This window comes from Apium graveolens, chromosome 3 (genome assembly GCF_009905375.1).
Source record: "Apium graveolens cultivar Ventura chromosome 3, ASM990537v1, whole genome shotgun sequence".
NCBI lineage: Eukaryota > Viridiplantae > Streptophyta > Magnoliopsida > Apiales > Apiaceae > Apium > Apium graveolens.
Window position 1 is genome coordinate 78,608,813 of NC_133649.1, and position 72,089 is coordinate 78,680,901.

Sequence of the window (72,089 nt, forward strand, 5' to 3'; positions counted from 1 at the left end):
TATTGCTAAGGATGCCAAGGTACGACACTTACTGCATAGTGCCATTGATAATGTAATGTCAAACAGGGTAATCAACTGCAAGACTGCTAAGGAGATATGGGATGCACTGGAGACAAGGTGTCAAGGAACTGAAACAGTTAAGAAGAACAGGAAGACAATACTCACTCAAGAGTATGAACATTTTGACTCAAAATCTAATGAGTCATTGAATGATTTATATGATAGATTTGTCAAACTTTTGAATGATTTGTCATTGGTTGATAAAGAGTATGATCTTGAAGATACCAACCTAAAATTCCTGTTAGCTCTTTCTGAATGCTGGGATTTGAAGGCAACAACAATAAGAGACAACTACAATCTTGATGAAACAACTCTTGATGAAATCTATGGAATGCTCAAGACTCATGAACTTGAGATGGAACAAAGAAGCAAGAGGAAAGGAGGAAAGTCAAGGACAGTTGCTCTCAAGGCTGAAGAGGAATCCCCCAAAGCACCTTCCTCAAAGAAAGACAAGGGTAAAGCTCTTTTCATAAAGTCTGATACTGAGTCATCAAGTTCTGAGAGTGATGATGACTCAGATTCTGAAAGCTTGCCTGAAACTGATGCTGATGAGGAGATGATGAAGCTGTGTGCTCTTATGGTGAAAGGAATCACAAAGATTGCATACAGGAAGTTCAGGAAGGGAAAGAAGTTTTCCAGGAAAGGCATAAGTTCTGATAAGAAGAATTTCAGAAGATCTAAAGGAAGAGGAGGAAAGTCTGACAGAGGAGATTACGCCAATGTTAAATGTTATAATTGTGGTGAGAAAGGCCACATATCTCCTGATTGCAAGAAGACCAAGAGTGACAAAGGCAAAGCTCTTGTCACAAAGCAGAAAAGCTGGACAGACACCTCAGACTCTGAAAGTGAGGAGAACTATGCATTGATGGCAAATGCTGATAAATCAAGTTCTGAGAGCAGTTCTGAAGCTGCTGAAACAAAGGTACCTCAGACTACTAATGCTTTTCATACTGATGATATTAATGAGTTGAAAAGATATCTTAAAACCATGTTTGTTAGTTATAGAGATCAAACTTTAACATGTGAAAGATTAACTTCTGAAAATCTTGCTTTTAGGAAAAGAAATGATTTCTTAGAAAAAGAGTTAGTCATGTTCCATCAAACTCAGAAGGATAGAGATGATGCTTTTTATGTTAGGGATGAAGTGCTAAAAATGAATGAATCTCTAAAAACTGAGTTAGAAAAGGAGAGAGAGATTATTAGGACTTGGACTAACTCTGGCAAAACAACTCAAAATTTGCTAAGCAGTGGAAACTGGAAAGAGGGCTTAGGTTATGGAGAAAATAAAAATGAAAAATGAACTGTAGAAATTAAGCCTGTTGATAAGCAAAAGCCGAAGTTAAAACCTGTTAAGTTTGTAACTGAAAAATCTGAAAATGAGAAATCAGAAGTTAAAAAGGAATTAGCTTCTGACAAACTAAAACAGGAAAAGACAGCTGAAGTTAACATAGGCTTAATGACAAAGAAGCAGCTTAAGCATAAGCTGAAAGATGTTAAGAATGCAAACAAGGTAAAATCACCTAGGAAAAACAGGAATGGAAAGGAAGGTGTGAATAAAAGCAATAACTATAAATCTGTTCCTGATGCTCCTAGGAAAGCATGTCATAACTGTGGAAGTTCTAACCATCTGGCTTCTTTTTGCAGGAAGAATAAGAATATTAACTCCTTATCTTCAAAATCAGGAGTTAAGAGTCAGTCTGTTAGATACAAACCACAAAATCCTTGTTTTCATTGTGGTAGTTTATGGCATTCCATTTATACTTGTAAGGAATATCATAGTTTGTACTATGATTATTATCAAATAAAACCTTCTTTAAAGAAAGTTTCTGTTGTTCCTTCTAGTGTAAGTTCTGATTCAAAGTCTGGTAGTATAAGTTCTGATAAGAAAACTGTTAACATAAAATCTGATGCTAAATCCGCTGCAAATGTTAACAAACCTAAAAAGGCCAAAGGATCCAAGCAAGTCTGGGTCCTTAAAACTAATAATTAGTGGTCTTTTTGATTGCAGGGCAACAGGAAAAATATTTTAGTTCTGGACAGTGGATGTTCAGGACATATGACTGGAAATAAGGCCCTGCTATCAGACTTTGTGGAGAAAGCTGGCCCAAGTGTTTCTTATGGAGATAGCAACATTGGAAAAACTTTGGGATATGGCAATATCAATCTTGGGAATGTAATCATTAAAGATGTAGCTCTGGTCTCAGGACTTAAACACAACTTACTGAGTATAAGTAAAATCTGTGACAGAGGTTATCATGTTGATTTCTTTGCAGAACATTGTGAAATAGTTAGTAAATCTAAAGGAAAAGTTGTTCTGAAGGGATTCAGGCGTGGTAACATTTATGAAGCTACGCTTTCAACAAGTTCTGATAGTTCTGCAATCTGTTTAGTGAGTAGAGCCTCAATTGAAGAAAGCTGGAATTGGCACAAGAAACTCTCTCATTTAAACTTCAACAAGATAAATGAACTGATCAAGAAAGATCTTGTGAGAGGACTGCCAAAATCAGTGTTTGCTCCTGATGGTCTTTGTGACTCATGTCAGAAGGCCAAACAAAGAAAATCTTCATTCAAGAGCAAGACTGAATCATCAATTCTTGAGCCTTATTATCTACTTCATGTTGATCTATTTGGTCCAGTGAATGTCATGTCTGTTGCAAAGAAGAAATATGCGTTGGTCATAGTAGATGAGTTCACCAGATACACATGGGTGTATTTCTTGCACACAAAAAATGAAACTGCATCTATCCTGATTGATCATGTCAAACATCTGGATAAATTGATCAAAGATTCTGTGAAAATTTTGAGGAGTGATAATGGCACTGAATTCAAGAATCTGATAATGGAAGAGTTCTGCAAAAATCATGGAATAAAGCAGGAATTTTCTGCTCCTGGAACTCCACAGCAAAATGGAGTTGTTGAAAGGAAGAATAGAACTCTCATTGAAGCTGCACGAACAATGCTTGAAGAAGCAAAGCTTCCAACCTATTTCTGGGCTGAAGCTGTGCAGACTGCTTGTTTTACTCAAAATGCAACACTCATTAACAAGCATGGAAAAACACCATATGAGATGGTGAAGAACAAGAAGCCAAATCTAAAATACTTTCATGTATTTGGATGTAAGTGTTTTGTTCTCAAGAGTCATCCTGAACAGCTATCCAAGTTTGATCTAAAAGCTGATGAGGGAATCTTTGTTGGATATCCACTTTCCACAAAAGCCTTCAGAGTCTATAATTTGAGAACAAAAGTGGTCATGGAATCTATCAATGTCTCTTTTGATGACAAGAAGATCACTGGACTTGAAGATTGCATTGATCATGATCAGCTGAGATTTGAAAATGAAGATTCATATTCTGATACCTTAAGTCCTGACAGTCTAAGTCCTGATACTGTAAACTCTGATGGATTAAACTCTGATGTTATTGAAACTGTGGTGACTACGTCAAAGGAAGATGCACCAATGCAGGGGGAGCATACTCAAGATATTATCACATCTCAAGAAGCATCTGAACATACATCTGGCTCTTCAAGTTCTGATTCGTCAAGTTCTGATAAGCCAAGTACTGACAGTGCTGAAAATCTAAATGCTGAAGGATCCAACTCAGAGAGCATAGTTGCAGGGGGAGCATCAGAAAATGAAAACGAAGACAGTATGAATCATGGGGGAGCATCCAGTTCTAGAGAAAACCTTCCATCTTCAAGGAAGTGGACAAAATCACATACACCTGATTTGATAATTGGAAATCCTGATGCAGGTGTCAGAACTAGAACAGGTACTTTGAATGAATGTCTTTACAATTCTTTTCTCTCTCAGTCTGAGCCAAAGAAAGTGGAAGAAGCTCTTCAAGATGCTGATTGGGTGCAAGCAATGCAGGAAGAGTTGAATGAATTTGAAAGAAACAAAGTCTGGACCTTAGTGCCAAGACCTAAGAATAGATCTGTTGTTGGTACAAAATGGGTATTCAGAAACAAAACTGACAGTGATGACATAATTGTAAGGAACAAGGCAAGGCTGGTTGCAAAAGGATATTCTCAACAGGAGGGAATTGACTATGATGAAACATTTGCGCCAGTTGCTAGGTTAGAAGCCATAAGGATATTCATGGCTTATGCTGCTCACGAAAAGTTTACTGTCTTTCAAATGGATGTGAAAAGTGCTTTTCTCAATGGAGAATTGGAGGAGGAAGTATATGTTGAACAACCTCCAGGCTTTGTAGATTCCAAACATCCAGATTATGTCTACAGGCTTGATAAAGCACTTTATGGACTTAAGCAAGCTCCTAGAGCATGGTATGAGACTTTAGCTCAGTTTCTTCTGGAAAGTGGATTCAACAGAGGAACTATTGACAAAACACTGTTCTATCTCAACCATGGCAAGGACTTACTTTTGGTCCAGATTTATGTTGATGATATCATCTTTGGGTCTCCAAATGACAAACTTTGCAAAAAGTTTGCCAAACTAATGCAGTCAAGATATCAGATGAGTATGATGGGAGAACTTAGTTATTTTCTGGGCTTTCAAGTCAAGCAGAGTGAAGAAGGCACTTTTATTTGTCAATCTAAGTACACCAGAAACTTGCTGAAGAAATTTGGAATGCAAGATTGTTCAAGTGCATCCACTCCCATGGCCACTGCAACAAAACTGGATAAGGATACTGGTAATTCAGTAGATATTACTGATTACAGAGGTATGATTGGCTCACTTCTCTATCTAACTGCTAGTAGACCAGATATCATGTTTGCTACCTGTCTTTGTGCAAGATTTCAAGCAGATCCAAGAGAACCTCACTTAACAGCTGTAAAAAGAATCTTTAAGTATCTTAAAGGAGCAGCTGATCTAGGATTATGGTATCCTAGAGAATCAGATTTTAAATTAATAGGTTACTCAGATGCAGATTTTGCAGGTTGCAAAATTGACAGGAAAAGCACAAGTGGAAGCTGCCAATTTCTTGGAGGCAGATTGGTTTCTTGGTATAGCAAGAAACAAAAGTCAATTTCCACATCAACTGCAGAAGCAGAGTATATTGCTGCAGGAAGCTGCTGTGCACAGATTCTTTGGATGAAGAATCAGTTACTGGATTATGGGTTAACATATTTCAAAATCCCTATTTACTGTGATAATCAAAGTGCTATTGCTATGACAGGTAATCCAGTTCAACACTCTATGACAAAGCACATCAGCATCAGGTACCATTTCATCAGGGAACATGTGGATGAAGGTACAGTGGAATTGCATTTTGTTCCCACAGATCAACAAGTAGCAGATATCTTCACAAAACCACTGTGTGAAGCTACCTTTACAAGATTGGTAAATGAACTTGGAATGATTTCAGGTTCTTTCTCTAAATCTGCTTAACCTTGTTCTATGTTATCAGACTTTATGATCAGTATTTACAGAATTAATCTCTTTGTGTATTCTGTGCTTAATTGATAAATGTTTTTAAGTACTGACTGTTGTCTGATATATATCTCTTAACTCTAATAAGTGATATATCTGTTTAAGTAATCATTCAATCCTATGAGGATAATTGTGCTAGATACTGACCTACTAGTCTTCAATAAACAAATGATCCCATGAAAGAAGTAATTATTTCTGTGGAAATCTTATGACACAAGCAAATTCTGATACTTGAGCTTAGTTTAGTTTACTTTATTCATCTTATTACTAAGTCCCAAATTAGAATAATGCTACTCATCTGTTTAAGTTCTGATTCTAGTAAAACTGCTGAATGTACTAAGTGCTGATAAACCTCACTTATCAAAAGAAGAAGAAAAAGAATCAAAGAATAATATCAGGTACTCCTTTGAGATCTAGAGTAAAAATGTGAATGGGACGACCCAAGTGCATAGCTGGTATTAAGTAAATATGCATTAGAAAAGCAAAATATTTTCTTGGTGACTTTTCACACTCTATGATTACTGGAGAAATACTCTGATAATAGCATAAATTCTGATAAGCAGTCGTAACTCACTTACACTGAGAAGCCACTGTAAAATAGAATTTAAAAAGATGCATAAAATTAGCACAAAAACAGTTGAGGTGGACTCATGCATGAACTCATTTATCAGTAGGTTTCAGGATAATGACAGCTCTTTAGCAAAATTTTAATTATGACTTATTTCTAAGATGTACTGAAGTAAATCAGACTTTACTCTTTATTAGTTATTTAGCTTAATGCACACACAAATCACTCCATATGAATGATGAAATTTTTGTGGTGGTCTATGTTCTTTTAGACAAACAGTCACTGTGTCACCTTGCACAAATTCTGAGGACACGTTCTAGTTATATGTTCTGATGATTAAGTTCTGAAGACTATAACTCAGAACTTGTATGAAAACTTACTAAGATAGATATTCCTTGTTCAAGTTAAGACATTATGTTCTGATGACTGTTAAGTTCTGGTATAGGTCTAAGTTCTGATTTTTCAGTCTAACCCTTTACTTGACTTATCTGTGAGTAAAATTTGGTAACAGTCTCAGATTAATTTAGAATATGTTGAAGTGGAAGATTAATAGTCTATGGTTAGGACTAATGGCACTCGTCCTTGAACAGTTCACTCTTGTTACATGTGCACATTCCTTTTCAAATGACTGTTATTCTTTTTCAAGTCTAGGGAGACGAGGTAGACTTAACTCTATCTGTCAGCATTAAATATCTTCGCGTCTCCTGGCATTCTCTTGCCTATATAAACAGCCACTTCACATTAGCCTTTCCATCAATTTTTCTCATAATCTTAACTTCATATTCTTTTTCAAAAACATCATGGTTCGATTCAACATGTTTTTGAATTACCAAAATTTTCATATGGAGCTAAGCTGCGCCGACTGGCAGCAGGAGTGGCATGTAACTGCCATTCCTGAAGAGATATGGGGCTCTGTCCCACAGGCGGTGCTGAACCGACTTCTGTTCTTCGAGATGGACTACCAGCTTCATCTTGATCGATTGGAGGAGGAAAGGCGGGAAGCTATCCGTCAGCAAGAGCGAATCATTCGACTCGCTATCTTGTTTGTCGAAGATAGGAAGAGGAAGATGACTTAATCTCGTCTTCTTCCTGTTCTTCTTCATCCTCAGCTTTGTCAGGCTTCTTAGCTAGGACTAAGGCTGTTGATGTTAGATTTAGAAGCTTAGGACAAGATTGTAAAAGTTCTGATGTAATTTCAATTTCATCAATGTATTATTTTGATATATTAATGGAATTTGTTTTTGTCTTATGATCTTGTCTCTGAGAAATTTTGATACGCATTGATAAATCCTGATAAATATTCTGATGATCGTATAAATTGTGTCTGACTTTAAGTTCTGATAATGTTTTATCAGTACTTACTTAACTGATTGATTTTACTCATTCTCACACACAGTTTTTTTTTCAGAATATTGATATTGCAGAGTAAAATATTTGAATTAGTGGGAACAGTTTCAATTTTAAATTAAAACTGATTCACCTTGATTAATGGAATCTAGGTAAGTGGAACGGTTTTTTCCTTGAAAAACTGCAAGTGGGTGGTAATTATTCCTTATTTACCGTGCCCATTACTTTTTGCCTTCTCTATGTATAACAGGTGTCAAGGTATTTACCACTACTTTTAAATGCATGTCTGCCATGTGTCCTCAACGGTTACTTTTTGTGTATAAGTAAAAGAGAGCAAAGATTGTCAAATCTTTTATTTACCTTTATATTTTATCTCTCTCTTTACTTTTCAACTCTCTCATCTACTGACGATTTTCTTTTAAGAGGCATTTTCTCAAACACATTACAGGTTACCGATTTCTTTCCAAACATAATGGCACCCAAGGACATTCTCTTTGATGGAGCAAAGTTTGTTCCTAATAACTTCTCTGCGATACTAAACACTACAGAGGCACCCTCTGAACTTCATTTCATTCAGGACTTTCTCACTAGTTCTGATATTGGGTTTGCTCTAACTGAGCCTACATCCATTTCTGGAGTTCAAGTACTGGAGTTTTGGAGGAGTGGAGTATATGACAATGGTGGTGCTCAAGGGTCCCCAAGTATAATATTTTCATCAGGGGAAGATGAGTATGTTGTGACTTTGTCTACAGTTAGACAGGCATTACAGCTACCTGAGGACTGTATTTATTCTACTGTTGATGACTCAGTTCTTCAAAACATGATGGTTAGTCTGGGATATGAAGGAACATTGACCAAGCTTGGACAGTTGAAGAGATCTTTCATAAGGAGGGAATGGAGTTTCTTCTTTGATTGCATTACCAAAGCTTTCGCCAACAAATGTTCAAATTTTGATGCAATTCCCATATTCAGCCAACAAATCGGGTATGCACTTCTAAATCACACTGATTTTGATTATGCACGAGCAGTCTTAGGTTTTATTGGGGATAGGATGACAGAAGATCGCAATACTGTATATTTTGCAAGATTTTGTCAGCTTATTTATAGTTTTTGTTGTAAACCGCCCCAAAATTTTGGTGATCTAATTCCGTCTTTCAGAATAGCTAAGAGAGCTTTTACTGATTTATTATCTTCTGATAATAAAAAGGCTGTGTTAAGACCCCTCTTAATACCTTTATCTGTCAAACAAGCCTTAATCACCTATGATCCTGTTAAGTACACTGCACTTTATCCTGATGTTCAAACATCAGAACCTGGTTCATCAGCACCTACCACCTCTACTCAGCCACCTCAAACCTCTCAACCATCTCTCAGAACATATCTCAAGTCCTATGTGAAGCCTACATCTTCTAAGTCAAAGAGAACAAAGACTGTTTCTCAAACACCTCAGAAGAAGAGGAGGATTACTTTGAGAGATGAATCAGATTCTGAGGAACAGATTCTTTCTTCAGAACCTGTGGTAACTGCAGCTGAGAAAAAGATTTCTCAGAAGGATTCTGAACTTGGAGGATCTAAGCTTCTCAAGAGGCTTAGAAAAATGACAATTCCTGAAACTTCCAAGGACTCTAAATTACCAAGGAAATACAAGAAACAGAGGGCAAAAAGGCCAGTTTCAGATGATGAGGAGGAAGCAGCTAAGGAAGGGGATCAGGAATCTCTGATCTCACAAGAAAAAGAATTTGATCCAGTTACTTCTTCTCCATCTACTCCATCTCAGGAAACTGTATCTGACAAGGCTAATTTCCCATCTGTGTCTCTTGGTAATCAAGGCACAAGTGCTGATAATGCTGATCAACACTTAGTTGTGCCTGGAGTAATTTTCTTAGAAGCTCCAACAGCAACAAATCTTTTGCCAACACCTGTTACTGATGCTATTCAAACTCCGGAATTATCTAAGTCACCTTCTCTGCATCTAGACACTGATGATCAGACTTTAGGTGAGCATCAGGATATGGCTGTTGATCAGAACTTAGCATCAGATCAGCAATTAGAGGATGCTGACGCCTCCATTGCTACTCACACTGCTATTATATCAGATGATACTGATTCTATAAGTTCTGATGCTGCACATGCTGGAGATACTGGTGATGCTGCTCCAACTGCAAATACTGATGCAGCAGGTCCTTCAGGACACATTCCTCTTTCTAAGTCTGAACTAGTAAAGAAGTTTGTTACAGAGGAACCACCAGTGCCTTGGAGTGAAACTCCTGCAGGACAGGAGTGGACTAAGGAATGGAACTCAGTTTCATGTATTCCATCTGCGTTACATCTTACTGAGCACTTGACTAAAGCTGATGAAATGTTAAATTCTGATGATTTCAAAACCCAGCTTCGTGTCACTGCATTGAGTACTAAACATCTACAAGGTCTTCATTCAACCACTCATGCAGAAATACACAAGATTCAGGAGAACTTTATCAAGCAGGAACAAGTTTGGAAACTTGATAAGAAAAAGTTCTTTCAACCTTCTATTGACATGATTGCTTATATTGAGAAGACTCAAGATCGTCAATAAGCACAGATTGATCAAATTCTGCAAAATCAAGCTTCTCAGCAATCACAATTGATTGAAATCCAATCTTCAGTGGAATTGCTTATCTCTCTTCTACTTCCTGCTGATGCCAAAAAGGGGGAGAAAGTAATTAAGTCCAAATGCAAGGATGACAAGACACTGCAAGGAAAGGATGATGAAAAAGATGACCAAAGAAACTATGGAATGGGTGGAGGTCATAGTCAAGGTAAAAGATTTTCATCAAGAAATGCTGAAATTGCAAGTCACAGGATAAGTTCTGATACTGGGAAGAGAATAAGTTCTGATACTGGTAAAAGAATAAATTCTGATGAACTTCTAGATCTTGATGAAGAAATGTCAAGACAGTTATTTCTTCAAGAAAATCCAGGAATGGACTTGGAAAGTTTAAAGGAAGAAGAAGCTAGACTTAAATCAAAGAAAGCCACATCTAAATCTGAAGCTTCTGGTAAAAAGTCACTTCCAAAACTTAAAGGCATTGTGATTAAAGAAAAGGCACAAACTGAAGCAACATTTGCTAAATCACAACCAAAGATAGATCCAAGATCCAAGGGTAAAGAAAAGGTTGGTGAACCTGTTAAAGTTTATGTACCTCCTGAAGATGAAGAAATTACTGATGACAAAGATAATCTTGCTCTGACTTCAAGAAAAGTTCTTAAAACAACCTCTGACATGGCTCAAGTTGTTCAGAGTCAAGAAATTGTAAGTTCTGATATTCAAAAGAAGCAAGTAACCTCTGACACGGCTCAAGTTAACTTGATATCAGAAGGAAGATCAAAAACACTCCTACCAGGATTCACTAAAGCAAAACAAACTCAACCTTTGAAGACTACTGCAAGTCGTTTTGAAGCTAGAGTAGTTACTGGAAAGGAAGCAAGAGATAAAACTGGATTGGGAAGTGCTGATAAAAGAAGAGTACACAACACTACCAATGATCCAACTTCCTTGAGTGAACCAGGTATTGGAGCAACTCCTGAAAGATTGAATCAACTGGAATCTGTACAAATGGTTTACCATACATACTTGAAGGAACACATCTTGTTGTATTTCATGACAGATGGTAGGGTTTATCATATAAGACAAAATGCCATTCCATTGAAGTATTTTGAAGAATTGGAGCATGTATTATTCTTACTTCAAGTGGATGACAGATTGACAGGGACTGCTGCAAACTATTTGAAAGAACAGATTCAGAGACAGAAAAGACTTTATTCTGTTAAGTCTGACAGCATATATGTTCCAAAGTACAGAAATCACAATGGTGATATTGTTGATATGAAGCCTAATACTGCACAGATCAGAACATATCTTGGTATTAAAGGGCTTGAATTTAATCTAGAGTCTGACAAAGCTTATGTCATAAGACTAGATCAGGAGTTGAGAAAAGCAAAGATTAATGATCTCAGAGCTGCAATATTTCAAACTGGTGAAGATACTGCAGAGCTTAAAGATGTCAAACGGAGAATGATTGATGAACTCAGATATGCTGAGAAATGTTTGTTGAAGAATTATCTTAGAACAACTCCTGACATCAGAGAGATCAGAAAATGATGAAGCCAAGTCGAAGATCTACAACTGCTTAAATTCTGATGTGTATACAGACTAAAGTTGTTATCAGAAGTTGAATTGGTAAAAGCTTTAAGGACTGTAAGTTGTAGTTATCTTGTCTAATTCTCATGCATTTGTACTTAATGTTTTTGACATCATCAAATATCTGTTAAACTTGTATATTTTGCTAATTTACAAGTTGGGGGAGATTGTTAGATATAATTGATAATGTCATGGCTAATATGTTTTATGTTTAGATTTCAGATCTTATTTGAACAGGACAAATCAGTACTTAACTGATCAGTACTTATACTGGACGTCAGGACTTAAGGGATATCAGTACTTATGTTATCAGGAGATAAGCATCAGGAGATAGATATCAGAACTTAAGTGATGAAGGACGATCAGATAAGGACAGTAGCTGATTAAAGTTAAGAAGATCAAGATAAACATAAGAAGAGATATGCATGAAGAAGGAATTCCGTAAAGAATGGAATACTTGGAAGAAAAGATATCTGATTGATATATATTAGGAAGCAGAATTATATTCCATATCAATTAGCGATTATCTTGTAACTGTGTAATATATAAACACAGACATAGGGTTTACACTATAAGTGTTATCATTATCGAGAATATTATTTACTGTAACCCTAGCAGCTCTCGTGATATTTTGTTCATCACTGAGAGATAACAGTTCCAGATTGTAACAGAGTTTATTGTTTCTATAAAGTTTGTTTTCTGTTACATAAGTTCTTGAAGTTTGATTTGATTGTAATAAACACTGTATTCACCCCCTCTACAGTGAAAGTGTGACCTAACATACCAAGAGCCTTCAAGGTCTTCACTCTCAAACTCAAATAAAGGCTGATACACTACAAGAATCATTTAACAAGCTAGATATGCAAATAAAGCTTGACAAGGCAAGGATTATCAGACCTACACTTGAGAAAGTAGAAGCAGTTGAGAAAGCTCAAGAGAAGCAATAGGCCCAAATCTCTGAGCACCTGGATAATCAAGCTTCTCAACAAGCTCAATTGGATGAAATCCAATCTTCAGTTGAACTTCTGCTCTCACTCCTACTATCAGATGATGCCAAAATGGGGGAAAAGATAGTTAAGTCCAAATGCTCAACTGATCAAATACTGAAGAAGAAAGATGATGAAGCCGATGACCAGGGAAACCCTAGCAAGGGTAGAGGTCAAGTTCAAAGTAAAGAGCACAGCAGCAAGGTTTCTTCAAGGAAACTAATTACTGATGCAAGCAAATCTTCTATTCAAAAGAAGACAAGTTCTGAAGCTACTCAAACTCAAAATCTGATAGCAAGTATTGAAACTCAAAATCTGATATCAAGTTCTGATGAGCAAAGTATGATGACAAAGCCTGATGTTCTGATACAAGGTGGAAGTCAAGATTCTCAAAAGTTTATGCAAACTCTGAAGCTCAAGGGGAAGCAGACAACAGTCTACTACAAAGATCCCAAGATTCAGACACTTGATGAGGAAATTTCTAGAAGATTATTTTTGAAGCATAATCCAGGAATGGATTTAGAAAATCTCAAGGAGGAAGAAGCTAGGTTTAAAGCTGAAAAGACAAATCTAAAGCCAAAAGCTTCTATTGCAAAGAAACCTCCAAGGCCTAAGGTAAAAGGCATTGTGATCAAGGAGAAGTCAAGTAATGAGGCATTAAAGTCCCAGACTAGATCATAGATTGAGATTGATCCCAAAGACAAAGGGAAGAGAAAAGTTGATGAACGAACCAAGCCACTGGAGATGAAAATTCCTCAAATTCTGATAAAACCAGTGTGCAAAATGGTTCAAGTTACTGATGACATTCTTACTGAAGATGAAGATATTCAAACTCAGAAAAGAAGGAAGATTTCTGAACAATCAAAGACAACCTCTGACAAGGCTTAAGTTGTTCAGAGTGAAATACTGCAAGCTTCAACAAAAATAGCAAGTTATGATAAAGTCATCAAGACATCAACCTCTGACAGTGCTCAAGTTGATTTAGACAAGATGGAAGTAGCTGATAAAAAGAAACTTTTGTGGAAAAATGTCAAACCATCTGATCCAAAAAAAAGTCAATTGATGTCTACTTTCATGACTATTGGGTTAAATGCTAGAGAACCAAGAGACAGGACTGGACTAGGTTCTGATGAAGCTAAGATTAAAACAGGAGTTAAAGTTGCTACTAGAGATCCATTTCTATTGACTGAAAGACCTCTTGAAGATGTTACACAGAAACACCTTGATAAGGTTATCTCTATTCAAGTGGTACTGGATGCTCATGACAAGCACAATGTCAAGGAAAATATGATTCTATTTCTTGAAGATGGAAGGACATATCAAATTTCAGAATTAGATGTGTTAAACAAATCACTGAAAGAACTTTAATTCTTTCATTACCTTTTAGAGGTAAAGTCTGATATTACCAGGAGATGGTCAAATTTCATATTAAAGACCATCAGAGATAAAGCAAGAATTTCCGGTTCAAGAGTTACAGAATTTATTCCTATTATTATTGAAGATGATGGAAGTGAGATTCCAATGAAGAAGAATTCTTCTAAGCTTGAAGTGATTCTGAAAGGGAAATGTCTATGCTACAATGAAGATTCTTCTCATCCTAGGGTAATAAGACTGAATGATGGTTTAGAAAAAACTATATCTCTGCTTTAAGGACCGCAATCTACGAGATTGGAAGTCAGAATGAAGAGATAAAGCAAGTCAAGACTACACTATCTCAAGTCCTGAGGATTAAAGAAGAAAAGCTGATATCAAGCTTTGTCAAGAATCATTATGGATTCAGATTGACTCAGTGAGATTGGTAAAAGCTTCAAGGACTGTAAGTTATAGTTAGTTATCTAGTTAAACTCTTATTTTTATTTGTACTTAAATGTTTTTGACATCAACAAATATATTAACTTGTATATTTTGCATAATTTACAAGTTGGGGGAGATTGTTAGATATATTTGAGATGTCATGTCTAATATGATTCATGTTTAGTTTTTAGATCTTAACAAATAAGACATATCAGGACTTACTGAAATCAGGACTTACTGGAAGTCAGAACTTAATATCAGAACTTAAGGTTATATCAGAACTTAAGTGCGGGAAGACTTACAGATAAGGAAGGAAGCTGATTTACAGTAGAAGATCGAGACTAAAATAAAAGAAGATATGCATGGAAAGAGTTAGAAGACTGGAAGACTTGTAGAAGATATCTGATTGATATATTTTAGGAGACAGAATTGTATTCCATATCAATTAGAAGTTATCTTGTAAATGTGTACTATATAAACACAGACTTAGGGTTTACACTAGATGTTTTATAATTATCGAGAAGATTATACATTGTAACCTAGCAGCTCTTAGTGATATTTGTTCATCACTGAGAGAGAACAACAGTTCATATTGTAACAGAGTTTATTCAATATACTTGATCTTTGTTACATACTTGTGTTAAATCGATTTGATTATATAAATACTGTATTCAACCCCCTTCTACAGTGTTGTGTGACCTAACAAATCAAGTCAGGTTTAGGTGATTTAGTCCATTTTCTTGTAGAAAAAAGTTGACTTCTTGAAGTATAAACTCCCCTTGATCCATGAAGTATCTAGTTTCACTTTGCCTTGTACCATCATTGTTTCCTGAAGCTCCCTCTGAATCAGTGCTTTCAGTATTATCAGTATTTGCTTCATCAGTATTTGAGGAATCAAAGCCTGATAGAGTATCTACTAATGTTTCTTGATTTATATCATTTGTACTTGACTCTTGATGTGAATCATGTTGCTCCTCCTCAACATGTGCTTCGGTATTTGTAGAATTGCCACTGACTTGTGGATCATCAGAGTTTAAAGTGATATCAGGATTTGTCAGATTATCAGGATTTAACTGTTCAGCATATGATACTTCATTTTTAAATCTCAAATATTTATGGTCATCTACATCTTCTAGACCTATAATCTTCTTATCATCAAAAGATACATGAATATATTCTATGACCACTCTTGTTCTCAGATTATAAACTCTGAAACGTTTTGTTAACAGTGGATATCCAAAAAAATGCCTTCACCAGCTTTTAGATCAAATTTAGTAAGCTATTTAGGATGAGTTTTGGGAACAAAACATTTGCAGCCTAATATGTGAAAGTACTTCAAATTTGGCTTTTTTCCCTTCACCGTCTCAAATGGTGTTTTGCCATGCTTGTTTATCAATGTCGCATTTTGTTTGAAGCATGCAATTTGCACAGCCTCAGCCCAGAAGTAGGTTGGCAATTTTGCTTCTTCAAGCATGGTCCTTGCAGCTTCTATGAGAGTTCTGTTTTTTCTTTCAACGACTCCATTTTGTTGTGGAGTTGCAGGGGCAGAAAATTCTTGTTTAATCCCCTTGTACTTGCAAAATTCTACCATAGTGTTGTTCTTGAATTCAGTTCTATTGTCACTTCTAATGATCTTTACTTTATATTTTGGTCCTTTTTCCAGTTCCCTTACATGATCATGAAGAATATATGGAGTCTCATCCTTGGTGTGCAGAATATACACTCATATGTATCTTGTATATTCATCAACAATTACAAGTCCATACCTCATCTTTGTAATAGGCATGACATTTACTGGACCAAAATGATCAATATGAAGTAAATGATATGGTTTAAGAATTTAGGATTCAGTTTTACTCTTGAAAGATGATTTCCTTAATTTGGCTTTCTGGCATGAGTCATATAAGCTATCAGGAGTAAATACTGCATTGGGCAATTCTCTCACAAGATCTTTTTCACAAGTTCATTGATGTTGTTGAAGTTGAGATGAAAAAGTCTTTTATGCCAGTTCCAGTTGTCTTCCACACTTGCTCTACTAAGTAGACATATTTCAGAACCATCGGTATGTGTGGAGACTCTATCTTCATTTAAGTTACCATATCTATAACCAGTCATTACAACCTTGCCATCTGATTTACTGACAATTTCACAATATTCTTCGTAAAAAGTCACATGATAGCCTCTGTCACATATTTGACTCACAATGATCAGATTATGCTTGAGTCCTGCAACTAGAGCTACATTTTCAATAATGACATTTCCAGGTTTGATTTTACCATATCCCAAAGTATTTCCTAAGTTGCCATCTCCATAAGAAACACTTAGGCCATCCTCCTCCTTAAACTCTGAGAGCAGGGATTTATTTCCAATCATGTGTCCTGAACATCCATTGTCCAAAACTAGAGAATTTTTCATGTTACCCTGCAATCAGATAAATAATTAATTAGTGTTTTTAAGGACCCAAAATTGCTTGGATCCTTTGGCCTTCTCTAAGTTTGTTAATATTTGCAGCATAAGACTTTACATCAGAGCTTATGCTAAAATTATTAATATCAGAATTTACATATGCAGAAACAGCTTTTGTTTTTTTTAAGGAGGGTTTCAGTTTATAATAATTATAATACAAATTGTGATACTTTTTGCATGTGTAAATTGAATGTCAAACACTACCACAATGAAAATATGGATTCCCTGGTTTATATCAAACTATTCTATTCCTAAATGATTTAGGAGGAACAGTGTTTATTCTTTTATTCTTCTTTCAAGAAATAATAAGATGATTAGTACTACCATAGTTTAAACATGCCTTTCTAGGTGCATTAGGAATGGGTTTGTATTTGTTCTCCTTAGTAACACCTACTTTTCCATTTATGTTCTTCCTAGGACGTTCTCCTTGTTTTTCCTTTTAACTTCCTTCAGCTTTTGCTTAAGCTGTTTCTGAGTCATTAAACCAATATTTACTGAATTGGTGTGAACTTGTTCAAACTTAACAGCTTTTCAGTTTGACTTAGGTACCGAGGTTGAACCTATTTCATTTGTTGACTTAACAGTATCAGCACTTAAATTAAACTTGATAGGTCTTAACTGAGACTTGTTCAGTTTTATTAGATTTTTTAGCATAACCTAATCCTGATCCCCAACAGCCATTTTTATTAAACCCTGAGTTATTTTCCTGAATTAGTCCAAAGCTTAATAACCTCTCTTTCTTTAGCTAATTCTTTTTCAAGGTAAGCATGCTTTTCTAATTTTTTTTATATTTGACGTTTACTTTTTTGCACACATCTCAGAGTGCTTTGAATCTATACTTAAATTTATTTATTTTTAATTTATTTTTTTCGAACAAAAATAGATAATATATACTAAAATGTAGATAAAGACTATTTTTGAAGTAATTATTTTAACTATGCGATACTTTAAATTACGTGCAAAAAAGTCAAATGACATATATAAGATATAGAGGAAGAACCTTTAATTATTCATACTAGTTTAAACCTCGTCCAATGCACGAGTTCCCGTTAATATCTATATATTTTATTTATATTATATACTCCCTCCGTCCCGATGAATTCTTAAAATTTGAAAAAGAGTGTTCGACACATATTTTTAGGTTCTCATCTAGTATAGTTACATAAATATTTTAAGAACTTGTTCTTCTGAATAAAAATTAAATGTTTAAATTTTTATTAAAAAAAAGAAAATTTTAAAAATAAGTTATGAAACTATAATAGATTAGAGCCTTAAAATGCGTATCGAACTCATTATTTAAAACGTTAAGAACCTACTGGGACGGAGGGAGTGTAATTTTAATGAATGTAAAAGGTAGAAATATGAAATATAATAATATGAATGAGGTATAGTTTAGTATGCCCTTTTTTGGTTTGGTTTTGTTATCCCCGATCATGACTGTCAAATCTTCTTAATCAAATAATCGGGACCATCTATTATTATATATATAATACAAAAATAGGGTGGTTTGATTAGCAATTTAATTAATATGATGATTATACCCCTACATTAATATCTTTATAATATTTATTTCACATCATCATTCATTTATTAAATATTATTAATTATTATATAATTAATATATGCTCACATACATCAGTACATACACACATGCATACATATATATATAATAAATATATATATATAAATTAATACATGTATATATACATACATACATAGATGCATGCATGCATACACCCATACATACACACATATACATACATAGATACATACTCATATATTCTCATTTGTCATCAATTTAACATCGTCCTCCAATACAATGAAATTGCCAAATATTATATTAAATTATATAAAATTAAAATTAAAATAAACTATTCATACACATATGTATGATCTTATATTATGTATATAATATTTATTTAACCTCATCATTCATTTATTAAAAAATTATTAATTGTTGTATACTTAATATGTGCGTACATGCATCAATACATACATGCATGCATGCATGCATACATACATACATACATACATATATATATACACTCACATACATACATACATACATACATACATACTTATATACTTACATACATACATACATACATATATACATACATACAAACTCATATATTTTTATTTGTCATCAATTTAACATCGTCCAATACAATGAAATGGCCAAATATTATATTAAATTATATGAAATAAAAAATAAAATAAACTATTTATACACATATGTATGATCTATACTTCACTATTAATAATTATGTGACATTTATCATATACTCCAACCGTCTCATAGATTGTTAACATCGTTAGGGGGATTTGTTGAACAAATTATTTTATATGACATTATACCCCTACAATAATATCTATATAATATTTAATTCACCTCGTCATTTACTTATTAAAATTATCAGTTTTTGTATAATTAATTTGTGTATACATACATACATACATACGATAAATATATACATCTGTATAAAAATTAATACAGGGACATACTCACACATACATACTCGTACTTTCTTATTTGTCATCAATCTAACATCGTCCTCCAATATAATAAAATGGTGAAATACTATATTAAATTCAATAAAATAAAAAATAAATTAAGTTATTTATACAGATATGTATGATTTATACTTCACTATTAATCATTATATGACATATATCATATACTCCCACCGTCCCATATATTGTTAACATCGTTGTCAGACACAGAGATTAAAAAAATAAATTATGTTGAAGAAAAATTAAGAAAATGGGGGTAAATTTTAGAGCCATAATAAAGATAATATGTTATTTTAGGAAATATTAACAATCTGTTGGAACATCCCACAATAGAAAGTTAATTAGTACGCAGGGTATCATATGTCATTCATTGAGTAAACTTACAGTACTGACGTCAACTGTCTGTATAGTATAACTCATCAATCACATTTCTAACACATAAACACATTAAATAATTAAAAAAAAACAAATTAATAGTTATTTCATAATTTAGAGTAATTAATATACATCAGGCACACATAATCACTTGTATTTATTTTACTTTATAATCATTAACATATTACAAATATCATTTGATTATGAAGTGGCAAAAAATGTATACTAACATAATTTATTACTTCCTGCGAGTGCATCATTGAAAACATACCTTAATCACTCGTCATAGTAAACAAATAAATTATTCATCCATTAGGTAACAATATAAATATATTGTCAACAATTATAGCAAAAATCGTTTCAATTAGCACAATATAAAGTATGCTCGTGCATTGCACGGGATATAGAGCTAATTAGATTCAAATAACTAAAAGAATATACACTACTCAAGTTTCTAGTTTTGAATCTCGCCAACGACAATTATTCACATTACAATTTATACACTACCCAAATTTCCAAGTTCGAATCCAGCTAACAACAAATATTTGTTTTATTATTTATAAATATACTACTAAGTTTACTGATTCAATCTCATCAATCATATACTATTTAATCTTAACTAGAAATTATACACATTTAAATTAAAATTCTCATAATAAGCTTATTAATTATATATTAATTAATTTTAATATTTTTATTACTTGTATCAAAATTTTATTAAGTTTATAAATAATATAAAATAAATAACTATAAAATTTAGTGAAGACATGTGCGATAGCAAATATAATAGAAAATAATGTCATAATTTAGAATATTGTTTTGGAATAGCAACTCCAACAACATGCCTGATAATTGTGCAATTTTTATTAAAATAATAATATATTTGAATTATAAATAGAGAAAAGAAAAATGATGAGAGGACAGAGGTAAAATTATGAGAACAGAGAGATCTGTAAAAATGAGAGCAATATTTTTTTATTAATAAAAATGAACTAGGTCATGTATTATGGTGCCTTAAAGATAATAAATATAATTAATGTTCTCGTATTTTAAGACCCACACCACTATGACATTTCTGGATTATACATTTATTTCAAATATCTCAAAATTTAGTTAAGGACATTATTCTAGAATATTGACGGACTAGCTCTTACATGAGTAGTGTCATATATTTTAATGGCGAGAATATTTAAATAAATTCTAGAATAATAAAATGAGTGGGGCACTCGAATACGTTCCTAAAGAAAATTCTAAATGATATTACGTAACATTTATTACGTTTTAATTTATGGAATATAAATGTGTATGTTATCAGAAAATTAACAAATACATATCTTACACATTAGCATTTGGGAACAGTTTTATAAACAGTTTCGAGGAATAACTAGAGCATTTTAAGTCATTCATATAATATAGTAATTGATCCAGTATACTATTAAGATAATACTAGCTTTATAACTCGTGTGATGCCTGGGTCTTCATTAATATTTCTATATTATTTAATGTTATAATAATTTTTTTTGGATCATTACCTTATTAGTATATTTATAAATAATAATATGAATATTTATTGTTGGCAAGATTCGAACCTGAATCTTGGGTAGCGCATAGATAATAATATAAATATTTGTTATTGGCGGGGTTCAAACCTTGGAGTTTTAGTAGTGTATAAATAATAATATAAATATTTGTTGTTGGCGTGGTTTGAACTTGAGAGTTTGAACAGTGTGCATTATTATAGTATTTGAATAACTCGTGCGATGCAAGGCTGATTATAACATAATATTATTGTTTACATAATATTTTTTGTAAAAATTATAAAATATAATATAATAATTATGTATTATTAAAATTAATGATACATATATTTTCAATATTATACTTTTAACGAATTCAAATTTGGATATTTAAAATATCATCGGTTTGGTTGTTAGTCGATTGTTCGGTAAAGTTGTTTAGTACGACAAATAACAATCGTCAGATCTAAATCCAGATGGATTGTTGTTTGGTGCGACAAATAACAATCGTCAAATCTAAAGTCAGATGGATGGAAATCGTTGGATGCAATAATAAAATAATAATATATTAATATTTAAACTGCTCTCATAGGTTAAGGGTATGAATCCCGTTAATAACGTATATGTTCTTTTTTTTAACAGTTTCTACAGGTTCAGGGTTCGAGTCCCGTGAACAATATATTATATTATATTATTTATTTTCAGTGAAGTCTCAAATTATTATAAAACATATATTATTATAACTTATTATGTTCTTCAATTTTATTTTCCAACTATTGAAATACATTTTAATTTTATATTTTAAGATTAAATATATATTATTAAAAATTGTTAAAGGCAATCCGTGCTATGCACGGATTATAGGTTAGTCATTTATAATGTTAGTACGGAACAAAATTATTACTTGGTAAAATTATATATTTATCAATTCTATATTATATTATAATCCCACTAATAAAAACTTATATATTATTTTTCTTACTTATGTATTGTTGTCCATATTTGTTGGTCAACGTGATTAGTTTTTAAATCACTTTCTTTCCGACATGTATTATCATCACAATTTTTAAAATTTGTTAATGATTATATATTATACGTAATTACTCGATTAATTGTTACGACTTTACATTATATACGCCGACGGTTATAAATGGGGATAACCAAATTAACAAAAAAAAATTATTAAATTATATCTCATTCAAGTTATTATAGTATGGTATAGAAAGTATAGATTAATATAGTATCTTAAATAGTTTAGTTGATCAATCTAATGGAAATCAATAGTTGATCGGATTTTCTCACTTTAATCCTTATAGTCAAACATATGTTACCAAACCTTATCAAACATACATGGTATTCATGGTATTCATGTATAATAGTGGGTTATGAGATAGTGAAATGTAGGCAGATTTTATCTCTACTCTCACTCTGGGGGGCAGAGGGTCTTTTTTGATAAAACCTCTTGGCTCTTGAGAAACATGGTAAATGGATTTGATTAATACTTTGGAACTGAGCAAATGAGATATCATCAATAAAATACTTTTTTTCAGAACAAAATCTTGCTTTAAAGTATCTAACCACTGAAAAAACTCTTTTTAGGCTATTTTATTTTATTGCAGTTTCATTTAGCCAAATGTTAGGTCACACACACACTGTAGAAGGGGGTTGAATACAGTGTATAGCACAATCAAATCGAATTCAAATAACACAAGTAACAGAAAACAGACTTTATTCAATACAATAAACTCTGTTACAATATTGAGCTGTCCTCTCTCAGTGATGAACAAATATCACGAGAGCTGCTAGGGTTATAATGAATAATATTCTCGATAATGATAACACTTGTAGTGTAAACCCTATGTCTGTGTTTATATACTATACAGTTACAAGATAATCGCTAATTGATATGGAATATAATTCTGCTTCCTAAAATATATCAATCAGATATCTTTTCTTCCAAGTATTCCATTCTTCATAGAATTCCTTCTTCATGCATATCTCTTTTTACGTCTGTCTCGATCTTCTTTCCTTTCAATCAGTCGCCTTCCTTATCTGAAAGTTTCCTCTAAGTCCTGATATTATCTCCTGATAAATATCTCCTGAACCTTAAGTACTGATCACTTAAGTTCTGACTTCAGTATAAGTGTTGATTTCAGTTAAGTACTGATTTGTCCAGTTTAAGTAAGATCTGAAAATTAAACATAAATCATATTAGTCATGACATTATCAAATATATCTAACAATCTCCCCCAACTTGTAAATTAGAATAATATACAAGTTTAACAGATATTTGATGATGTCAACAACATTAAGTACAAATGCATGAGAAATGAACTAGATAACTACAACTTACAGTCCTTAAAGCTTTACCAACTTTAACTTCTGATAACAACTCCAGTCTGTATATATATCAGAATTTGAGCAGTTGTAGATCTTGACTTGGCTTCACTTTCTGATCTCTTTGATGTCAGGAGTTGTTCTGAGATAGTTCTTCAACAAACATCTCTCAGCATATCTAAGTTCATCAATCATCCTCCTTTTAGCATCTTTGAGTTATGCAGAATCTTCACCAGTTTGAAAGATAGCAGCCCTGAGATCATTTATTCTAGCTTTCCTTATGTCCTGATCCAGTCTGATCAAATATGCCTTGTCAGACTCAAGATTGAATTCTACAATCTTATAACCCAGAAAGGTAGTTATAATCTTAGCAGATTTAGGCTTCATCTCAACAATATCACCCTTGTGATCTCTGTACTTTGGAAGATATGTGCTGTCGGACTTTACAGAATAAAGCCTTTTCTGTCTCTAAATTTGAGTCTTCAAATAGTTTGCAGCACTTTCTGGTTATTCTGTCATTCACTTGAAGTAAGAATAAAACATATTCTAGTTCTTCAAAATACTTCAGTGGTATAGCATTTTCCCTTATATGGTAAACCATACCATCTGTCATGAAATATAACAAGATGTGTTCTTTCAAGTAAGTATGGTAGACCATCTGTACAGATTCTGGTTGATTCAATCTTTCAGGAGTTGCTCCAAAACCTGGTTCACTTAAGGAAGTTGGATCATTGGTTGTGTTCTGCACTCTTCTTTCATCAGCACTACCCAATCCAGATTTATCTCTTGCTTCCTTTCCAGTAACCACTCTTGCTTCAAAACCACTTGCTGCAATCTTCAAAGGTTGAGTCTGTTTGGCTTTAGTGAATCCTGATACGAATAACCATGAGGATTTAACATGAGCAATATCAGAGGTTTCCTTTGATTTATATTCTGATATCAAGTCAACTTGAGCTATGTCAGAGGTTGCTTGCTTCATGGTTATATCAAAACTAACTATATCTTGACTCTGAACAACTTGAGTCATGTCAGAGGTTGTCTTAGAAATCTTCCTTGAAGTCAGAGTAAGATCAGCATTTTCAACAGATATTTCTTCATCCATAGGAGGCACATAAACCTTTATAGGTTCACCAACTTTTTCTTTGCCCTTGGATCTTGGATCTATCTGCAATTGTGATTTGACCTTAGTTGCCACAGGATTTGTCCTTTCTTTTATCACAATGCCTTTAGCCGTAGGAAGTTTCTTTTTACCAACAGAAGCTTCAGATTTGGAGTTGACTTTTTCTGACTTAAGTCTAGCTTCTTCTTCCATTAGACTTTCAAAGTCCATTCCTGGATTTTCTTTCAGAAATAACTGTCTTGAAATTTCTTCATCAAGATCCAAAAGTTCATCAGAACTTATCCTTTTACCAGTATCAGAAGTTATTCTTCTCCCAGTATCAGAACTTGTTCTATGACTTGTAGTTCCAGCTCTTCTTGATGAGAGACCTCTACCTTGACCATGACCTCCACCCATTCTAGAGTTTCCGTGGTCATCCTTTTCATCATCCTTCCCTTTCAGTGTCTTAACTGTTTTGCATTTGGACTTAATTACTTTCTCCCCTTTTTTGGCATCAGCAGGTAAAAGAAGAGAGACAAGCAATTCCACTGAGGATTGAATTTCATCGAGTTAAGATTGCTGAGAAGCTTGATTTTTCAAAATGTCATCAATCTGAGATTGTTGCTTCTCTTGGGTTTTCTCAATGTAAGCAACTCTGTCAAAGGTAGGTTGGAAAAAACTTTTCTTTTCAAGTTTCATAGTCATTTCTTGCTTGAGTAAAGCTTCTTGAATTTTATGCACCTCGGCATGAGTTGTTGAGTGTTGACCTTGAAGGTGTCTAGTACTCTGTGTCTTGAAATCATCATTAATTAGCATCTCATCAGCTTTTGCCAAGTGCTCAGCAAGAATTTTTTCAGATGGAACAAAGGTGACTGTGTTCCACTCCTTAGTCCACTCCTGTCCTCTAGGAGTTTCAATCCAAGGTACTGGTGCATCGCCTCTAACAAACTTTTTAACTAGTTCAGCTTTTGAAGGAGCTCGTAGAGGAGCATGTCCAGAAGGACCAGCTTCATCAGCATCTGCATTTGTAGCAGCATCACCAGTATCATCAGCATTTGCAGCATCTGAACTTACAGAGTCAACATCCTCTGATAAAAGAACAGTATGAGAGGCTATTGAGGCTTCAACATCATCCTCTAAGTGTTGATCTGCTTCCAAGTTCTGATCAACAGCCATATTCGGATGCTCACCTATAGTTTGATCTTCAACGTCTAGATGTTGAGAATGTTGGATTTTTAACGCAGCGGGGGCATGGTAAAACACTTTTACACATACAAAATCCAAATAAAAGCATATAAATCGTGAATAAAAATTCGAGGGATCGAATCTAACCTTTAAAAATAATTCGGAGACAACGATCAGAGATCCTTAGCAGTTGCTCCTCAAGTGTGAAGCACTCCACCGGTATCCACCAAGAAAATGACTTTTAGGAGGAGGAGGAGGTGGAGAGAATTTGGTTTTCTAAAACTTTTGGGTTTCTGGGGTTAGAATAAAATATGGTCTATAATAGTGTATTTATAGGCAAAATTTTCAGCTGAAATTTTCCCATAAATATTATTATTATTATCCCATTTATTATTCTCATTAATAATTAAAACACCTTTTAATTATTAATCCTTTTTCTAAACACTTTAGAAATAATTCTCTCTCTTGATTTAATTTCCAAAAATTAAATCCTTAATTAATAATATTAAGAACTTTTCTTAATTAATTTATAATCAATTAAATCTCATTTAATCAATTATTAAATTTGCCAATTAATTATTTATTTTACAAATAAATAATTATTAGCCATTATTAATTAATTCCTCCACCATAAAATCATTCTCTTTTTATGGTGTGACCCTGTAGGTTCAATATTAAGCCGGTAGTAGAAATAAATAATAATAAAACTATTTTATCATTATTTATATAAATTCTCTAATTTATTAAATATGATTAATTAATTAATCACATTTATTCTACATCGTGAGTGATGCTTCTCAACATATCGCGACTATCCGGATAATATGAATTCACTGCTTAGAATACCAAGAACCTGTCAGTGAATAGTTACCGTACAATAAACTCCTTCTACCCTACAATGTCCTGATTAAATACAAGGCATGGATCTCGTGTCAAGCCTATCTAATTTAATCACTTGCTTACCATTTACTATGTGTAGTTTATGCAAATTAGAAACTCCTTTCTAATTTCATTTACTCTGGCCAGAGATTCCTGAACTAGCATTAGTGGATCAGCCTTGAACATTCGCTTCCTTCACTGGAAGGGGTAGATCCTTTATTGATCATACACTATCTTCGTGTACAAATTCCTATACCCAGAAGAGCCCTAATAATTGTCCCTGGAGACTAAAAACTAAACCAAAGCATAGTTCAGTGTACACAAGATGACTATGATGACCTCAAGTCCAAGGATACTTGTACAACTATCACTAAGCGAACAACTGCTGACACGTGAGTGAACTCCATCAGTTGTTCAGCTAGGCGAGTCATGTTCAGTGAACTTATTCTATAATAAGCACCTACATACTAGCTATAGTGTCACCACACAAATGTCTATGAGAATAGACATCCTTCATAATAAAGCAAGCATAGTATGTACCGATCTTTGCGGATTATTAATTACCAGTTAGTAATCCTATGACCAGGAACTATTTAAGTTTAGAGTTATCATCTTTTTAGGTCTCACTATTATGATCTCATCATAATCCATAAAAAGCTTTACTCTAAACTATGGTATATCTTATTTAAACACTTAAATAGATAAAGCCCGTAATAAAAACAAAATAAGTCTTTTATTAATATCAATGAAATCAAAACAGATTACATAAAAGTTATTCCTAAATCCTTATACATGATTGGACTTAGGACATATTCCTTTCAATCTCCCACTTGTACTAAAGCCAATCACTCTGGTATCTAATACCCATCCTGTCATTATGATGATCAAAGTGACTTTCATAAAGTAGCTTTGTGAGTGGGTCTGCTATGTTGTTATGTGTGTCAACTCTAATTCAATACAATATAAGAAATGTTATCGCGCTCCCACTAACCCTTTTGTAGACGCATGGTTCATCTACGTTTTTGATAAAATCAAACTCTTTGATTGTCTCATCAAAACGAATGTTCCATCTTTCGAGAAGCCTGCTTTAAACCACATATGGTTCGCAGCAGCTTACCCACTAGGTTTTCATTTCCATTGAAAAGAAAACCATCTGGCCATATGCCAGATATCATAGTCGTAGTAAGCAGCAATCGCAAGCAAAATCCGAACTGATTTTAACAGGGCTACAGGTAAAAGGTTTCATCAAAGTCAATCCATTGCCTTTGTTTGAATCCTTTTCCCAAAAGTCTGGCCTTAAAGGTCTCCACCTGGCCATCTGCTATAATCTATCTTTTGTATACCGTATACATAGATTCCATTCTGGATTTCATGGCACTATGCCATTTCTCTGAGTCAACACTACTCATAGCCTCATTATAGGTCACAGGGTCGTCATCATCAATGATCGACAACTCATTGTCATTCTCAATGACAAGGCCATATTACCTCTCAGGTTGGCGAGACACTCTCCCTGATCTATGAATGGGCTATTCCACAAAAGGTTGTTCATTCAGAACAGGTGTTTCCACTTGATCCGTAGTAGTTTGTGCTTCTTGAACTTCATCAAGTTCAATTTTGCTCCCACTATTTCCTTCAAGGATAAACTCCTTTTCCAAGAAGGTAGCATGTCTGGATACAAACACCCGATGATCGGTGTAAAAGTAATACCCTAAAGTCTCTTTAGGATATCCCACAAAACTATATTTTACGGATCGATATTCCAGCTTATCTGGGTCAACTTACTTGACATAAGCTGGACATCCCCAAATCTTAACGTGTTTAAGACTCGGTTTCCTTTCTTTCCATATCTCATACGAAGTTTGAGGAACAGATTTTGGAAGGCACCTTATTCAGTAAATATGCTGAGGTTTCCAATGCATAACCCCATAGGAATACTGGAAGATTTGTATAGCTCATCATGGACCGAACTATGTCTAACAAAGTTCGATTTCTCCTTTCAGATACCAATCTGGAGGCGTCCACTGGGAGACTATACCATTTACTTTGAGATAATCTAGAAACACTCCATTAAAGTATTCACCACCTCGATCTGATCGAAGAGTTATAATACTATGTTTGGTTGTTTCTCTACTTCATACTTATATTCTTTGAAACTTTCAAAGGCCTCAGACTTGTGTTTCATCAAACACATATCTGAATCCAGATCTATCATCTATGAAAGTAATGAAGTATGAAAATCCACCCATGGCTTGCTTAGACATTGGTCCACATACATCTGTGTGTACCATTCCTAGCAAATTTGCAGTCCTCTCTCCATGTCTACTAAATGGAGACTGCAATGCTACTATGAAGTGAGATTTTCATCATCCCTTTTCTTTTATTAGTTTGTTCAATCTGAAGTAAATTATGTCACATGTATACAGACCATTATTTAAAGTACCACGTCCATAAAGAATATTATCTCTAAGAACAGAACATTCATTATTCTCAATAATAAATGAAAATCCATCCAAGTCTAACATGGGAATAATATTCCTCACAATCGAGGGAATAAAATAACAATTATTTAAAACAATAGTCTTGCCCGTAGGCATATGTAAATGAAATGATTCTACATCTACAGCAGCAACTCTTGCTCCATTTCCATCAGTAGAATCACCTCCTCTTCCTCAAGAGTCCTACTTCTCCTTGGTCCCTGCAACAAATTGCAGATATGAGAACCACAGGCGGTATCTAATACCCAAGTAGAAATGACATATTCACTTCTATCATGAACATACCTGAATCAGAAGCGGTAGTCTCACTACCCTTCTTCTTCTTCAATTCTGTAAGGTAAACCTTACAGTTCCTCTTCCAGTGCCCCACCTTGTTACAGTGAAAGCAAACAACTTTGCTCTTGGGGTCTTTAGCTTTTGGTGGAACCGGCGTTTTCTCACCTACTTTCTTCTTCTTGGAAGAGTTCCTCTTCCTTTTCTTAGGATTGGAACCTTCACCAATTAGAAGAACAGAACTCTTCTTAGGGGAAAATTTGATTCCGCAGTCTTCAACATGTTGTAGAGTTCAGGCAGGCTGACATCCAACTTATTCATGTGAAAGTTCACAACAAACTGCGAGAACGAACTCGGAAGCGATTGCAAGACCAAGTCTTGGCTCAGCTCCCCATCCATGGTAAAACCAAGTTGTCCAAGATGTTCAATCAAATTGATCATCTTAAGTACATGGTCATTCACAGATGATCCCTCAGACATCCTACAACCGAACAACTCCTTCGATATCTCATATCGAGCTGTCCTCCCCGCCACATCATACAACTCTTGTAGATGCATGAGGATAGTGTGAGCATCCATATGCTCATGTTGCTTCTGTAGCTCAATGTTCATGGAAGCTAGCACGATGCATTGAGCAACATTTGCATCATCTATCCACTTACGATACACAACATGTTCATCATTATGTGCATCACTAGCAGGTTCAGTAGGCTTAGGTGAGTCAATCACGTATTCCAGCTTCTCAATCCTGAGAACAATTCTCAAGTTTCGAAGCCAGTCAGCATAATTAGGACCAGTCAATTTGTGAGCATCCAGTATGCTCCTGAGTGATAGTGTAGAAGACATAACGTACAAAGTAAATCTGTAAATGATAAACACATAACAACACTTAGCAAATATTCGATTTCATTTCAAAACACTATATGAATCGAGTCTTTATTCATAAGTGGCTCCCACTAGTTTATCTAATTTATTCAACCCCCTACGTGAAAAATTAAGCATTCATAATGCTAGTGGGAATAGGGATCCTACATTCCATTACACGACCCCGGCTGTAGCACGAACCGCCATGTAATGTTCAATAGGCAGACAACTCTTGTCAATTACATCTCATGTTATTCCCTAATCAAACTTTAGCCTCTTGAATAATTGAGTCTCGGCTGTAGCACGACAAACTCAATATTCTAAGTCAAGTCTAACCCAACATTCCGTATAGTTGAATCAGTCCCCAAAGGCCCACGGCTGTAGCACGTACCGACCTTTAGATTCTTATTCAATGTACACATCTCTATGTAATAGACAAGTATTTCTTATTTTGAAATCAAAGCCCTCGGCTGTAGCACGAACCGACAATGATTCAAAAATAAGAACTACTTTTCTATCATGTTGGAAGGCTATGACCGACACAAGCCCGTTGTATCATTGGCCAATTACTACTTGATATTATTTAATTTTAGAGGGATTATATTACGTTACAATCATAATCATATTATAAAGAAATTCTTCCTTTTAAATTAAATATTTCAAATCAATAATCAATAATCAGATGATTCCCAGATCGGGTGGAGCATTGTCAAGAGGCGTCACTTAATAACTCTTTCTTACAGATAGAAATCTGTTGTTGACAGAATCATCCTTTCTCTCATATCAAAAATTCATATTCAATTACGTGTTTCACAAACACAAGAATCTCATGATTGTATTCATAATATTGTTATTAAGGTTATGAAACAATTTCATTATACTAGGTTGTCTAACAAACGCCTTATGTTCATTTAAGTTCACCTAAATCTATCATCGCATGATAAACTAAGCATATATCACATATATCAACATGAATAATCATCAAGGTAGGCATGTTATATCATCTAGCACATTAGTCTAAGCATTATACATCTCTATGTATCACATGAAGTATTTAAAAGCAATTAAAACAGTTAAAAATAGCTTTAAAACACTTCATGGAAATATAAACAGTTCAAAACTTTTATATAAACTAAAATTGATCACTCCATTAGATCCGTCTCGAAAAAACGAATCCAACGGTATATTGCACGCCTAAAACGGAGTTACGAAACTCCCAGAAAATCAATTTTAAAATTAACAGACGGGCTGTAACGCATTACAGGAACGCGTTACAGGACCTGTAACGCATTCCCGTGATGCGTTACACCACTTTTAAGCCAATATAGAGTGTAACGCATTCTACAAATGCGCAATAGGCCTACCCGCGTGCGCTGCACGCGCCGACAGTTTGCAGGCGGCTGTCAGCTTCCTTTTCTGCTGTGTCTTTCGTACCTATGTTGTCTTCTTTCTGTACTATTTTGTGCAATCAACAGCACACACAGATGCAGAAATACAAACATATATATATACAATATATACATATATTTACTTATTTAATTACGAATTTAATTACTTGAACTTCAAAAATTCATAATAAAAAATCTATACATCCTAAAATTATGAAAAAAATACCCAGATGATCTACAACACTTGTAGAACCCAGATCAACATTCAAAATTATTCTGAGAAACGATTTCTCATCAGACAAAATTAATCCATAATATAACTTGTAAAAATCATAATTAATTCATACAAGCACATAAAATTCTGAAATTTTTACCACAGATCTATATGCATACAACCTATGCTCTGATACCATTGTTGGATTTTTAACGTAGCGGGGGCATAGTAAAACACTTTTACACATACAAAATCCAAATAAAAGCATATAAATCGTGAATAAAAATTCGAGGGATCAAATCTAACCTTTAAAAATAATTCGGAGACAACAATCAGAGATCCTTAGCAGTTGCTCCTCAAGTGTGAAGCACTCCACCGGTATCCACCAAGAAAACGACTTTTAGGAGGAGGAGGAGGTGGAGTGAATTTGGTTTTCTAAAACTTTTGGGTTTCTGGGGTTAGAATAAAATATGGTCTATAATAGTGTATTTATAGGCAAAATTTTCAGCTGAAATTTTCCCATAAATATTATTATTATTATCCCATTTATTATTCTCATTAATAATTAAAACACCTTTTAATTATTAATCCTTTTTCTAAACACTTTAAAAATAATTCTCTCTCTTGATTTAATTTCCAAAAATTAAATCCTTAATTAATAATATTAAGAACTTTTCTTAATTAATTTATAATCAATTAAATCTCATTTAATCAATTATTAAATTTGCCAATTAATTATTTATTTCACAAATAAATAATTATTAACCATTATTAATTAATTCCTCCACCATAAAATCATTCTCTTTTTATGGTGTGACCCTGTAGGTTCAATATTAAGCCGGTAGTAGAAATAAATAATAATAAAACTATTTTATCATTATTTATATAAATTCTCTAATTTATTAAATATGATTAATTAATTAATCACATTTATTCTACATCGTGAGTGATGCTTCTCAACATATCGCGACTATCCGGATAATATGAATTCACTGCTTAGAATACCAAGAACCTGTCAGTGAATAGTTACCGTACAATAAACTCCTTCTACCCTACAATGTCCTGATTAAATACAAGGCATGGATCTCGTGTCAAGCCTATCTAATTTAATCACTTGCTTACCATTTACTATGCGTAGTTCTATGCAAATTAGAAACTCTTTTCTAATTTCATTTACTCTGGCCAGAGATTCCTGAACTAGCATTAGTGGATCAGCCTTGAACATTCGCTTCCTTCACTGGAAGGGGTAGATCCTTTATTGATCATACACTATCTTCGTGTACAAATTCCTATACCCAGAAGAGCCCTAATAATTGTCCCTGAAGACTAAGAACTAAACCAAAGCATAGTTCAGTGTACACAAGATGACTATGATGACCTCAAGTCCAAGGATACTTGTACAACTATCACTAAGCGAACAACTGCTGACACGTGAGTGAACTCCATCAGTTGTTCAGCTAGGCGAGTCATGTTCAGTGAACTTATTCTATAATAAGCACCTACATACTAGCTATAGTGTCACCACACAAATGTCTATGAGAACAGACATCCTTCATAATGAAGCAAGCATAGTATGTACCGATCTTTGCGGATTATTAATTACCAGTTAGTAATCCTATGACCAGGAACTATTTAAGTTTAGAGTTATCATCTTTTTAGGTCTCACTATTATGATCTCATCATAATCCATAAAAAGCTTTACTCTAAACTATGGTATATCTTATTTAAACACTTAAATAGATAAAGCCCGTAATAAAAACAAAACAAGTCTTCTATTAATATCAATGAAATCAAAACAGATTACATAAAAGTTATTCCTAAATCCTTATACATGATTGGACTTAGGACATATTCCTTTCAGAGAAGGTGTTGTAGACAATTCTAGAGTTTCATTAGCATCAGGAATTGGTGTTGTTGATGGATTGAGTGGAGCTGGTGGAGCTTCTAAGTAGAGAACCTCAGGTACAATTAGGTTGTGAATATCAATCTCAGCACTTGTGCCTGGGTCTGCAGTAGATACTGGTTCATTTACAGGAGACACAGGTGGTGTAGATACTTTATCTTGAGCAGTTTCCTGAGTTGGTGATAATGGAGGTGTAGATGCAGTAGCTTCAGCAAATTCTGGCTCTTTTGAGATCAGGGATTCCTGATCTCCTTCCTTAGCTACTGCTTCCTCATCCTCTGAAACTGACTCAGCCCTGTACCTTTGTGCTCTCTATTTCTTGTATCTCTTTGAAGGTGGAGATTCCTTGGGAGTTTCAGCATAATACATCCTTCTAAGCCTTTTGAGAAGCTTAGAGCCCCCAATTCCAGTATCATTCTGAGAAGAGACCTTCTCAACTTCTTTGACAACAGGTTCTGACACAGGAACCTGTTCCTCACTTTCTGACTCATCTCTCAGAACAATCCTCCTTCTCTTCTGTGGTGTCTGAGGTACAGTCTTTGTCCTCTTAGGCTTTGAAGATGAAGGCCTCACAGTATGTGCTGATGATGAAGGTTGAGATATCTGTGAAGGTTTGAGATATGTTCTAATAGAGGGTTGAGTAGGTTGAGGTGTATATGTGGTATGTTCTGATTGTTGTTGTGGTGTCTGGGATGTGTTGGTGGGTCGAACATCAGGGTAAACAGATCTGTAGGTTTGAGGATCAGCATTTACCAGGATCTGTTTTACAGACTGAGGTATTTGTAAGGGTCAAACCAACTTTTTCTTAAGTTCAGCATTTACCAAGTCATTAAAAGCCCGTTTTGTAAGCTTAAAGGGTGGAATTAAGTCAGTGGTAGGTTGGGGTTCATCAGCACAATAGAAGTTATATATAAGCTGACAGAATCTAGCAAAGTATACTACATTCCTATCTTCTGTCATCCTATCCCCTATAAAACCTAGCACAGCTCTTGCAAAATCAAAATGAGTTTGGTGAATAATAGCATACCCGATGTGTTGACTCATAATTGGAATGGCATCAAAGTTGGAACACTTATTGGAGAATGCCTTAGTGATGCAGTCGAAGAAAAAGCTCCATTCCTTTCTGATGTGTGCTCTTTTCAACTGTCCAAGCTTGGCTAAACTCTTCTCATACCCCAAATTGGCCATGAGCTGCTGCAGAACAGGTTCCTCCGCTGTTGAGAAAATGCAGCCTTCTGGTAAGTGTAGAGGTTTGCGAACTGCTCCAGGAGTTACCACATGCTCAACATCATTTACTTCAAAAATAATGCTTGGAGTACCAGTAGCACCACCATTATCAAAATGCCCAGTCCGCCAGAACGTCAGAACTTGTTGGCTTGAAATTACTTGAGGTTGGGTCAATGCATACCCAATCTCACTGTGTGCTAGAAGATCTTGCATAAAGTGCAAATCAGATGGAGCTTCAGCATGGTTCAAGATTGCAGCATAGTTGTTGGGTACAAACTTGGCTCCACCTATAATCAAATCCTTAGGTGCCATGAGAAAAATTGAGAAATTAGGTTGCCTGTAAGGTGTTTGATAAAATGTCTGTATGAAAAAGCGTCAGGAGATGAGAGAGAATGGTGGTAAAAAGAGAGAGATAAAATGTGAAAGTAAATAAAAGATTTTAGAATCTTTTCTCTCTTTTACTTATACATGGTAGAAAAAGTAAGCGTTGGACACCTGTCAGATATGCAGCAGTAAAGGATAATTAATGGGCACGGGAATACAGTAATCATTACTTATCACATGCAGTTTTTCAAGGAAAAACTGTTCCACTTACCAAGTAATCCCATTAATTAAGGTAGTTCAGTTTTATTTTAAAATTTAAAACTGTTCCCACTTAATAAATTATTTTCACTGCGAGACCAATATTCTGTAAAAATATGACCAATGATGGAATGACCATAAAGAAACCAAGTAAACAAATATTGAAACGTCAGAATCAGAACTTGATTTGTATCAGAGTTAAAATGGTTATCAGAATATGGGTAAATCAGGATTTAAAAATGCATCAGAATATCAAATGACTCAGAGACAAAATCTTACATAAATATAAAAATTTCATTAATATATTGAGCAAATACATTTCCTGAAATTTAGATTACATCACAAAATTACAAGATTGTCCTAAGCTACAAATCCTAATATCAACAGCTTTTGTCCTAAGCTTAGAAGCTAGACAAAGCTGACAGTGAAGAGAAACAGGGAGCAGAAACTATTTCTTCTTCCTACTCTCAACAAAAAGAACAGCGAGACGAATGATTCGCTCCTGTTGTCGGAGATGACGGAGATGTAGATCTCTTCGAATTGTCAACAGATCACGTTTAATGATCTCTGGAAATTGAATCCAGAGATTGTGAAGGATGTTGTTGATATGGTATGGAGTTAGAATTCCATTTAGAAAAACATATACTGTCTCAGTACCATAATTGTAAAACCAGCCAAATGCAGCCATTTGTGATGATAAGACTAAGACGAGAGTGAGTTTGTGAGAAAATGAGAGATGTGCTGGCTGGAATGAAGTGTTGGTTTATATAGCCAATGGAATGTCAGGAGACGCAGGGAAAATTTAATGATTATAGGTAGAAATAATTCTACCTCGTCTCCCTAGACTGATGAGATTAAAAACAGCCATTGGAAGTGTAAAACAGGATTTAATGTACACATGAAACAAGTAAAAATTATTGTGTATGGACGTGGACCACTAACCCTAATTGTATTGACTGTTAATATCTCACCCAAACATATTCTGATTTTAAATAAGACTGTTTTAGATTTTAACCACAAATAAGTCAAGTAAAGAATCAGAGTGTAATATCATAACTTAGACTTATATCAGAACTTAACAGTCATCAGAACATGATTTCTTAACTCAAAACGTAAATGCCTATTTCTGCAACTCTTCATACAAATTCTGATTTCATTTCTTCAAAACTTAATCATCAGAACTTCCATCATAACTTGTCCTCAGAATTTATACAATCTGACACACAAACTGTTCATCTAAAATATCATTTATCACCACAGTAATTTTCATCATTCATATGGAGTGTATGTGTGTGCAGTAAGTTAAATATCAGATAGAGATTAAAGTCTGATTCACTTTAATACATCTTAAATATAAGGCATAACTAGGAACTTTGCTCAAAACCTGTCATGATTCTGAAGTCTACTTTAGAATGAGTTCATGCATGAGTCCACCTCAACTGTTTTGTGCTCATTTTATGCATCTTTTGAAATTCCATTTTATAGTGGCTTCTCAGTGTAAGTGAGTCACGACTGCTTATCAGAATTTATGCAATTATCAGAGTATTTCTCCAGTAATCATAGAGTGTGAAAAGTCACCAAGAAAAATATTTATTTTTGCTTTTCTGATGCATATTACTTAATACCAGCAATGCATTTGGGTCTTCCCTTCCACAGTTTTTACTCTAGACCTCAAAGGAGTACCTGATATTTATTCTTTTTCTTTTCCTTTTCTTTTGATAAGTGAGGCTTATCAGCACTTAGTACATTCACCAGATTTACTAACATCAGAACTTAACACATGAGAAGCATTATTCTAGTTGTTGACTTAGTAATAAGATAGACAAAGTAAACCTAACTAAGCTCAATATCAGAATTTGCTTGTGTCAATAGGTTTCCACATAAATAATTACTTCTAATCATGGGATTTGTTAGTATATTAAAAACTACTAGGTCAGCATCTAGCATATTTATCCTCATTGGATTGAATAATCACAGAAACATTCATATCACTATCAGAGTTTAGAAATTCACATCAGACAACAATCAGTACTTAAGCAATTTTCAATTAAGCACAAAATATACAAAGATAATAATATCTGTAAATACTGATCATAAAGTCTGATGCATCAGAACAAAAGCTAAGCAAATTTAGAGAAAGAACCTGAAACCATTCCAAGTTCATTTACCAATCTTGTAAAAGTAGCTTCACACAGTGGTTTGGTGAAGATATCTGCTAGTTGTTGATCTGTTGGAATAAAGTGCAATTCCACTGTACCTTCATCCACATGTTCCCTTATGAAGTGGTACCTAATGCTGATGTGCTTTGTCATTGAGTGTTGAACTGGATTACCTGTCATAGCAATAGCACTTTGATTATCACAGTAAATAGGGATTTTAAAATATGTTAACCCATAATCCAGTAATTGATTTTTCATCCAAAGAATCTGTGCAAAACAGCTTCCTGCAGCAATGTACTATGCTTCTGCAGTTGATGTGGAAATTGACTTTTGTTTCTTGTGCTTTTCCTGTCAATTTTGCAACCTGCAAAATCTGCATCTGAGTAACCTATTAGTTTAAAGTATGATTCTCTGTGATACCACAATCCCAGATCAGCTATTCCCTTAAGATACTTGAAAATTCTTTTCACAGTTGTTAAGTGAGGTTCTCTTGGATCTGCTTGAAATCTTGCACAAAGACAGGTAGCATACATGATATCAGGTCTACTAGCAGTTAGATAGAGTAGAGAGCAAATCATACCTCTGTAATCAGTAATATCTACTGATTTACCAGTATCCTTATCCAGTTTTGTTGCAGTGGCCATGGGAGTGGATGCACTTGAACAAACTTGTATTCTGAATTTCTTCAACAAATTTCTGGTGTACTTGGTTTGACAAATAAAAGTGCCTTCTTCATTCTGCTTGACTTGAAGGCCCAGAAAATAGCTAAGTTCCCCCATCATACTCATTTGATATCTTGACTGCATCAGTTTGGCAAACTTCTTGCAAAGTCTGTCATTTGTAGAACCAAAGATGATATTATCAACATATATCTGAACCAAAAGTAAGTCCTTTCCATGGTTGAGGTAGAACAGTGTTTTGTCTATAGTTCCTCTGTTAAATCCACTTTCCAGAAGAAACTGAGCTAAAGTCTCATACCATGCTCTTGGAGCTTGCTTAAGGCCATAAAGTGCTTTATCAAGCCTGTAGACATGATTTGGATATTGGGGATCTACAAAGCCTGGAGGTTGTTCAACATATACTTCCCCTTCAAATTCTCCATTGAGAAAAGCACTTTTCACATCCATTTGAAAGACAGTAAACTTTTTGTGAGCAGCATAAGCCAAAAATATCCTTATGGCTTCCAATCTAGCAACTGGTGCAAATGTTTCATCATAATCAATTCCCTCATGTTGAGAATATCCTTTTGCAACCAACCTTGCTTTATTCCTTGTAATTATGCCATCACTATCAGTTTTGTTTCTGAACACCCACTTTGTACCAACAACAGATTTGTTCTTTGGTCTTGGCACTAGGGTCCAAACTTTGTTTCTTTTAAATTCATTTAACTCTTCCTGCATTGCCTGCACCCAATCAGCATCTTGAAGAGCTTCTTCCACTTTCTTTGGTTCAGTCTGAGAAAGAAAAGAATTATAAAGACATTCATCACTTGAAGTAGCTGTTCTAGTTCTGACACCTGCATCAGGATTTCCAATAATTAAGTCATGTGTATGTGATTTAGTCCACTTCCTTGTAGATGGAAGGTTTTCTCTAGAACTGGATGCTCCCCCATGATCCATGTTATCTTCATCAATATTTTCTGATGCTCCCCTGAAACTATGCTCTCTGAGTTGGATCCTTCAGAATTTAAGTTTTCAGAATTATCAGAACTTGGCTTATCAGAACTTGATGAATTAGAACTTGAAGAGCCAGTTGTATGTTCTGATGCTTCTTGAGATGTGGTTGTATCTTCAGTATGCTCCCCCTGCACATGTGCATCTTCCTTTGATGTAGTCACCACAGTTTCAATAACATCAGAGTTTAATTCATCAGAGTTTGCAGTATCAGGATTTAGACTGTCAGGATTTTCAGTATCAGAATTTAAGTCTTCATTTTCGAATCTCAGCTGATCATGATCATTGAAATCTTCAAATCCAGTAATCTTCTTATCATCAAAGGAGACATTGATAGATTCCATGACAACCCTTGTTCTTAAATTGTAGACTCTGAAGGCTTTTATGGAAAGTGGATATCCAATAAAAATTCATTCATCAGCTTTTAAGTCAAATTTGGATAGCTGTTCAGGGTGAGTCTTAAGAACAAAACACTTGCATCCAAATATATGAAAATACTTCAGATTTGGCTTCTTTTTCTTCACCATCTCATATGGTGTCTTTCCATGCTTGTTAATGAGTGTTGCATTCTGAGTAAAACAAGCAGTCTGCACAGCTTCAGCCCAAAAATAGGTTGGTAGCTTTGCTTCATCAAGCATAGTTCGTGCAGCTTCAATAAGAGTTCTATTCTTTCTTTCAACAACTCTATTTTATTGTGGAGTTCCAGGAACAGAAAATTCCTGCTTGATTCCATGGTCTTTGAAGAACTCTTCCATGATCAAATTCTTGAACTCAGTGCCATTATCACTTCTTTTGATCTTCACAGAATCTTTGACTAATTTATCCAGTTGCTCGACATAATCAATCAAGATAGATGCAGTTTCACTTTTTGTGTGCAAGAAATACACCCATGTGTATTTGGTGAACTCATCCACTATGACCATAGCATATTTCTTCTTTGCAATAGACATGACATTCACTGGACCAAATAGATCAACATGTATTAGGTAATAAGGCTCAAGAATTGATGATTCAGTCTTGCTCTTGAATTAAGATTTTCTTTGTTTAGCCTTCGAACAAGAATCACAAAGGCCATCAGGAGCAAATACTGACTTTGGCAGTCCTCTCACAAGATCTTTCTTGACCAGTTCATTTATATTGTTGAAATTTAAATGAGAAAGTTTCTTGTGCCAATTCCAGCTTTCTTCAATTGATGCTCTACTCACCAGACAGATTGCAAACCCATCAGTACTTGTTGAAAGCTTGGCTTCATAAATGTTACCATGCCTGTATCCTTTCAGAACAATTTTGCCTATAGATTTGCTTACAATTTCACAGTGTTCTTCAAAGAAATCCACATGATAACCTCTGTCACAGATTTGACTAACACTCAGCAGATTATGTTTAAGTCCTGAGACCAGAGCTACTTCATTAATGATGACATTCCCAAGATTGATATTGCCATATCCCAGTGTTTTTCCAATGTTTCCATCTCCATAAGAAACACTTGGTCCAACCTTCTTCACAAAGTCTGATAGCAGGGCTTTATTTCCAGTCATATGTCCTGAACATCCACTGTCCAGAACTAGGATGTTTTTCCTGTTGCCCTGCAATCACAAAGACCACTAATGATTAGTTTTAAGGACCCAGACTTGCTTGGATCCTGTAGCCTTATTAATTTTGTTAACATTTGCAGCGGATTTAGCATCAGAGTTTATGTGAACATTTTTCTTATCAGTATTTATACTATCAGACTTTGTATCGGAACTTACACTAGAAGGAACAATGCTAACTTTCTTTAAAGAAGGTTTTATTTGATAATAATCATAGTATAAACTATGATATTCCTTACAAGTATAAATGGAATGCCATAAACTACCACAATGAAAACAAGGATTTTGTGGCCTATATCTAAAAGACTGACTCTTAACTCCTGACTTTGATGGTAAGGAGTTTATGTTCTTATTCTTCCTGCAAAAAGAAGCCAGATGGTTAGAACTTCCACAGTTATGACATATTTTTCTAGGAGCATTAGGAATAGGCTTATAATCATTGCTTTTATTTACACCTTCCTTTCCATTCCTATTTTTCCTAGCTGCTTCTTTGTCATTAAGCCCACGTTTACTTCAGTTATCTTTTCCTGTTTTAGTTTGTCAGAAGTTAATTTCTCTTTAACTTCTGATTTTTCAGTTTCAGACTTTACAGCTACAAACTTAACAGGTTTTAACTTTGGCTTTTGTTTAACAACTATAGGCTTAATTTCTACAGTTCCTTTATCATTCTTATCATCTCCATAACCTAAGCCCTCTTTCCAGTTTCCACTACTTAACAAATTCTGAGTTGTTCTGCCAGAGTTAGTCAAAGTCCTGATAATCTCTCTTTCCTTTTCTAGCTCAGTTTTTAGAGATTCATTCATTTTAAGTACTTCATCCCTAACATAGAAAGCATCATCTTTATCTTTCTGAGTTTGATGGAACATGACTAACTCTTTTTCTAAATAATCATTCCTCTTTTTACAAGCAAGATTCTCAGAAGTTAATCTTTCACATGTTAAAGTTTGATCTCTATAACTAATAAACATGGTTTTAAGATATCTTCTCAACTCATTAATATCACCAGTATGAAAGGCATAATTAGTTTGAGGTACCTTTAACTCAGCAGCTTCGGGACTGCTATCAGCATTTGCCATATCAGCATTTGCCAGCAAGGCATAGTTCTCCTCACTTTCAGAATATGAAGTGTCTGTCCAGCTTTTCTTCTTTGTGACAAGAGCCTTGCCTTTGTCACTCTTCATTTTCTTGCAATCAGGAGATATGTGGCCTTTCTCACCACAGTTGTAGCATTTGACATTTGAGTGATCTCTTCTGTCAGACTTCCCTCCTTTGCCTTCAGATTTTCTGAAATTCTTCTTATCAGAACTTGCACCTTTCCTGGAAAACCTCTTTCCCTTCCTGAACTTCTTGTATGCAATCATTGTGATTCATTTCACCATAAGAGCACATAGCTTCATCATCTCTTCATCAGCATCCATCTCAGGCAAGCTTTCAGTTTCTGAGTCATCATCACTATCAGAACTTGATGACTCAGTATTAGACTTTGTGATGAGCGCTTTTCCCTTGCCTTTCCTTGAAGTAGCTGCCTTGGGGAATTCTTCTTCAGCCTTAAGAGCAACTGTCCTTGACTTTCCTCCTTTCCTCTTGCTTCTTTGTTCCATCTCAAGTTCATGAGTCTTGAGCATCCCATAAATTTCATCAAGAGTTGTTTCTTCAAGATTATAGTTGTCTCTTATAATTGTTGCCTTCAAATCCCAACTTTCAAGAAGAGCTAACATGAATTTAAGGTTTGAATCTTCAATATCATGCTCCTTATCAACTAGTGACAAATCATTCAAGAGTTTGACAAATCTGTCATATAAATTAGTCAATGACTCATTAGGCTTTGAGTCAAAGTGTTCATACTCTTGAGTGAGTATTGTCTTCCTGTTCTTCTTAATCGAATCAGTTCCCTGGCACCTTGTCTCCAAGGCATCCCATATCTCCTTTGCAGTCTTGCAGTTAATTACCCTGTTTGACATTACATTATCAATGGCACTATGCAGCAAGTGTCGTACCTTAGCATCCTTAGCAATTGAAGCAATATCTTCAGCAGTGTAATCACTCTTCTCCTTTGGTACAGACTTTGTTGCTTCACTTGCAACTACAACAGCGAGTTTTGTTGGCTTGTGAGGTCCTTCATGGATTCTGTCAAGATATTCTGGATCAGTAGCTTCCAGAAACATAGTCATCCTCACCTTCCATATGGGATATTCAGATGGCTTCAGTATGGGAACTCTAATAGCCTCATATCGACTATGGATTTGAGTCTTTGGTGGTTCTTCAGTTTTGGTGGGCTTGGTTGGAGTTTCTGCTTCAGACATGATTGTTTTTGGATCTTAAAATGTTTGTGTGTTAACAGATAGGCTCTGATACCACTTGTTAGGTCACCCACACTGTAGAAGGGGGTTGAATACAGTGTATAGCACAATCAAATCGAATTCAAATAACACAAGTAACAGAAAACAGACTTTATTCAATACAATAAACTTTGTTACAATATTGAACTGTCCTCTCTCAGTGATGAACAAATATCACGAGAGCTGCTAGGGTTATAATGAATAATATTCTCGATAATGATAACACTTGTAGTGTAAACCCTATGTCTGTGTTTATATACTACACAGTTACAAGATAATCGCTAATTGATATGGAATATAATTCTGCTTCCTAAAATATATCAATCAGATATCTTTTCTTCCAAGTATTCCATTCTTCATAGAATTCCTTCTTCATGCATATCTCTTCTTACGTTTGTCTCGATCTTCTTTCCTTTCAATCAGTCGCCTTCCTTATCTGAAAGTTTCCTCTAAGTCCTGATATTATCTCCTGATAAATATCTCCTGAACCTTAAGTACTGATCACTTAAGTTCTGACTTCAGTATAAGTGATGATTTCAGTTAAGTACTGATTTGCCCTGTTTAAGTAAGATCTGAAAACTAAACATAAATCATATTAGTCATGACATTATCAAATATATCTAACACCAAACATAATCATTTTTGTTCACAAATTATAATTAAAACTCTGTTGCCACTAATTATGATAATGGCCATTCACAATCGCATCTACCCGTAATCTTTTCTATGAATGTTTGAAAACTTCTTGTGACAAGTCTTACAAAGAAATGTTGTATTTTAGTCTCATCACATGAATGCAAGCATGTACTCAAAGTGGACTAATACGGTGGCATTGCAAGAAAGGCTAGATTTGTTTTCTTGTTTCAGCTTAAATATTGAGTAAAATGCATAATGTGTACCAAAGTTTGGCTTTACTGCAAAATGTGTACCTAATTTTTCAAGAATGCACTGTGTGTACCTAATGTTTCAAAAATGCTGCAAAGTGTGTACCTGCCGTTAACTCTCTGTTAAGTCCATTACAAAAGAGGTCAAACAACAGTGATGTAATTGTAAAATGGCCAAAAAGATGCCATAAAGAAAGGCAATCCTGCCTTTATTATCATTCCTACATCTTTATTACCGCAGCCATTATATACACATAAACTCACACATGTAGCTTAGTCACCTGGTACTTGATTGAAGCCCATTGCAGCAATGTCCTGGTTTGTGTGTGATTTTGATGCCCATCTGGCTTATTATCCAAACAAGTGCCCTGAATATAGCCGAAGTATTATGTTCAACAGTTTTGTTCTGTTTCTGTATAACTTATGGCCGTTTATACACTTTCATATAAGTGATTATTTGAGGATATGCATATCTTGTGTTTATGTTGATTTTTGCCTTGTTGTGTTGTGTTAAAATCTGCATAGTATCATCTTAAGTTATATGGTCGTGTATATTGATAAATTAGGGTTTTTTATGAATGTTTACAATCACTTTATCTTCTATACCATGTATTGAATTTGCAGGTGCACCTGATCATTTTACCATTAAGTATCATTTTGGGGGACATTTTGAGTCAAACCCTAAAAATTATGTTGAAGGCCAGGTGCGATATGTAGACATGTGTGATGTTGATCAAATTACTTACATAGAAGTACTTAGGATGTTTAATGAATGTGGTGAAACTTGTAGCTTTTTCGAATTATTTTATAAACATCCATCATCTAATATGGATGTAGCATTATTCCCTCTGGTAAATGATGTAGATATGCTTGAGATGTGTAAACATCTTGACTCAACTAGGGTGATGCATTTGTATTGTGAGAGTAACCCAACGAGCCAGGAAACTATGAATTTCATTCCCTCTCAGCGGTTGAATTTTTACTACATTCAGGACCCTAACATTGCACAAAGGGAGCATGATGAATTAGTGTAATTGTTGGAGTTAGAGGGCATGTCTAAAGCCCCTAGTGATCTTGAACAAGAAATTATGTACAAAGAAAAAAACTGTAAATTTGAGAATGTAGATGAAGAGGCTGATTATGTATCATTCCATGATGATAGCTCCAATGTAGATAGCACAGATGAAGATGTGGTTGTTGTCAAGAAAGTTAGGGGAAAAGGAATTCCCTAAGACACACAATGTGACTGAGTGGACTCTTGACAGTGGTAATTTCATGGATGATAATGAGGGACAAGGAGGTGTTTTATCTGACTTGAGTGACTGTGATGATAGTGATGTAGAAAGGTGGGATGCCAATAGTACAGATGATGATGATGATGATGATGATGATGATGATGATGATGATGATGATGATGATGATGAATTTAGGTACCCTGCTTTTAATTAAGCAACTGACATGAGTGATCCCAAATTTAAGGTTGGAATGGTTTTTAGAAGCTTAGGAACTTTGGACATAGGGTTCAATTTATATGTGAAGATCCCAAGTGCAAGTGGAAGATTTATGCCTCCCCTAAGCCCAACTCTGCTAGTTTCCAAATCAAAACCTACCAAAGGGCTCACAGTTATTATGAGACCTTTAAGGAGAAGAATATGACATCATATTGGATTGCAAAACATTATGAAAATGACATAAGAATGAATCCAACCTGGCCAATACCTGCTTTTCAGAAGAAAAAAATTGTGAATGATTGGAGATGTGAGATCAGTATCCATACAGTGGGAAGGGAAAAAGAATGGTACTTGCTGAGATCAAGGGGAACCATATTAAATAGTATGGTTTGATATGGGACTACATAAATGAAATGAAAAAAGCTTTGCCTGATAGTACTGTTGAACAAGTGCTAGAAGAACCTACACCTGGAATGGAAAGGAGGAGGTTTAAAACTATGTATGTCTAGGCCCTGTTAAAAAGGGTTTTAAAGCTGGATGTAGGCCAATAATATGGCTTGATGGTTTACATCTAAAAGGACCATACGAAGGGCAATTATTAGCTTTTTGAAAGGCATATGTCATAGCCTACTCGTTTATTCGAGTATTTAACTCAACTCAAATAAGAATGTAATAAGTAAATAGTGGATCAATCATCAGAGAGATCTCACAAAGTAACATCTGTCAAAGATCAAAGAAATATTGTTCATCTGCAGACTTGAAGATTCACTGGAAGAAGTTCAAGAATTTGATCATGCCTCAGTGATGTAAATCAAGATCGTGGATTTAATCAAGTGACAGAGATCTCGTCAAGGTATCAATTTATTACAAGGATTCAATCAGAATATCAAAGTCAAGACATGAAGAAACGTCACGGAAGTTAGTCACTCATGAACCAGACAGTACATCGAGTGTCAGCATTGAAGTGGCGGAATTGATTCATAAGTCTCAGTGACTTTCAGAAGATTGTCAGAAGAATGGATGCTGCTCAGCGTTAGTATTAATTCTCTATTAATTAATTAAGTCATATAATTTAATTAATAAAATAAATTATATCTGCAAAGATTAATTTATTGATTAATTGAATTAAATTGATTAATTAAGTTAGAATTAATATTAAGGATTTACAGAATTTTAATTGATTAAAATCTGTTTTAATTCTAAAAAGACAACTGATTGTACTAGTATGACAATCGGTATGACAATTGATAGTCATACCGAAAGTCATGCTAATTCAGTTGATTGTCTTGATAGAATTATTGTTTAGATTAAAATCACTTATTAATTCAGTAAGACAATTTCATTTGTACTACTATGACAATCGGTATGATAATCAATAGTCATACCGAAAGTCTTGCTAGTTCATTTTAATTGTCTTACTAGCTCTAAAGGATTGTCACACCAGTTCAACATTCTCGGCTGTGGTGATTAAAAACAAGCAGAGACCAATTCATTTAAAATAACGAATACAGAGAGCAATCAAACAGAAGCAAAGAACAAAAAAGAGAACAAGCAGCCAAAATATTTCATCTTATCTGCTAATTCAAGTTTACAATTTCTAGCTTGTAAAGTTAAATCCAATCAACTAGAAATCACTCTCTTGTTCTTGTGTATCAATCTAGCGGATTAAAATCCCTAGAACTTAATCTCAAATCGCTTTTAGCATTTGATCTTTTAATTACAAAAATAGAAAAAGTTCATGTCGAATTTATTCTAGATTTGTAATAATTAATTTGAGATTAATCCCTTGTAACCGATACCGTAGTTGTAACACCTTTCAAGTTTAATAAAAGTTTTATTTAACTTGAATTTTGTTTCACAATTTTATTCCGCATTTTATTCGACGAAACGGTATTGTTTGCATTCAACCCCCCCTTCTACAAACAAATTGGGACCTAACAATTGGTATCAGAGCCTTCTGATTAACGTACAAATCAAGATCCTAGACTTTTGTGTTTCTTTCACTTCTTGAATTTTTTATTCACTCAAAAAATTCATAATGACTACACAAAAAGTTGGAACCGTTAAAATTCCACTTTTCGATAAAGAAAATTATGTTATGTGGAAGAAGAAGATGCTACTGTTTTTACAGGTTGCTAACCCCAAATATTTGCAAGTGTTGAAGAAGGGTCCAAAAATTCCTATGGTTATGGAACCAGAGGTAATAGAAAATGATGTGGTGATCACCAAAGCGAGAACTTATGTGAAGGATCCTGAGGACTTCTCTCCTGCTGAAATAGAAGAAGCTTCCCTGGATGCTAGCCTTCAATTAATCTTAGTAGATTCCCTTAATCCCCTGATGAATAGACATGTGATGAATTGTAAAGATTCCAAACATATCTGGGAAACTATTGAGATTATTAATGAAGGCACAGAGGAAGTTAGGGAGAACAAACTAGAAATCCTAACCTCTGAATATGAATATTTCAAATCAAATCCAGGAGAAGGAATCACTGAAGTGTTTGAGAGGTACAATGCATTGATCAACAACCTGAATATTAATGGTAAATACTATTCCATCAGGGAGGTCAACAAAAAGTTCCTTTTAACACTGCCAACTCATCTCGAACATAGAATCACTGCCATAAGAGAAGCAAGAGATCTGAGTGAGATTTCTTTGGAAAGGCTCTATGGTGTGTTAAAGACTTATGAGTTGGAGCAGATTCAACAGAAGGAAGTTTACGGGAAAGGAAGAGTGGTCAGCACGTCTACTGCTCTAGTAGCTGATGAACAACAACAACAACCACAATATCAACATCAATCTCAACAGTCAGAAAGAATGGTACAGTCTTCCAAGGTTGAAGATAATGTGATAGTAGCAGAATTTGATTCTCCTACTACAAATCAATCAGGAGATGATTATTATTCCTTGGAAGAACTGGAGCAATTGGAGGATGAGTCAATGGCCCTGATTGTCAAGAGATTCTCAAATGTCAGATTCAAAAGGAATCCCAAGTTCAAGTACAAGTCCAACTACAACAGATTCCAGAAAGGTGGATCTTCATCCTCTAACACCAGCAGTGGTGGGTATAAAACAGGGATGGTTGATCGAAGCACCATTCGATGCTTCAACTGTAATGAGTTGGGACACTTTGCCACAGAATGCAGGAAGCCAAAACAAGCTAGGAAGAACTCTTATGATTCTAATCAGAAGAGTAAATCTGAAAGGGCGTACCTGGCAAAGGGAAGAAGCTGGGATGATACTGACAGTGAAGATGAAGAAGTTGGGAATCTTGCTCTCATGGCTAGTGATACAAGCACCTCATCGTCAAGAAAAGAGGTAAAACTTTCTGATGCTGAAATGGTTTATCATCTAAGAGGTAACTTAGATTGTGCTCGTCGTGATAATGAATTGTTAAATCAACAAATCAAAGACCTTGAGAAAGAGGTCAATGAATTAAGACTTGTGCACATTAATCAAGATAAACTAAAAGAACAAGTATCTTTTCTAGAGAATAGAGTTGACTGTTATAGACAACTCGAAACTATTCTCAAAGACAAGATCACCGGTCTTGAGGCTAAGGTTAAAGCTTACTTTAATTCTTGTTCGAAGTCCAAAGAGTTTTAAAATAAGCAAGCTGTTAATCAAACACATGGAATAGGTTATGATTACAATGCTGCTATTGGAAAATTAGGCATAAACTCCCCTCCTCATGTATGTGCTAAAGGCAGGGAAGTACCACATGTGCTTAAGGGTGTTGATGAACCCCTCTATAAAGAATCAATTGCTGAATCATTTGATGAGACCTCTTTTATTATTCAAGAAGAAATCCGTGCTGAAGATAATGCTTATGAGAAAGCTGTCTCCAAGTCAAGTGTGTCAAAAGTTCCAGTCAAGGTTGTGAAAGCAACTGAGACTAACTCAGACACACATGAGTTGGATAGAACAGATGCCATGTCTACCATGCATAAGTTGCCTATTGTTAATCCTTCTCATAAAGCATGTGGTGTTCCTGATTGTATGTCTTGTGCTTTTAATCTGTTGTTTGCTTATTTTAATGGTAAGCATGTTTCTAATGATAAGACTACTCCTCGTCAGCATGTGAATAATAGAAAGCATGATAGGTCTAAGACTGCTAGTCCTCCTAAAGCTAGAAAGGAGACATTTGTGCCTAAGCCTAAACATAAATTTGATAAGGCTGTTTTAAAGGTCAAATGTTCAGTCATTGAGAATGTTGAGAATAGTGAAATTAAGAATGTTGTTTTGCCTGATAAAGGCCAATTTTACAAGTATGTCGGACCCAGCCAAGCTTGGGTTCCGAAGAAGCTCTAATCCATTTGTATTACAGGGCATTAAACAGGTACAACCGGTAGTGTGGATTCTTGACAGCGGATCGTCAAGACATATGACCGGAGATAGAGCCCTGCTATCAAATGTGGTTGAGAAAGCTGGCCCAGTGGTTACCTTTGGAGATAACAGCAAAGGTTTAACGGAGGGATATGGCTGTTTGCAAGCTGGAAATGTTATCATTGAAAATGTATATGTTGTGCAAGGACTTGAACACAATCTGCTTAGCATTAGTCAGTTCTGTGACAACGGCTACAATGTTTTATTCGACAAGCTGAAGTGTCAGATTCTGCACAAGAAAAGTGAAAAACCCTCCTTAATGGGAATCCGGAAAGGAAATCTGTTCGTAGCTGACATGAACTCTGGAAGTAATCTTGAAGTCAATTGTTTCTATGCAAAGGCATCGTCAGATGAGAGTTGGCTATGGCACAAGAGACTTTCCCATCTCAATTTCAAAACAATGAATTCTCTTGTCAAAAGAGAATTGGTAAGAGGTTTGCCTCAGCTGGAATTCTCTCCAGAAGGACTATGTGAGGCTTGCCAGAAAGGAAAGTCAAAGAAAGCAAGTCACAAAGGCACTGACACATCTTCCATAACTGGTGTTCTGCAATTATTGCACATGGATTTATTTGGTCCAGTTAATATCCTTTCTATGTCAAAGAAGTGTTATTGTCTTGTGATAGTTGATGACTATTCCAAGTATACGTGGGTTTTATTTCTTCACTCTAAGGATGAAACACCACAAGTTGTGATTGATCATATCAAGATGATTGAGTTAGATTCTAACGTCCCTGTTAGAGCAATAAGGTCAGATAATGGGACAGAATTCAAGAATACACTTCTCAATGGATTCTGTACAGACAAAGGGATTACCAGACAATTTTCAGCTCCTAGAACCCCTCAGCAAAATGGAGTGGTAGAAAGGAAGAATCGTACATTGATTGAAGCTGCAAGAACGATGTTAAATGAATCAGGTCTTCCAATGTACTTTTGGGCTGAAGCTATCAATACTGCATGTTATACTCAGAATCGAACTCTAATCAACAAAGACTTCATGAAAACTCCTTATGAGATTTTGAATGAACAGAAACCTTCTATCAAATACTTTCATGTATTTGGTGCCAGATGCTTCGTGCTCAAGGATGGAGATGATCGTCGTGGTAAGTTCGAGGCAAAGGCATATGAGGGTATTTTTGTTGGATATGGAAGAAGATCATATAGAGTGTATCATTGATCAACACAAAGTAACTGAAAGTGTCAATGTTACATTTGATGACACTAAACTCCCTAGTATCCAAACTGAAGATCCTTCTGAGAAACTGAAGTTTGATGATACGTCAGATTCAGAATCAGAACATGGTCAAGAACCTGAGGTTGTTGCTGGTGAAAAACCTGTTAATCCTGATGATACTCAAGGTAATAGTGATGGAAACTTTGGCAACAATGGAGATACCACTGCTACTGACGGAGAATCATCAAGTCAACATGGCAACAACTCAGGGGGAGATGCTGAAGGATCATCTAGTAGGACACAACATCACAATGAATTTCAAGGCGAATCATCAAGATCACATCTTCCAAGACAGACAGTCTGGAATAAAGCTCACCCTTTTGAGTTGATTATTGGTGATCCAGATGTTGGAGTCAGAACTAGACGTGCTACTCAAAATGAGTGTCTGTTCTCAGGATTTCTTTCTGAGATGGAACCTAAGAAAATTGAAGAAGCACTGTCTGATCCAGATTGGGTGATTGCTATGCAAGATGAACTCAATCAGTTTGAAAGTCAACAAGTCTGGAAACTGGTGCCTAGGCCTGTACACAAGAAAGCTGTTGGTACTAGGTGGGTATTCAGGAATAAACTAGATGAAGATGGTGTGGTTACAAGAAACAAGGCAAGACTGGTAGCTAAAGGGTATTCTCAAGCTGAAGGTATTGATTATGATGAAACCTATGCTCCAGTGGCTAGACTTGAGGCCATCAGGATATTTCTGGCATTCGCAGCATTTTCAAACTTTAAAGTTTATCAAATGGATGTCAAGAGCGCCTTTCTGAATGGAAAGCTGGATGAAGAGGTATATGTAGAGCAACCTCCTGGTTTTGAAGATCCAGATCATTTGGATTTTGTTTTCTTTCTTTTCAAAGTTATCTATGGGCTAAAACAGTCTCCAAGAAAATGGTATGACACTCTCTCTGAATTTCTTATTGAAAATAGCTTTATTAGAGGTGTCATAGACAAAACTCTCTTTTCTAAAAAACATAAGAATGATACTATATTAGTCCAAGTCTATGTGGATGATATAATATTTGGGTCTACTAATGATAATCTCTGTAAGAGATTTGCTAAGTTAATGCACAGCAAGTTTGAAATGAGCATGATGGGAGAGCTGAAGTTCTTTCTTGGATTACAAGTAAATCAAAGGTTAGATGGAACATTTATTTGTCAATCCAAGTATCTCAAAGAACTCCTCAAAAAGTACAATCTAGAGGATTCTGCATCAGCAAGGACTCTATCAACTACAGCTGTCAAGCTTGGACCATGTGAAAACTCCATTAAGGTAGATGTCACAAGCTACAGAGGTATGATTGGCTCGTTACTCTATTTTACTGCAAGTAGACCAGATATTATGTATGCTACATGCTTATGTGCAAGGTTCCAAGCGGATCCTAGAGATATTCATCTCGTTGCTGTTAAACGAATCTTAAGATATCTTAAGGGAACACCAAATCTAGGTATTTGGTACCCTAAAGAATCTGGTTTTAACCTTGTTGGATATACAGATTCAGATTATGCAGGAAGTGTTGTTGATAGGAAAAGCACCTCAGGAAGTTGTCAATTCCTAGGAAGCAGGCTAGTCTCATGGTACAGCAAGAAACAGCAAACAGTTTCCAACTCAACGGCCGAGGCTGAATATATTGCTGCTGGAAGCTGCTGTGCTCAGATCTTGTGGATTAGGAACCAACTACGAGACTATGGCTCTGTATTGAACAAGATTCCTATTTTATGTGACAACACAAGTGCAATAGCCATTACCAACAACCCTGTGCAGCACTCGAGGACAAAGCACATTGACATCAGGTATCATTTTATTAGAGAGCACGTCATGAATGGTACTGTTGAACTATTTTTTGTTCCAACAGAAGAACAAATAGCAGATATTTTCACTAAACCACTTGACGAATCCACATTTACCGGATTAGTTGGTAAATTGGGCATGTTGAATAGTTTTAGTGATTAATTTAGTTAATATCTGGGATCTGTTCTTGAATGAATTTACAATTGAATTTTTCATAAATGAAAAATTCATTTGCAAATTTATTTTATCATTTTATCATATTTCTTGCTTATTTCTATGTAATATATATTATCTTATCTATTGTTATTTTCCCTTCTTGTTAATTTAAAATATCTCAGAATATTGTATTTCCTCTAAAAATATTTTTCTATGAATTTTATTTGCTAAAATTCAAGAGAAATCTATTTTTGGAATAAAAATAATAAATTCTGATATATTGTCTTTGTTTCTGTAAAAATTTTAAGTGTTTATTTCAGTTTTACTATTTTGTAATATAGTTTCAGTACATAAATAGAAGTCTGTTCCTTTTATTTTATTTTGTTTTCTACTGCAATGACAATCGGCAAGACAATTGAATTGTCTTGCTGAAAATCATTTCAGTACTTATATATATATATACTTATTTTCATATTAATTCTGTGTGAAATCCTTTTATTTCCAGAATGACAATCGGCAAGACAATTGAAATTGTCTTGCTGAAAGTCATTTGCAAATATAATTGTCATTTCAGTGTTTTTCAGTATAGTTTTATACTGGCAAGACAATCGGTATGACTATTGATTGTCTTGCCAGTTATAAACATTATATATATCTATTTTATTTTATTTTGCCTGGTATGACAATCGGTATGACTATCAGATTGTCATACCAGTTATAATTTTAATACTTATTCTATTGTATTTCTTTTCCTTCTTTTGCCTGGTATGACAATCGGTATGACAATCCCGGATTGTCATACCAGCTGTTATATAAAGGCGTTTGGTGTATTGTTTTTAAACCATTTCATCAGTTCAGTTCATTTCAAAAAATCTAACAGTTTTTATCTCTTCATTTTCTCTCTTCTCTCTCTTCGAACCAAACCATCAATCTGAGTATTTCCTTGCTCGAGTTTTTACTCAGCTGACTATTTCATCACTTTGTGATATATACATACAAGTATATATATACAAAGGTGCTGTTAAATTTTTATTAAAAAAATTTTATAAAAAATCAGTTTGCCCCTTCAAATTCCATTTGTGTTGTTGATTTTGAACTTTTTATTTTTAATTTTAATTTCTGATTTGTGTCTTTTGGCTTATTAAAACTGTGTTTGTGAGTTAAAAAATTCTAACGAGATACATTTCTGTCTAAATTTTTCGATTATAATTAATTTAATTCGAATTATTAAATTAATTTAATTAATTCGAATTTTCTTAATATTATTCTTAAAATTTTGAAAAGCGTGTGTCTTATTATTATTTTAAATGGCTCTCAATTTCCAAATTGTCGCGCATAATCAGGTTGGTTATTTTAATCCGGAAAAATGTGATGTTGAAAAATTTAAGCCTTGGATTAGATTTTTAAATGACCATTCGATTGTTAGCTCTGCTATTAAATCAAATGTGATTTTAAATATCGATCTTCTTAGACTGATTTGCACAACCTCTACTGTGGCCGATGATTCAAAATCTTTTTCATTCACCGTGGCAAACACACAGTATGTAGTTGATGAAACAATCGTCAATCGTGCGCTAAATTTTCCACTTGACAATTTCTGTAATTTACCCTCTGAAAATGATATCACAAATTTTTTCAATGCTATTCACTATCAGGGGGTGATCAATTTAACCAAACTTTCTAAATCAAATTTGGTGTCTGAATGGGATATTTTCTTCGATACACTTTCCAAAGTGTTTGCCAACTGCACAAAATCCAATTTTCATAACATCACTTCCACTCTGCAGTATATTGGTCTTGCGGTTGTTTTCAATCAAAGGATCAATTTTGGCAAACTACTTTTTCCCATTCTCTTGAGACGTCTAACTTCTGCTTTACGTGATCATTCTACAAATCGTAGGGTATCATGTTACTATGCTCGTTTTCTCATGCTTATAGCAGATCATCTACTCACACCTGAACACAAAGCCCTTTTTGCTAACTCTGCTGTAACTGAACCCCCTCCAGTTAGCAAAAAGATTTACACTCGCCAAGACACAACCTTCAAATTCATGCAAGTTCCAGTACTTGTATCTGCTTTCATGGCCAATTATATTCCCTTACCTATTTTCAATCTTCCCGGCCATGAACAGCAACCTCAACCTCCAGTGGTTCAAGCCACCCAGGCTCTTCCATTACAGGTAGTAATTCCTCACTCTCACTCTCTTCCTACTTCTGTTGACAGACCCCCAGTGGTTGATAGGGCTGACCATGAAGTTGTAGAACCACAGCTTCAATCCCAGGTCATAGAGCCAAACACAGCGTCTCATTCTATCTCAACCTCTCCCCCACTGTCTAAAATGTCACCCAGGAGATTACTAGGAAGTAGTACATTGTTAAATATGAGTGAACCCTCAGCTCTGCCTCCTCCTAAGAAAAGAAGAACATATTCTGAGGCATCTGAAAGCCCATCCTTGTCCTCCCAACAGGACATGGACTTTGAAATGGCCAATGAACAGTTACTAGATTCATTCTCTCAACAGGATGAATCTATTGAAATTCGTCATAGGGCCATGGCATCTTGTACTGAGTCAAGCACAATTCCATTACTCACAATGGAACCATACACTTCCCCAGATCATACTCAGGACACACAGCGAGGAGTGCACGTAGAGTCGGTTATAGTGCCTGCCATAGTTACGGCAGAAGAGCAGTCACATGCTTCAGAGGGAAAATCTGACTCTCCGCCATCTTTAATAGAGTCATTTTCTCCCCTCCCAGATCCAACACCTCTGGCTCCCTTATGGGATTCTCCACTCGCAGATTTATCTGGAGAAAGTGGAGGGCAACTCGGTCAATCTATCCCTGAAGCAATTCAGATATCTATTCCAAAAGATTTGATAGCATTGACTGAGGATCGGGACTCGCGAATTCCCATTGCACCACCACTGACCTCTCTTGAAGAGGCTAGGGTGATTTTTAATACAGGTACACAAGAACAGCAACTGGAAGACTCCTCACGAGCAATTATATTGAGAGAAACACATGCACGTGAGATGAGTGAACCAAACACGAGTGAACTTCAGGTGAGAGCACACACAGACACTGATACTGTAAACCTGTTAGCTCAGATTGCTGCCCTAAAAGAAGAACTTGCTAAAAGCCAAGCTGAAGCTCAAGCATTCAAAGCACAAGTGGTTGAACGGTCTTCTTCTTCCACCTCTGTCAACAATCAGCTTGCAATCATAAGGAATGACATCTCAGATCTAAAGACTACTGTAATACCAAAGCTCAATTCTATTCAGGACACTCCAAATTTATCAGCTGATGACATATCCAACTTCTGCTCTCTACACACAAGAATGACTTCTCTTGAAGACCTCGTTGAGATGAATCATTCACTGGACTCCTCAAGATTTCTAAAGATAGAGACGGGCATGGAACATCTAAATGAAGGGATGAAGCACCTATATTACATGATCAAGAATTCTCATTGCCCTAATGAAGAACAAAGAGCTTATTTTGAAGGACCGTCTGGTGGAGGATCAGGCTCTGGAGGTGATGGAAGTTCCAAAGGAAAGTCAGTAGAGGATCCCTCAACTAAGGGGGAGAAGAAAGGGAGTAGTGCCAAAGGGAAAGAAAAAGATACTTCTGCTGGAGATAAAGGAAAGGCTGATGATGTCTACTACAGTGGAGAACAGGATGACTTCGATATTTTTGACATTCCCACTGAACCAGTTCAGGAAGATAAAGATGGGTTATTTGAAGCTGAAGAAGAAAGTGATTTTGAAGATTGGGAAGAAGAAGATACAGTGGATCCTAGGTTTGAGAAAGAATTTCAGAAAGAGCAGTCAGAGATGCTAAGAAAAGAAGCTGAACTCAAGAAGGTCTCTCAGATCATTGACAGGAGGAAAGACATACAAAGAACAGAAACTCTTCAAAAGCAACGTCTTCATGACATTAAGGCTCAAGAAAGGAGAAGAGATGTCAGACTAAAGATTGGTGAAAAATGGGATGAAGCTAGGAGAGTACTCGATATGCCTCAGCTATGCACTAACAATGATAGGCAATTCTTACATCTTCTTGACAAGCTGGAAATCTCAAATCCTAACAATGACATGTACATGAATGCTATCAAGACTGAAGTCTCAAGGATCACAGCTGCTTTTGATAGATCCCTAAATGAGATGAGCATTTTTGTATATTTTCAGAGTGAAGGATCATTCAAGGTGTCACTTCATCTATTTGAGAATCGTTCGTTGTCAGAGATTTGGGTTCTTTTAAACAAAGTCAAAAGAAGCTCAGAATTGAATGAAGTTCTTCGGGAAAGGCTTAAAGAGTTTGCCAGCAGGGCTAGTCCTCAAGTGGTCAACAATCCTCATCAGGTGAGATTCTTTAAGTCTGATTGTCTTCAAATCTGTCAGCTAGATGTACAATCTCTTAAAGACTACTCAGCTAAGCATCTGGTCTGGATGGAACATCATTTGAGAACTGCTGGATATTCATCCATGTTGAAGACTCAAGCTGCTGACTTGATTCAAGCTTATTGTGAAAAGAATGTTAAAAGGTACAATCAACTCAAGAATAAGCTGAAGTCAGTTGGAGTTCAACCAGTCAGACCATCAAGCTTCACTTCAGAAAAGGATCGTGTCTTTGACAAGGAATTGCTTCAAGATTTAGAAGAAGGTGAAGTCAGGAGAGAAGACAACTGAAGTCAATTAGCTCAAAACTCAATGTAATATGATTAGAGCGTTATGAATCAAGATAGTCTAATGTAGTTATATGTTCAGGCTAGAGGAACATCTATCTTGTATTCACTTGTAAATTTCATTTGGAATCTGGAAAATGTTAAATATAATCCAGAACTTTTCTGCTATTTACTTTACCTTACTGTTTATATCTTTTTCTTATTTGTTAGTTGAGTTATCCTCTAGGTATTTGTTGTTATTGTCTAACAAGCAAATAGGGGGAGATTGAAAGGCATATGTCATAGCCTACTCGTTTATTCGAGTATTTAACTCAACTCAAATAAGAATGTAATAAGTAAATAGTGGATCAATCATCAGAGAGATCTCACAAAGTAACATCTGTCAAAGATCAAAGAAACATTGTTCATCTGCAGACTTGAAGATTCACTGGAAGAAGTTCAAGAATTTGATCATGCCTCAGTGATGTAAATCAAGATCGTGGATTTAATCAAGTGACAGAGATCTCGTCAAGGTATCAATTTATTACAAGGATTCAATCAGAATATCAAAGTCAAGATATGAAGAAACGTCACGGAAGTTAGTCACTCATGAACCAGACAGTACATCGAGTGTCAGCATTGAAGTGGCGGAATTGATTCATAAGTCTCAGTGACTTTCAGAAGATTGTCAGAAGAATGGATGCTGCTCAGCGTTAGTATTAATTCTCTATTAATTAATTAAGTCATATAATTTAATTAAGAAAATAAATTATATCTGCAAAGATTAATTTATTGATTAATTGAATTAAATTGATTAATTAAGTTAGAATTAATATTAAGGATTTACAGAATTTTAATTGATTAAAATCTGTTTTAATTCTAAAAAGACAACTGATTGTACTAGTATGACAATCGGTATGACAATTGATAGTCATACCGAAAGTCATGCTAATTCAGTTGATTGTCTTGATAGAATTATTGTTTAGATTAAAATCACTTATTAATTCAGTAAGACAATTTCATTTGTACTACTATGACAATCGGTATGACAATCAATAGTCATACCGAAAGTCTTGCTAGTTCATTTTAATTGTCTTACTAGCTCTAAAGGATTGTCACACCAGTTCAACATTCTCGGCTGTGGTGATTAAAAACAAGCAGAGACCAATTCATTTAAAATAACAAATACAGAGAGCAATCAAACAGAAGCAAAGAACAAAAAAGAGAACAAGCAGCCAAAATATTTCATCTTATCTGCTAATTCAAGTTTACAATTTCTAGCTTGTAAAGTTAAATTTAATCAACTAGAAATCACTCTCTTGTTCTTGTGTATCAATCTAGCGGATTAAAATCCCTAGAACTTAATCTCAAATCGCTTTTAGCATTTGATCTTTTAATTACAAAAATAGAAAAAGTTCATGTCGAATTTATTCTAGATTTGTAATAATTGATTTGAGATTAATCCCTTGTAACTGATAACGTAGTTGTAACACCTTTCAAGTTTAATAAAAGTTTTATTTAACTTGAATTTAGTTTCACAATTTTATTCCGCATTTTATTCGATGAAACGGTATTGTTTGCATTCAACCCCCCCTTCTACAAACAAATTGGGACCTAACACTTTTAATGGGACATATTCCAATGATGGAATGTATCACATTGTATGGGCAATAGTTGAGGCAGAAAACATTGAATCTTGGAATTGGTTTTTAGAACTCTTGGCAACTGATGTGGACATTCAAAATAGTGGAGCTTGGAATTTCATTTCTGATAGACAAAAGGTAAAAAATTAGTTTGTCTTGATATGTTCATAATCATAAAAAACTAACTGCATATTATTTTTTTTGCAGGGTTTGATCAATGCACTTGTAAATGTTGTACCAAATGCAGTGTATAGATTCTGTATCATGCATTTGTAAAGAAATATGTATAAGGAACATAAAGGGATTGGCCTAAGAACTCTGTTATGGATGGCTTCTAGAGCTACAACAGATTATATATTTAACAAATATATGGAGGAACTAAAAAAGGGAATGCTACTGCAATTTAATTTCATAATTCATAGAACCCATCTCCTTAGTTGCTAATTTCATAATTTTAAATCTAGTTATCCAAGAAGTGTTATGCATGGCTAATGGAGAGGCCTAGGTCATAGTGGCCAAGGTCTGCATTTTTGACAACATATCTATCAGATATGTTTGTGAACAACCATTGCGAGGTATTCAATTATAGCACTGGGGAATATAGGGACCTGCCAATCATTGGCCTATTGCAAGGTATACATAAAGTTGTTATGAAAAGAATTCAGACAAGGAGGGACAAAATGCTGCAAAGTTATGCTCTTAATCCAATATGCTCAAATGCAATGAGAAAAGTTAGCAAGTAAGGCCATCATGCTTCTATTTTAATATTTGCTTTAGTTATTTATGCAACAATATTTACAAGAGTAAAATACATGTAAATTAGGGTAGTTGGTTTTAGTGGGAGCTGTATGGTTCAGTGGAGTGGAGCAAGTAAATATTTATGCACAATGATTGATGGTGGGCATGAGATAGTGGTAGACATGGACTATAAGTCTTATGCATGTAGAAAATATCACCTAACTAGATTGCCAAGCTATCATGCTTGTGCATGCATAAAATGGAAAAATCTAGAAATGGTTGACTACATTCACAAGACCTATTGTAAGGATATGTTCTTGAGCACATACAAATACACAGTAGTGCCAATAAATAGTGAACAATATTGGGAGAAAACCCCATTTCCTGTACCATTGCCTCCATAAATTAAAGTGCAACCAAGAAAACCCAAGAAAAAGAGGAACAAGAGGAATGATATGCCAGTGACTGTGAAAGGAAATGTTTGCAAGCTTAAAAGGACAAATACAACAGGAAGGTGAAGTCATTGCAATGAAGAAAAACACAATGCCAGATCATGTCCAGCAAAGGTACTTGTAATATTAATTTGTATGAATTACTTAATAAATTGTGTACTACATAATATTTCATGTTACATTATTTGATTAAGTTTGTTATGGTGATAGAAACTGAATAAGCCACCGTTTGGTGCTCAAAGATCCAGTAAGAAGAAAAAGGTCCCACAACAGATAAACAAACCAAAAAAAGTCCCACAATCAATGGTTGCAACTCCTCCCACAGATGTACATACTAGCATCACACTACCAGTGCCAAATGTCAATTCAGGGACTACTCAAGGTAGGGTTTTTAAATCTTATAGCCAGCCTAATAGAGTTAAAAACACACCTATGGGAATTCAACCATAGAAATTTACAGTCAAGGGGAAGCAGACCACTAGTGTAAAAGAAATTGAAGCTGCTAAAAAATGCAAGAAAGGTAGATAAGCTACCAATATGAAAACTATAATCGTGAGGTCTATGGCAAGATTTTTTTGTTAAATTATTTCCTTGATTTAGGCACTGTATTTTTTTGTCAGTTACAAACATTGAAATTGAGTTATCATAGTAAGGTGCAGTTTCAATTGCAAGGAAATATTAAATATATAATTCACTCAAATTTATTGAGATTGTAACTTCTATAATGCAATAACATTTTGCAGTTTCAAGTCTATATATTATTATTATTATTCAAATTTATAGTTTTCTTCGACCATAGACACATTTGTATGCATTAGTCTTCCTTGGTAGTAACAGAACTTGCATGCATTGGCTACTCATAATCTTGGTCTACATTCAAACATTATAACTTGTAAACCTCTTAAATTACCACCTACTAGCCATTAAAACCTACAACCAACTGGTATTATAAATACATGTAACTATTTTTTATTTTGTTTTGTATAATACAACACAAACTATAACATACAAACAACTACCAAAATGGCCTTTTGAAAGAAACATATCTCAAACTACTGCAAACTCAATGTTCATGGACTTTTTAACAGATCACAAATGAAGAGCTCTGTTGGCTGCATAATAAGGGACAGTAATTGAGACTGGATGAGGGGTTGTGGAGGTGTTATAGGCTTGGCAATACCAACCACTTCACAGTTGTGGGCAATGTATTATGGTCTCAAACTTTCATAAGAACATGATAAGTTAAGGTTGATGGTTGAATGTGAAAATGCTGAAGCAATACAACAAATCATGTATCATGATCCTAATGATTCTATGGTTGATCTTGTTACCATGATCATCAATCTCCTCAGTGAGAAGTGGGATGATCTTCAAGTCTACCATACCACTTCCTCTGTTAACAGTGTTGCTGATGCTCTGGAAACTCATTGTCTTTCTGGTGGGGGGGATCGATGAGTTTGAGGAGCCTCCTTATGCCATCAAGGACATCCTTGCTGAGGAAGGAGCAAACTAAGCTTGGGGGATGTTGGGGGTGTCTTCCTTTTTCATGGTTTTAAATAAATTTGTGCTTGTGTTATGCAAGGGGATATCATTATGCATGATCCATTTTCTCCTTCTAATGCATTGTTACTATTATGTTTTTAAGACTTTGATTTTGTTTTTTATCAAGCAATTATAATCAGATCAAACAAAACTATGCTAAAACACAATGTAGTAATTCAAGTGAACATAACATTTTCAATGATTAAACTTAAAAACAACAACCTATACCACCATTATTACATAGCAGATCACAACCAAAACAAATACTATAACATATTTCATCCACTTCTTGTTCTATGTCCTAACCCTAGCATTTTTTAATTCCTCCATGTGAAATAATCGAAGCTCCTGCATCTCCTCTTTATTAGCCTTTATGCGACTTAGCAAACCATTGATCACAACTCGTGCTCTAGTGGACATGGGAGGATCAACCTATCTGAAATAGTTACATCCTCGAACCCCATTTATGCAGCTCATGAATCTTCTTCCAGTGTTGTTTTCAGTTTATGTTGGTCTTAAAATCGCCATAGACCCACAATAGCAATTTTCCCCCATTTCACCACCCAGATGTGCTTGATTTTGATTTTGAAATTGTACAAATGGTGTGTGACTTACAAAAACAGCCCCTAAACCTGCTTGCAAGCCTTATACCGGACTGATAGCCGTTGTAATAGTGAAATTACAGAATTATCCAAGATGGTGTTAGTGTAGAGTTAACAGCAAGTACACACTTTACAGCTTTTTTGAAACATTATGTACACACAGTGCATTCTTCTTGAAACATTAGGTACACAATGTGCTGTAAAGCCAAACTTTTGGTACATAGTATGCATTTTAGTCAAAAATATTTCAAGCCCGTGTTTTGTTCAAAACTAATTCGGCTTTTAGCCATACTCAGTAAACTTCTCTCAGTACCACTTTTATATATACCCCTATCATATTCCTTCATTTAGCAAGGTTCCTTATATATTGCACACTGTGAGATTCATTAAGGTCTTAAATGCATCAGGAGACATTAATGGATCATATGATATAATGATATTTGTGTTGGAACCATGATAAAAATTTCTAGATGCACCATATGCTTAAAGTTCCCCTCCTTAGGTCGAATTAGCATTAGGTCTGGTGGAAACAAGATTTAAACTTGAAAGATGTATAGTAATTTTTCCATATGACATGGTTGCTTTGCTCTACATATATAACCAGTTAAGATTTTGTTGTGCATATGTTGTGTACTTGATGATTACATAAACAAAACACCTAAGTAGATTTTACGTAGTGAAATACTGTAGCACTCGACGGATAAGGATTACAGTCCCGACGGATAAATCATTATAGTCCCGATGGATGATGACTTATTATCCACCGAGTGAGTAGCTTATGTAATAATGAGTCTGTAGCACATTTCTGCATACACCTTTGTATAGATTCTGTAGTAGCATATAAGTCATGTTGACTTTAACTAGATATGCAGAATATGTTGATTAATTGTACATAGATGATGTCCTGTAATTCTGCATAAATGAATTAAAGTCAAGTGCCAAAATAGCTACCGACGGATGATTAACAAAGCCATCGACGGATGATCAAAAGGCTATCAACGGATGTTTAATATAGCAGTCGACAGATGATCAATGAAGCCATCAACGGATGATCATAAAGTCGACGGATGATCATGTACTCAACGGATAAAGAATTCAAATATCAGTTGACAGTGACCAGACAGTGACAATTGGTCACATGCGTCGAAGTGTATGCAAATGGAATGAGGAAGCCTATTAACTGGGTAATAGAGAACAAAGTAACAAAGCATTAGACCCGATAGTTTTTAAAATGATCCTGTCTTTTGACTTTGTAATCTTGGTAATATATAAACCAAGAAGTAGCAAATAGAAACTAAGATCTGAGATACAAAAAGAGAGAAACATTTGTAAGCAGAATTATTAGCATTTCTCTGTATTCTCAGTAGTTCATTTTTTTGTAAGCAGTTGTGAGCATTCTTGCACACAGAGTTCTCTCGATATAATATATATCTCTGGTGGAATTGCTTAAATCCACCAGAAAGTTTTTAAAGACTCTTGTTTTTAATTACTTGTGTTTTGGTTCACTTAAATTTTTATTCCGTATTGTGCTAATCAATACACTTATATTTATATTCGAGTTTGAACATTTTTATTTTAAGAAAAAGGTTCAAGAATTCCATTCAACCCCCCTTCTGTAATTCTTGCTATATTGTTAAAGGTCTAACAATTGGTATCAGAGCAAGCTCTTAACTTACAAAGAGTTTAAAGATCAAAACAATTCAATAAGATGAACAAGAAGGATGTTGGAGTCAAGATTCCTTTTCTAGATAAAGATAATTACCATCATTGGAAGGTAAAGATGCATCTTCATATGCTTTCTCAAGATGAGGCCTATGTGGACTACATAGAAAGAGGCCCTCATGTTCCAATGAGAGCTGCAACAGTAAACGAGCCATCAGTCCCCAAGCCAAGGCATAAATGGTCTGATCCTGACATTGAACAAGTCAGGAAGGATAAAAAGGCCATGAATATTCTGTTTAATGGAGTTTATGCAGACATGTTTGACAACATTATCAACTACAAAACTGCCAAGGAAGTTTGGGATACTATACAGATAATCTGTGATGGCACTGAGCAAGTTAGAGAAAATAAGATGCAGCTTTTGATTCAGCAATATGAGCATTTTCACAATGAGGAAAGTGAGTCACTCACTGACATTTTTAGTAGGTTTCAAAAACTACTAAATGCTCTCAAATTGCATGGAAGGGTCTATTAGACTAAAGACTCTAATCTGAAATTCCTTAGATCTCTTCCAAAGGAATGGAAACCAATGACAGTCTCATTAAGAAACTCACAAGATTATAAGGAGTTTACTTTGGAGAGACTGTATGGCATCCTAAAAACCTATGAGCTTGAAATAGAGCAGGATGAAAGGATGGAGAGAGGAAAGAAGAAAGGAGGATCCATTGCACTAGTTGCTGAGTTGGAAAAGGAGAAGGAAGTGAAGATGAAAGCTATTGAATCAACTTCAAAGGTCTGTGAGAACAAGGGCAAGGGGCTTGCAATAGAAAGTGAAGATTCATTGAGCCAAGATAACATGGAGGACATTGATGAGAACCTAGCATTTCTTTCAAGGAGATTTGCCAAGCTCAAGTTCAAGAAGAACTTTGGAGCAACCAAGCCAAATAGAAACATGGTGGATAAGTCAAAATTCAAATGTTTCAAATGTGGCTTGGCAGGGCATTTTGCCAGTGAGTGTAGGAAGTCAGATTCCAGTAAGAAAAAGTTTGAGTCTGTAGATTATAAGCAAAAATATTTTGATCTACTCAAGCAAAAGGAAAGGGCTTTTATTACACAAGAAAATGACTGGGCAGCAGATGGTCTGGATGAAGATGAAGATGTCAGCAATGTCAATCTAGCCCTAATGGCCAAGTCTGATGAAACAGAGACAAGTTCCTCAAGCAATCAGGTAATTACTACAAACCTTGCACATTTATCTAAAGCTGAGTGTAATGATGCCATTAATGACACGTCTACAGAGTTATATCATTTGCGTGTTACACTTAAGTCTCTTACTAAAGAAAATGCTAAAATCAAATAAAACAATTTGTTTTTAAGTGAGAGGATTAATGTGCTTGAGTCTCAGTTTATTGATTTTGAAAAATTAAGAATTGAGTGTAAGATTGCTAAGGAGGAATTAACTGAGTCCTTGAAAAAGGAAGAAATTTTAAAGAAGCAGCTTGAGCGTGAACAAGAAGTGATTAAAGGATGGAAAATATCCAGGGATGTCCATGCTCAAATCATCAAAGTTCAAGGAATCGAGTCTTTCTGTGATGAAGCCTGGAAAAAGAACAAAGAAAAACTAGAACCTAATTTGGTAGATGGACTGCTAACAGATGTAGACTCGACAGATGATGAGGACTATCCGTCGGATAATAAAAAGTGTTATCCGTTGAATGATGAAAATCATCATCCGTCGGTTGTGAGCAAGCCCATTAGCAAAGTCAAACTAGTTAAGCTGAATGAGAAGTATGGGTCTGTTTCCAAGAACTTTGTTTCAGGAGAATCAAGTCAAGTTAAGAAAGGGAAAAAGGCTAATGTTGGTCACATGACTGTCAAACAGTTAAGTGACAGACTTGAAAAGATTGAGGTAAAAATAGAGACTAAAGGGAAAAACAATAGGAATGTTAAAGTAGGGATTAACAAACACAATAACTACACACCTGATAAATATGCTCCCAGAAAAATCTGTGTCAAGTGTGGTAGTGTAAATCATCTGTCTGTTAATTGCAAATCTGCCATGCCTACTTCCATGTTTGTGCAGCCTCAATTTTCTAACATGAGTGCCATGCCTCTCATGCCTGTTAATGTTATGTCTACACAGAACATGAATGCACAGTTTTCTAATATGCCATTTGCACCTAATCCTTATTATGCTGCATATAGTATGCCACAAATGTCATTTAGCATGCCTTACTGGAATAACATGTTTACCCATAGCATGTCATTTCCTGTTAGTCATAATATGCATGATAATTCTGTTGCAATGAATGGTTTCAAAGGCCCAACTCAAATGACTAAGAATGAATCTGAAATTCCTAAGTCAAATGAAATAAGGCCTAAGAAACAGAAAAAGAAAGCTAACAAGGCAGGACCCAAGGAAACTTGGGTACCAAAATCAACTTGATTTGATTTTGATGTGTGCAGGGAAACAGAAAGAATCTTTGGTACTTGGATAGTGGTTGTTCAAGACACATGACTGGTGATTCTACCCTGCTCATAAAGTTCAAGGAGAGAGCTGGCCCAAGTATTACTTTTGGAGATGACAGCAAGGGTTATACTGTGAGATATGGCTTGATTTCAAAGGACAATGTCATCATTGAGGAGGTTGCCTTAGTGGATGGTCTCAAACACAATCTGTTGAGTATCAGCCAGCTTTGTGACAAAGGCAATTCAGTAACCTTCAACTCAAAAGCCTGTGTTGTGACTAATAAAAGAAGCAACAAAGTAGTTCTCACTGGTGTGAGAAAAGGAAATGTGTATCTAGCTGATTTTAACTCATCTAATACAGAGTCTGTAACTTGTCTTCTCAGTAAAGCAAGTCAAGATGAAAGTTGGCTATGGCACAAGAAGCTATCCCATTTAAACTTCAAGACCATGAATGAGCTGGTAAAGAAAGAACTGGTAAGAGGCATTCCTCTAGTGGAGTTTTCAAAGGATGGACTGTGTGATGCCTGCCAAAAGGGGAAGCAGATTAAAGCATCATTCAGGAAGAAACTTGATTCAACAATTGAAGAGCATTTGCAACTGCTTCACATGGATTTGTTTGGACCAGTCAATGTATTGTCCATCTCAAGGAAAAGATTTTGCCTAGTAATTGTAGATGATTTCTCAAAGTTCTCATGGACATATTTCCTAAAGTCTAAAGATGAGGCTAGTGAAATCATCATCAATCACATAAGGCAAGTCAATAATCATCCTGATTTCAAGGTTAGAAGAATCAGGAGTGACAATGGAACTGAGTTCAAGAATTCGGTCATGAGAGCATTTTGTAAGGAAAATGGGATGCTGCATAAGTTTTCAGCAGCAAGGACTCCACAACAGAATGGAGTAGTGGAAAGGAAGAACAGATCACTTATTGAAGCTGCAAGGACAATGCTTGAAGAATCTAAACTGCCTACATATTTTTGGGCTGAAGCTGTAAATACTGCATGCTACACTCAGAATATTTCGATGGTTAATCAAGCAAGATGCATGACTCCCTATCAATTGTACAAGAACAAGAAGCCAACTCTAAACTTTCTTCATGTCTTTGGCTGCAAATGTTGTATTTTGAGAAATCAAACTGATCAAAATGGGAAGTTTGATGCTAAAGCAGATGAAGGAATTTTTATTGGATATGTTGTTGGTAAAGCATATAGAGTCTACAATCTAAGAACCAACATAGTTATGGAATCAATACATGTTGTGTTTGATGATAAAAAGATTGAAGGACTGAAAAATGGAGATTACCATGAGAGCCTCAAATTTGACAATGTGGAGATGGTTAGTGATGAAAGTGATCAAGAGAATGTATCTAAGGATAATGCAGATAAATCTACCACCAATGAAGCACATAACTCAACATATGTCGAGTTGCATAATGCTTCATCCGTCGGAAGGCAATCTGCATTATCCGTCGGGAGACAACCTACTTCATCCGTCGGTACTCAAAATTCACCATCCGTAGGGTTAACAAAAGGAGCAGGAAGTCAAGACAGATCACCTATAGAAAGTTCTCCTTTCTCAAATCAAAGATCCACAAACTCAGGGGGAGTTTCAAATAGTCAAAACTCAATCACACATCAAGACAACAATGAGGTCTCTTCATTTAGAGCTAATCTACCTCAACAAAGAAAATGGACAAAAGATCACCCCTTTGAGCTCATCATTGGTGATGTTTCTTCTAGAGTTCAAACAAGAAGAGCAACTCAGGAAGAATGTCTATACAGCAGCTTTCTTTCCAAGGAAGAACAAAAGAAGGTAGAGGAAGCTTTGTTAGACCCTGATTGGATATTAGCTATGCAGGAGGAGCTAAACCAATTTGAAAGGAATAATGTGTGGAAGCTGATACCCAAGCCTAAAGGAAAAAATCCAATAGACGCCAAGTGGGTATTCAGAAACAAGATGGATGAAAATGGCATAGTTGTCAGGAACAAAGCTAGATTGGTTTCTAAGGGCTATTGTCAACAAGAAGGAATAGATTTTGATAAAACATTTTCTCATGTTGCAAGACTTGAAGCCATTAGAATCTTCTTAGCCTATGCAGCCCATGCCAATTTCAAGGTCTATCAAATGGATGTCAAAAGTGCCTTTCTGAATGGAGATTTGGAGGAAGAAGTATATGTCAGTCAACCTCCTGGTTTTGAAGATCCAAATTTTCCAGAACATGTCTATTATCTTTTGAAAGTACTTTATGGACTGAAGCAAGCACCTAGAGCCTGGTATGACACTTATCAAAGTTCTTTTTGGAAAATCACTTCACAAGAGGTACTGTAGATAAAACTTTATTTTTCAGGAATGTTAATGGCTCTAGTAAACTTGTTTAAATTTATGTAGATGATATTATTTTTGGCTCTACAGATGAGAAACTTTGCAAAAAGTTTGCCAAATTGATGCAAAGTAAGTATGAAATGAGTATGATGGGAGAACTAACTTACTTTCTTGGTTTACAAGTTAAGCAAGTTGGTGATGGAATATTCGTTAGTCAAACTAAATATATTTTTGATCTTTTAAAGAAGTTTAATCTAATGGATTGCACATCTGCAAAAACTCCCATGGCCACAGCAACTAAGCTTGAATTAAACACAACTCAAAAGTCTGTGGATATTCCAAGTTATAGAGGCATGGTTGGCTCACTTCTATACTTAACAGCTAGTAGGCCAGATATAATGTTTGCTACTTGTTTATGTGCTAGATTTCAGGTTGATCCTAGAGAATCTCACTTAATAGCTATTAAGAGAATTTTCAGATATCTCAAGGGAACACCAAACCTTGGCATTTGGTACCCTAGAGATTCTGGTTTTCGTCTAACTGGTTATTCATATGCAGATTATGCAGGTTGTAGAATTGATAGAAATAGTACAACAGGAACCTGTCAATTCCTAGGAAACAAGCTTGTGTCCTGGTTCAGTAAAAAGCAAAATTCAGTTTTTACTTCTACAGCTGAAGCTGAATATATTGTTGCTGGAAGTTGTTGTGCACAGATTTTATGGATGAGAAATCAATTGTTGGAATATGGTTTGCAAGTTGAGAGGATTCCAATTTTCTGTGATAACACAAGTGCAATTGCCATCACTGAAAATCCAGTGCAACATTCAAGGACAAAGCACATAGATATCAAGTACTATTTCATAAGGGAACATGTAATGAATGGTACTGTGGAGCTACATTTTGTTCCAAGTGAGAAGCAACTTGCAGATATCTTTACCAAGCCACTGGATGAATCCACCTTTTTAAGGTTGGTAAGTGAGTTAGGTATGCTTAATTACTCTTAAATCTATCTGAGTTATTTTGCAAGTTGAGATGCAGCCAGAAATTTAATTGATTTTTCAGTCTTGGATGAAATTTTGGCTTAGTTAAAATTTACATCTCGACGGATGACCCTTATCCATCGAGTTTGGTCATCCGTCGACATACAATTTGCTAATAAAAATCAATTACTTTTCTGGAATATTCTATGTCTCGACGGATAATACTTTATCCTCATCCGTCGAATTGTTTTAATCTCAGCCGTTAATTCCTTGTACATTATCCATCGAGTATGCTTACAGTTTGTAAACATTACACGACGGATAATGAGTGGAATTTTTACAGTTTATTTTTAAACGGCTATTTTAGGCAATTTCTATTGGTTAATTTATTTTACTTTATTATTTTTATCAGTTATTTTTGAGATAGTATAAAAGCTTATTTCATTGCAATTGTTTTCTCTTATCATTCTCAAATTCAACTGCTCTAATTTCATTCTCTCTCAAGCACTTACTCTCTTTCTCTTCAAGCTTTTATTCTCTAAACAATGGCACCTGTTGTAAAGATTATGTCTCAAACTGGGTTCATTTATGAGAAGAACAATTTCACGGCATTAGTTAACAAGGGTATTCAGCAATCAGATGACTATCACAAGATGATGGACTTTGTGAAGAATTGCAAGCTCAATTATGCCATGCAGGAATCACCCACAATCTTCTGTGAAGTTGTTGAAGAGATGTGGACCACTGCTACCTACAACTTTACTGACAAGACCATCACTCTAACCATCAAAGGTAAAGAATTCTGTATCAATAGTGATGTGATAAAAGCATGTTTCAAAATTCCTGATAACAATGTAACTTCACCACACAATGACACTGATATCATAAATATGTTTAATTCCATGCACTATGCACTTCCTACTTCAAAACTGAGTGATATTAGGAGAATGGGCCTTAGGAAGGAGTGGAGTTTCTTGTGTGATGTAGTTACAAAGGTTTTCTCAGGAAAGATCAGTAATTTTGATTCAGTGAATATTTCCATGCTTAACATGCTATATATGCTAGTTACAGATAAATTTTATAATTTCAGTGACCTTATCTTGTTTGAGTTAGGTTTCAAATTAGGTGAGTTAGCTAAAAGAGGTAAGAATGTGTATTATGCTAGATTTCTTATATTATTGGCTAACCACCTCTGTGAAGAGATTGTGCTTGAGAACCCTAACAACAAACTGGATTGTTGGGTTCAAGAGAGAAGGCTCATTGCAGATTTGAACAGGGCCAATCATCACAAGGATGTGCCAATGTTCTACTTTCCTGTAATGCAGGCACCTCAGGTAAGTGAGGTAAGTTCATCCATCCCTACAACTATTCCAACCTCCACAATTTCTTTGAGTTCAGGAGTAGCTATGGCAACTGTACCAATGACCAAACAGTTGCTACCAAAACTGCCAAACCTACTACTATTTCTAAATCCAAATCAAAGAAAACCCCCTCTGGTATCTCTCAAAAGATGCCAGTTGAAAAATCCACCAAAGCCAAAGAGGTGAGTGTGAAGGAAGGTAAGTTAAAGGGGTGAATGTAATATTCGGGATATATCGTGTAATTATTTTTGCTATTAAATAATTATTATATGTGTTCAGTATCTATTCTGTGAATTATTGGTTAAGTGTTAAATGTGTTGGATGTTTAAAAATATTATTAGTTGAG